This window comes from Lactuca virosa, chromosome 8 (assembly GCF_052849685.1).
Source record: "Lactuca virosa cultivar CGN04683 chromosome 8, Lactuca_virosa_CGN04683_v6, whole genome shotgun sequence".
NCBI lineage: Eukaryota > Viridiplantae > Streptophyta > Magnoliopsida > Asterales > Asteraceae > Lactuca > Lactuca virosa.
In genome coordinates, this window is record NC_136433.1 from 184,537,410 (window position 1) to 184,609,498 (window position 72,089).

Genomic DNA, 72,089 nt, shown 5'->3' on the forward strand with positions numbered 1-72,089 from the left:
CTATCATCCATTCTAATCCTCTACTCGCTTCTACTCGTCGAGTTTGGCAAGGACTCGACGAGTTCTTCTTTGATACTAACATTGAGTCTAACTTCATCCGACTCGCCGAGTTGTATGAACAACTCGTCGAGTTCTCCTTCATCATATGAACACGTCCAATCTGTGGCTCGCCGAGTCGTATGAACAACTCGTCGAGTCTGAAGAACAACTCGCCGAGTTGAAGAACAACTCGCCGAGTCCCAAGCATGCTATTACTATACAGTCGATTCTAATCGATTTCAGTGCTTCCAAATCATAGATCTGAGCTTCTAGGACTGGTTTTACACGTAAAGCTTTCAACTTTACGTGCATGCACAAGAGTATAAGGCTAAAATACCCAAAATCATCAAATACTAGGCTCTTAGGGTTTGGAACAAGGCCAAGATTGCATAAAGGTGGCTATAATAAGCTCCTGGAGTTCAATAACGTCCAGATCTAAGGTTTCCATCCAAAGGAGAGTCCATATCTCAAGTTTTGAATCATAAAAGGCTCCAAAAGAGACATAACAAGCATAAAAGAGGGTTTAATGGAGGAATACACATGGTAATAACTTTATTACCTGAATGAGAACCAGATGGAAGTTAACTCTTGGATCTCCTTTCTCTTCTATGGACCTTCTTTCCTTCCTTCCCTTCCAAAGCTTCCAAACTAGCACAAACACACTCAAGCTCAACAATGGGGGCTAGGGTTTACAGGGGAAATGCTCTAAAGGTGCTGGAGGCTGGGGTGGGAGGCTATAATGACGTTTAAATAGGGTGCAAACCCTTGAAATTACGGCTTCATCCAGACAGGCAAACTCGCCGAGTCCGAGGATATGGACTCGTCGAGTTGCCAACTTAAACTGCATGCAAAACCCGTCTCTACTCGACGAGTCGGGCTATAGACTCGTCGAGTACCCCCTTTAAGAAATGAAAATTACTTTAATTAAATCACATACCAAAAATGGGGCGTTACAACTCTCCCCCACTTAACTTAGACTTCGTCCTCGAAGTCTGCTGGTGCTGACTCTAAAAATATCTCTGGGTAATGCTCTCTCATTTCCTCCTCGATCTCCCACATCCACTCTGAACCCTTTCGGTGCTGCCACTGCACCTTCACTAACTGAACCACCTTGTTCCTCAAGGTCTTCATCTTCCTATCTAAGATCGCAACTGGTCTCTCGATATAATTCAGGCTGCTATCAACCTGAATATCCTCTAAGGGTACAACTGCTGACTCGTCCACCAAACACTTCCTCAACTGAGAAACATGGAAAGTGTTGTGGATCTGGCTAAGCTCTGCTGGAAGATCCAACCGATAAGCAACCCGACCCACCCGGACCAAAACCCTAAACAGACCAATGAACCTGGGGCCCAACTTGCCCCTCTTCCGGAACCTGATAACACCCTTCCAGGGTGATACCTTCAGGAGGACCATATCGCCCACCTGAAACTCCAAATCCGAACGCCTCCTGTCGGCGTAACTCTTCTGCCGACTCTGCGCAGTCTGCAGTCTGCTACGGACCTGCTGGATCAATTCTGTGGTCTTGAGTACCACCTCTGTACTCCCCATGACTCGCTGACCGACCTCACCCCAACAAATCGGGGTCCTACACTTCCTTCCGTAAAGCATCTCGAAAGGAGGGCAGTCAATACTGGCATGATAGCTATTGTTATACGAAAATTCCGCTAGTGGAAGATACGTGTCCCAATTGCCACCGAAATCTAGCACACATGCCCGAAGCATGTCCTCTCAAGGAGCCGAACCCTCTTAAGGAACCGAAACCTCCTCAGAACCGAAACCATCTCAGCCGAAATGGACCGAGGGTTCGGTCTATTTCGGTCCCCTGACAATTCTGAACCGAGACCTGACCTTCGACTCTCCCCTTCCCACCTTTGGTTCGAGAGGACTGCACCTTCTGTCCGAGAGAACTTCACATTCGGTCCGAGAGGCGACCCTGCGCAGCCGAACCCCCACTCTCGGTTCCTCTTCTACCTTCGGTTCTAGTGCTGCTAAGACCGAGCCTTCGCGACCTTCGGCCCCAATTTCGGAATTTCGCCTTTTTGCCCGGTTTTCGACCACGACTCCATTTTAAGCCCGTTTTTAATTATTTTAACGTGGGATTTTCACCCAAACTTGTATTTTAACATAATAAACCCCAAATATTCATATTTTAACTATATTTTGGGGAAAATCCTTGCCTAAGAATAAAATCTAATTGGTGAGATATTTAGGTGGAGTGTTGACTTATCCTTTGGACAAGGACACAAGCAACCTCCCCACACCTTCATAGTACAACCCCTAGTCGCTATTCACCCATACTTAGTCATTCCATAGTACTTTTCCCACCATTTTTCAGCCACACACTTGGTCAAGAGCTGGAAATCCCTCCTCTCTCCTCATATTTCTCTCATTTTCCACCAAAGAACAAACTTCATTCTCTCTCACTTTCTCTCTCTAAAAATCCGAGATTCAAAGGCTGGTCTTGGGTTTTTCCTCCACATTTGGTAAGTATCTTCCTCCTACACTTAGATATTCTACTATCCTTCATCCAAATCATAGATTGCTTACACAAATATCGTCATATTTGTTGTTAGGTCTTCAAATCTTCAAGCATCTCCCAAGTGTTCTTGAGTTGAACACTTCCTTTCTCCATCATCCATCTACTGAAATCACTCAAGGTGAGTTCAAACCCCTACATTTTCATGTTTTCTTCAAGTTTTAGGAAAGGGAATACAAGTTAAAACACCAAAAACTTAACTAAACTCAAACAATAGCTTTCATCAGAAAAGTTAAGTCTTATTCACGGACTGTTTTGACTACCTTAAACTTAATATCTTTCAAAACTGTTTAATATGCAAATAGTTCAGGTTCATACCTTTAAAATGACTACTTACACATCTCCATACGATTTTTCTACGACTTATGGTGATTTTTACAAAACTGCCTATCATTTTAGAAAGGAATTCGGACCAGTCTGTGAATATGAACATTTTAACACAAGTTAAAGACTTCTAAAAATCATAATAAAAATTATAATTAAACTAGACCCATTTTGTGAACTCTCAGAATTTACGGATTTAGTTTTCGACTCCGTATGATTTTTCTAAAACAGTGTAGAAAGGTCAAAATCTAGATAACAGCTTATAACTTTCACCACACTTTGTAACATGTTGAGCAAAGTGTTAATATTTGAGAATTTCATATTTTACATGTGTTTCTTGTTGTGGTATAATTGGATAACAGAAAATACTCACCGAATTGTAAGAATCCTCCATCATTACGATTAGCACAAAACAAGGCATGATAAACATAGTTATATTCTTGCTATACATTCTACTTACATAGAAAAGGGTTCTTATACACCACAAACAAACACGCTAAACTATGATAGGTATAGTTAGGTTGCATACACATTACAAACATTTCGATAAATTATAATAGGTATAGTTTATGTTCATTTACATTACAAAAGGTTTTTATACAAAAAGGGGTACAAATACAAAGTACCGGGTTTTCATACACGAAGGGGTACAAATACAAAGTGTCGGATTCATACAAAAAGGGGTACAAATACAAAGTACCGGATTCATACAAAAAGGGGTACAAATACAAAGTACCGGATTTATACAAAAAGGGGTACAAATACAAAGTACCGGATTTATACAAAAAGGGGTACAAATACAAAGTACCAGATTTACACAAAATGGTTTTTATGTTATTAAAACTACATATCGTTAGAATTGTTAGTTTTCAGCTATAATTACTAAGTGTACATGTTAGAGTTATATAAAATTGAATTGAAATCGACTTAGAATTGGTGGGCCCGCCTTATCTCCTGTTCCTTGTTTGGTTGTGGACCTAGGGCAGACCCATTATATTCAACGATTTATTTGACTTAAAATTTTATATAACTTATATACGTTGAGTGATTATAGAAGGAATCTATGGTTCTTTCTAGGGTTCATTATCGCATAACATAGAAGCATTCATTTCACACTTAACTAAAAAAATATTGGATTTTCTGGAAATCATATTCTATCGCTTTTACAAGGAAAACGGTTTCTCCCTCAAACAAAACTCTTATGAACTCACCAACTTAATTGTTGACACTCTTTCAAAACTACTTGTATTCTCAGGAAATCAGTGAAACAGGAAAACATCAGCACATTGAGGATGAGACGTTAAATCGTCAAGCAGTTTATTTTCTCATCATAATGTAATTGATTTTGAAACATGTAAACATATACTATGGTGTAACCTTTTCAATTATATTTATGATGGTTGTATTTACTTTGAGCACTATTATACTCGTTGTTGTGATACTTTACATGAAGTCCTCCACCCCCGGACGTTTCCGCCATCCTTGGTTTGGGGGTGTGACAGTAGAAATATCATTCTTTAATCTTTTTGGGATAATACTTCAATCACTATTAATTTTATCTTGAATACAAATACCAACTAATAAGTAGATTAAACACTTTGTAAGATTTAGTATGGAAGGGCTCCATCCTCATCTTACTTAATGTTTTGTGGATTTGAAGTCGATGTTGGACTAAAGCTTCTAAACCCAAAATCTACTAAATACATGTTTGTATAATACTCTAAATGTGGCTTAGATTATTATATGCAAACCCGCCAAGAATAAGTCCTCTTATTCTGGTGAAAGCTAAGTTAGTAGAAAGCAAGCTTCTAATGACAAAGCGAGTGGGAGGTACATGGAACTTGAAGCAGCTCAAGAGCCATAAACTTATGTAGTAATAGTTGGTACTAGTTTTAACAAGGATTGTTAAAATTGAATAATAACTATTCACAAACACAAATTGTTCGCATTAATGGTAGAATTCATCTATTACTTGAGAAATGTGGAATCTCTCATTAATGATATTTTATTGATGGTTTCTGGAAAATCCATCAAATACCAAGATGCTATGTCATATCTCGCATCTGATAAATGACTTAGAGTCGTGAACATGAGATGAAATCCATGTATGAGAATCAAGTATGAGCTTGATTAAAATTTATCCCTATATCAAGGCTAGAAGGAGTAAATAATTCTTCTAGAAAGAATAAATTACATGGATAACCATACACATTTAAAGCAAGACTTGTAGTAAATGAATTTTCTCATACTCATGTCATTGACTATGGTCCTCATCATACTCATGACATTGACTGTGATCAAACCTTTTTCACAAGTAGCTATGATAAGATCAACAAGGATATTATTTACTATAAATTCATATTCTTAATATGAGATATAGTAAATAGATTTCAAGAAAGACCGTTATTTCTTAATAGACATCTACTAGAAGATAGCTATATAGATTAGCCTGGAGGTTTTCTTAATCCATGTTATCCTAACAAAATGTGTAGAGCTTGAGATCCACTTGTGGATATAAAGCAAACATCTCAATGTTGCAATCATCATTTTATGTAAAACCACAAGGTGTGTTTTTATATCAAAATGAATAGAACATTTTCTCTTAAGAAAAGAACAGTGTTGGTTTTACAAGCATTGATTTAAGAAAAGAATAGTGTTGGTTCAGTGTCCACATTTTCTTGAGCAATATTGCTTTCATGATTTCTCTCTCGTCTTGGATTCGCGCATTCCGCAGCATAGTGTCTGTATTATTGACAATTATAACATTCAATAGTGCTCTTGTCTCGACTGCTGGATGTGTTATGGTTTCCATCTCTCTTTTGGTAGGTGCCTCCCCTCTCATGTTGGCCACGTTCACCACGTCCTTGAAATGACCCATATCCTTTTTGATTTTCTTTCTTTGAATCATTCTCTGATTGCAGCTTGTTTGTTTTAGACCATTCCTCATGTGTAGAGAGGAGCTTCTTCTCTTCAAGTTCGCCATGGCCCTTCATTCTTTCTTCATGTGCCTTTAGTCTTCTAATTACCTCTTCAATTGTCATTTTGTCCAAGTCTCCAAATTGCTCGAGAGTTGATGCAATCTGCAAGAACTTAGACAGGACTGTTCGTAGTAGTTTCTTCACCACGTACGATTCTTCTACCATGTCTCCCAATACTCATATTGTGCTCACGATATTGTTCACTTTCACAGTGAACTCATCTATATCTTCTGAATCCTTCATGCTTAATGCCTCAAATTATGACTTCAAGGTTTGGATTCTCTCTGTCTTCACTCTAGCGGCTCCCAAATACATGATTTTGAGAGCGTGTGACCTATGACCTGTCACAAGTGTCAATTAGGCACCCGATGGACACTGCATGTTTGTGAGCTTAAACATTTCTGATGTCCAGCTCTGGGATTCTACATCAAACAAACATGGAATAAATAATCTACTCTTAAGCTTATGATTTAGATCAAATATTTTCTAAATCTTTATGTTTAAAATGTATAGCCGAGAACACTAATAGGCTGCCACAAGTGATGTATATCAAGCATATTTGTGGACTTGGAAGGCAGCCAACTATTTTGAGGAGATTTAGTGTTTCAGTAAAAGACTAAGCATGTAGCTTCTAAGTATTTTAATGTATTATTTATAATACTCTTTTTTAAAGTGGTTTTAATGTGTTGATTTTTTATATAATTTTGCATCAGGATTAGAGTGAAGCAATCACATATTTTGAAAATGCCCTTGCACTCTCGAAAACAGGCTTCGGCACCTAAGTTGGTTTTAACATACATATACATACCATCTTGGCTAACATTTTCAGGCTTGTCATCTCTATTTATGATATTGTGTGCACAGACGATGCACAAGTGTCTTCGACCTTCAAAAAATGCAAGTTCATGTTTCTTATTTGAAGTTTTCATTTCTGTTCTATTCCATGATGACAAATGATGGTTCATTTTTGGATCTTTGTTTTTTATTATTGTGGGAGTGGACTTCACATAAAATCTCTGGTTTTCTATAGGAATCTGGTTATAATGTGTACTCTTACTTATATCTTTGAATACCTCATGTGTAAGGGGAGCTATGGGATGACACAAGTCGTGAAGTTGTTTCTTTAAAATTATTAATTTAGTTTCCATAAATAACAACGTACCTTGTGATTTTCAGTATTTTGATAACCAAGAAATTGTTTTATTAATATTAATAATAACAACAAAATCATAAAAAAAAAGATAAAGTAAGGGGAAAAGGGTCATTTTTCAAGGGTGTAACGGTATTTCAACTCATATTGTGAGTGAGAGGGGTCAAAACCGAAGTGAAACCTTGAAAAGGGACCAAAAATGAAAAATCCCAAAAAATTTATTATAGTTCCTTTCATGTTGACATTACTTAAAATGTTTAATAGGTGTCCTCTTTTGGTTCAACTTATCCTCCCAGTGCATACTCACCAGATGTTCTTCCAAAATATGTCGTTTGGTTGCTTAATCAGGTTCAAATGTCATGTATATGGACTTCCATCCTCAGCAACAAACCATTTTCTTAGGTTGATCCCATGTTTGCTCGCTTTAACCCCTACCAATTTCTTAATTTGATCTAATATTCAATATCCTTTTTTTATGAAATTAAGAAAAAGTGGTAATGAGATTGTTTACAGGCTTATATCTAACCACATATGCCTAATATGTTATTTGATCTTTGTAGTTGAAGAAAATGTTGGTGAAATACGTATTTGGGAGGTTGGAACTCGAGAAAGAATGGTGCATAAACCGTTCAAGGTTTGGGATTAATCAGCTTGACTTAATGCCTTTTCAGGTATATATGGCTTTAAATTATTTTGTTTAAATATATTTATTTTTCCCTTCCGTATGTGTTGTATTTTCCATGCATATTGTTTGTATATGCATACAATACATCGGGGGGGGGGGGGGGGGGGCGGGGGGGGGGGGGGGAGGGTTAAGGTGACTTGGAGAATACCATTAATTTGATAGGTCTTGCATAATACACATAGATGCATGTGTTGCCGGTGTAAATTCTTATAGTTTCCAAAATGTAGTATTAAAACAAATTATATTATTTTTGGCAGAAATGTGTGGTACCAACACAAGATGGAACTTAAGAAGATGAACATTTTGACATCGAAGGTTATTTTCGTCTTTTGTTCTTTATGTTTGATTAATTTTATTTCTGATGGAGAAATATCATTTTTATTTTATGTGATGAAAATAACGTGCAGATAAATCAGACTCATCAGTTATAGCCACCACTGCAAGTTGCCAAAATACCGATTTTTAGTGCATATGCCATATTTGACCCTTAATTTTGGTTTTTTGTATTTGACCTATGTGAGTATATATTTGATTATGTCTTGCCATATTAACTAATTTTTATTGTTTTTTTAGATAAGTCTTAATGTAATGCACAATTGTGATTTGTGTACGTGCGTTATCAAGAATTGGTTCATTTAGCACAAATTTGTAGTTTTTTCTTATGTTAAACTATCATGTATTAATAATTAAAACGAAGTTTTTGGGTTTTACAGATTCATTTAAACAACAGACTCAAACATGTAATATGTGCATATTGCACTTTATTTTAACATTTTCTGTTATTTATTTTCATTTAAAAACCCGAAGAATTTTATAACGGCGTCGCAATTTGGGATAACCAACAACATATGCGACTTTTGTGGGATGCAATCGAATTCCAATACATTGAATGTTCTTTTATGTTTTTTGTACAGACACTAATCGTTTAAACAAATATCATTGTCAAAAGAAACTATTTGGTGGAAAGAAACAATTCGTTGCCGCAAAACCGACTGCTAAAAATATGTATTGGTTTTGTGTTCCTTGAAGTCTGTCATGTTTCCAAATAGAAATAATCACCAAAAGAAACTAATTGTCAAATGAAGCTATTCGCCGCCGCCGCTTTGCACGGGTAGAGAGCTAATATATATATATATATATATATATATATATATATATATATATATATATATATATATATATATATATATATATATATATATATATATATATATATATACTGCTTATTTTGCAAATTTAATTAAATGCTGAAAATTAAGAGGTACAAACCCTTATGCAACTTATACAATCAATTTATGCAGTGAAAAAATAAAAACCATAATTGGTCAACATACGTATTAAACCGCTATTGATTTTGACTCGGTCTGCATTCTTTATCCATTCCCTATCCCGCCCAACAACCTCCCCCATTGTATCGCAGGTTTTGAATTGGTCAGATATGAGATGCACCATTCAGAACTACGCTACCCAATCTCCGTACCTATATCTAGAATCTCCCCTTCTTCCCCACTGGAATAACGTAAAATTGGTTTCCCATGAAACCTCTCATCGCCTATTTTCCACCATCTATAAAAAGCCTAGAGTGAACGTCGTTGCTGCATCATCTGACACCGTCGGAGCCTAACGATCTACGTACTCATGCCATACAGAGATCCAGAAATCTGGAAGAATTCGCAAAAGGTATCACTCCAGAATTTATCTTTGTATGTATGTGTGTCGATTTTGTGAGTTGTTTACTGTCTTCACCACCAAATCCGAACAACCATCACTCATTTGTCAATCTTAAAAGGCTTCAACTCTAGATTCTAGGTAATCTACGAGTTCAAACCCTAAACCTCACTCTTGATTTGATTTCAAGCCCTAAACCTACCTTTTTCTTTTATTTTTATGTCTAATGAAGTAGAATGGACAGGGTGTGGTTTTGTTTTTGCATGTTTGTTCTATTTTTTTATTTTTTCTTTGACTTTTTATATCCGTGTTTGATTTTTTTGCAGGTTTGTTGATATTAATTTTTTTTTTGTTTTCTGTATAAGTTATTTGAATACCTTATGATCAATTTGAAGTTTTATGTGGTTATTTACTTAAATTTTTCTTTACTTTTGGTGTATGCGTTTGTTAAACTGTGCGTTTGTGTGTTTTAAAGTCCAGTTTTTGGTTTGGATGTGGAGTGAAACAAAGTTTCACTAGCAACAGGCATCCCTGCTACTCTATCTGTACTCAAAAGAGGTAAAATACCCTGATTACCCTTTCAATCTCTCTTCATATGCGTGCCTGTTTGTAGAAACAGAACCAAATCTCTTTAATTTCGGATTTCACAGATCGAACAATGGCTTATTTTCCCAAGGTTGTTCTTCACATTTTCTTATCTGAATTGGTCTCCGAGCTCCTGCTTGTGCCTTCTTTATCAATGCAACAACCTCCACCTACCGTTTCCAACCTGGGTAAAAGGTACCAAAACTCACCGCCTATCCATTGTTGCTGCATTTATGTTTCTATTTTTATTTTGGAATTTTTTTTGTCTGAAAGATTTTTGTTTTTTACAGTTTTGACTAACCATGATGAATACTTGAAGCTTGATGCAGCTGTGCCACCATCAACATTAAGAACTTTAATGGTTTTGGTTTTTTCTTTGCATCTTGACAGATTTTATGTGCTGGTGTTCTTCAGGAACATAAACTTATATTAGCCTATTTTTGATTTACTGGAGGATGTTTACAGATATGGTATGTCAACAAAAATAGAATTTGCACATTTGATGTTAATTCAAACAGAATGATCTTTGTGTGCAGGAGATTGGCTGCGAATATCTGCTTCACCTCCATAGTCCATTCTCAGACCCCACAACCATTGGAAATAGGATCCTGGGGTTGTCAGTTATGCTTCTAATGCTGGTGGCATCCTCGATGAAAGTGGTCAACACTATGTAAGTACATTTGTCTTGACTTTTGTAGTCAAACCAACATTTTGTCTCACTTCTAGATTTTGGGGATTAAAACAAACACCTTAAAAATGTTGTTTTTGTAACCGATACATTGAACAAAGTGAACAACATATAACATAGAATATAATATCAACAAGTTTGACTTAAAAGTCCAAACTTTTCTCCTTTAAAAGATATTGATTCACAGAGAGCTGGTTTCATAATCCTTAAAATAACACTTTTAGTTTTTTAGTTTTTTTTTTTGAATTTATAATGTTTTTGTGTATTACAACATATTAAACTTAATTTTTTTTTTGCATTATTTTGGATTTCAAAAACGAATCCATATGATCATTATATTATTTAAAGTATAGTTTTTAATTTGAATATTTAGATTTTTAGACGTGCTTCAATTTATATTGATTTGGATGTGAATGGAGTTTTGTTTCCTTTTTAGCACTACTTGACCAATGAACAAGGAATATCGACATCAACAGGATTTTAAACTTGATTTTTAACTATTTTTGGACAGATTTGCCCTTAATGTTGGAGATTATGTAGCTTCTCAAGCTGTGCATTCCCTTCATGTTGGAAAGTATGTTGTTTTTGGACATATTTGCCCTTACCCCTGCTTCTTAGTTGTTCTTGAAGTGGGCAATTTTAACCTGGTATTCTAATGTTGCTTCCAAACCCAAATCTATTTCCCGATTCCCATAAAGCATGAAGCTCCTTAATACATTACATTTTCTACGTTATTGGCCTTGATAAGGATTTTAGTGAATATACCAAAAGCCATGCAACTTATACTGTGTCTAGGTCCCTTAAAACCTCTGGATTCTAACAATGATATTATATACAACATCAAAAGGAAGTTTACATGCTTTTTGAATATTGATGGTAATATTTACATTTTTTTTAGTTCTTATCAACTTACAAATTTTTTTTTTTGTGTGTGCGTGTAGCAGGTGGAATCAGCAAAAACTTCACCACTTTTTGGCTTGATTTCAAGTGCTCTTGAAGCAAAAAAATCCTCTGTACTGGATGGGTGGTGATTTTTGAAAAATGTACAAAGTATAGCCTTGCGTTTCATTCTCACTATGAGTTCTCAACTAAAGGCAAGCCTTAGGTTGGGTATACTCATTTAATCTTGAGTCTGGCAACTGGAGAGGGACAAGGGCAAAATGGGAAATTTATATTCAAAAGCAAGAAGAAAAAGGGAAAACATGAGAAAAGAAATATATACTAGCTTTTAAAGGGTAAAATCCGGAAATTCAAGTACCAAGTATGAAGTTTTAAGTTTAAAAGTAAAGCATTAGAAAAGGTTGAGATCTGGAAATTCAATTTTGGATGCGGTAAAATTTGATTAGGCTGTTGGGGGTGAATGTGTAAACTTAATTTGTTTCCTGCCAAGCTTATCATGACGCTAAAATATAGAGGTTTTACTATGTGGCATATTTATCTCTTTTATTTTTCGCTTTCTCTATGGGTCGTTAAAATGGTAATAACCAAGTTGATAAATAAATGAAAATTATACGAACAAATGGCAGCTCACTTTCTTTTGTATTTGACAACGGATATCGACTAATTTAGAAGCCAATTTAAGGCATTTTTGTAGCCTACGATATGTGTTGGTTGCAACCTAAACTTCAGATACCTTCACGAGAATCATATTGTGAAATCAACACCAAAATTCAATTGAAGGAGTTTGTCAACATACTTATAGTTTCAACACAACAAACTTTTAAGTTTGCCTAAATGGTTATATTGTCGCACCACCGTACATATACCTTCACCAAAAAACAAACCCACTGAAAAGAGCCAGCAGTAACCTCTAGAATCACCATCAAGCATCATCAACGCCACCTTTCCACCCGGTGCTTGGCGCGGGTAAACAGCTAGTATATATATATATATATATATATATATATATATATATATATATATATATATATATATATATATATATATAGGCTGCAACACGTATGATTGCCCAACTTGTTGACCAAGCAAATTAAACTTCCTAAGTTAACTAAACCACTAACTTTCCTTGATTAAATTAAAGTATCCTAAATTCATTCTAACTATCCAGATTATTGAAGACAATCTCTTTCTCCATTACACTGAGAAGCCACCCACAAACCATTGCATTGCATTGCATCACCTCTAATTCATCAAATCTTTGGATCCCATTCTCAATATGAGGATGGAACCATCAACGACACTAATTTTATATTTGCTGAATTATGCATCTCTCATCTCATTTTTGCCAGTCACCATAATTCTTGTCTTGCTAGAGGTTTTCTCCGATGAAGTTTGACAAAGGTGTGTCGGAGAAAATTGGATGATGACATATTTATGGTGTTTTTCTCTTTCATTGACTGCGAGGATTCATTTGTATTATTTCTTTTCAATAAGGGCTATGAGGTGGAGATATATAGTAGGACCCATTTATATCTAACTCTTCGTAGAATAGTCAAAATAGCATATCGTCGGTATCTAAGCTCCATCCATATCGTTTTGGTATATGATACCATACTTCCACACATGGAACACGGCTTTAGCAACTTCGCAGAAATATATCTAGCAGGTTCTGTCATCACGAAAACGTGGATACCACTATTTATTTGAAGGCTTGATTATGTATATATATTTATACGCTGCAAATACTGATTAGGTGCATTAAGGAAGTAAATAATCTTCAGCGGAAATTCCAAGGTTAGTTTGATCACTTTCGAATTCGATGGAAGCTTTTCTACTACTGATGAATTTGATACAGTTCCTCATATGTATTGTCTGATTGAAATATTATTGTTTGCTCGCAGTTTCTTGAAAGTTGTCTATTGCTTTAATTCATAAAGTGAAGATCTGGTTTTGGATAGTGTAAAAGGTATGTTTGCTTTTTAATATCACCTTAACAGTCTATTAAAACGATTCGTATTAGCATCTGCGCTGAACTACATTCGCTCTCCCAGAACCTGTTGGATAATTCAGAATCTGGGACGAATTTTGCACCAGGGGTATTTTGGGAATTCTTTCCTTTTAAAGATTTTTTGAGTTAGTTTAGGATCTAATTGGTATAGATAGGGGGTTAATTAGTATAGTATTTTAATTCAGATTTCCAGCAATAAATTCTTTGGATAGCAAGTAATAGACACAAATTTGTTGTTTAACCAAGTGAAATTTATGAGAAAGGAGAATACTAATTAAAATTGGCTATATTATTATACTTTATTCTTTTTATTAGTTACGCATATAAGTATCATATACTAATAAAGCTTATGTTGGAAGAATGAACTCTGATGGAGCATATTTTTTCTATAGATGCTTGTGCATTTGTTGTAAAGGTGGTTACTTTCAACCAAATAGATTTCTCTACCTTCTCCATGAAGATTTACTTGGCCCTTAATGTTTATAGTGAGAATATAGTTGCTAATTTTGTAGATCAACACCACAGAGATATCGTGTAGATTTTAAATTGAAATAGAATCCTTGCCTAAATCGTGAACACCTTTTGATCCCTACGAAGTTGAACACTTCTCTAATGGTTTTCTATTTTCGTCTTTCCTAGGAGCATTGTACAAACTCGAATGCCCATATCTTGATATAAAAGAAACTCCTTTTGTTTCTCTGCGGTTAATCTTTCCAGTTCCTTTTCTCTTCTGTTGATATAAAATATATTTTTTTCTTTTTCATTGTTCATTAACATCATGTATATATATATATATATATATATATATATATATATATATATATATATATATATATATATATATATATATATATATATATATATATATATATAGGGTGAGGTTCAATAAAGAACCATAATTAACCAAGGAACCAATCTTTTTTTCAACTTTTAGAACTTATTTTTAATCAAAAAAAAAAAAAAAACTAAAAATACAAAAATTCATAACTTTTTATCCTTTTTCCAATGATATCAAATTCGAATTTTTTTTTTTACGTCAATTTTACAATGTGAATCTTTGAAAATTCACAATGTGAATCCGGATTCACACGGTGAATCCGAAAAATATTTTTCACATTCACAATGTTAATATATGAATTTAGATATTTTTAGATTTTTTTTTCGATAAAGAATAAGCTCTGGAAATTGAAAAAAAGATTTGGTTCCTTGAAAAACCAATAATTATAGTTTTCTATTGAACTTTTCTATATATATATATATATATATATATATATACTTAAAAAATATAAAAAATATATTAAAATTTATGATTTTCATTTCCTACAAAAAGTATAATATTTGTATAAAATATATTTTAAAAATAAAATCAAATAATAAGATTAAGTGAAAGATAATGGTTTCCTAAGTTTTAAAGAATGAAAGAAAAGTGATGAGAAAAATGAGGTGGCACTCCTATGCCCAAAAAAGAAAAAAAAATTGAAAAATAAACAAACTCTTAGGTAAAAAAAGCTAGCGACATAAGAATTTTAATTTTAACATGGGTTACTTATAAGAAGAAAATCATGAATTTAAAAGAAATCATTGGAGTGAGGACCATAATCTAATATATATATATATATATATATATATATATATATATATATATATATACATATATATATATATATATATATATATATATATATTAGGCTACATGCGGTATCAAACGGTGCTAATATATGACACTTACATTTTTTTTACCATTTTTAAAAATGGTTAGGATGTGTACCGATGGCGGAAACATATCATTGACATTTTATCACTGGTAAAGTATAGTGCGGAGCGGTGTTCATCGCCGGTAAAAACTGTCACATAGGATTGCTGGGGTGAAAACAATACCACACCCCCACAACCTTATAGAAAAGTCAAATATCATTGTATTTTTCCATTCTATCCAAATTCCAATCTATGTATAACTATAACAAGTATCCAATTTATTATCATAATAATAATTTAAAACATTTTTCAGAATTTTACAATTTTAAATGAGTAGCAAGGAAAAGTAAAGGGTTATTTAATTCTTCTATATAGAAATATATAAACGATTAATGCTTTAATTATTTAAACACAAATTTTCATAATTGGTTCATGTGGTTTGAAAAATATCTCACTTTGAGAACTTTTATCGAAAACGTCCCGCCACTGGTCCTTGTGATTTGCAAAATTTCATGAATGGTCCTCCTGCGTTAAATCTAAATTTTCAACTGTTAGATTTTTATAAAAAATACTTTTTTACCGTTATACCAAATTTTCAATATACTACAAAACTCAAGGACCATTTTTCATAATTTAGTAAATTCGAAATTATATATATATATATATATATATATATATATATATATATATATATATATATATATAATTTTAGTTATTTATAATTTTTTCTAATATTTTTATTTATTTTAATTCAAGTAAAAGAAAAATAAAACTTCAATTTAAAATATTGTAACAACTTTTTTTGTAGAATCTGACTCTTATTATTAATTTTATTATTTATTTAAATATATTATGAAATTGAAAAATATTATTTTGAAGTTAAACTATTATATCTCATATAGAATAGGATTTAATTTGGGCGTTACATTTTAAAAGTATTAGTTCGTTTTCCTAATTTAATAATTATAAATCGCAAATATTACACGTTCAAACAGTAATTCTCAATAGATAAACTGCTTGATTTTTTAATTTTAATTTATGGTTACATATATAAAATAACCACTAATATAAAGTAAAAAAAGTTGATCGAAACCAAACATTCATAAAGATATTCATACGAAAAGTATGTAATCGTGAATCTTCTTTTATGCATATACTTGTGTGATCATCATAATGATAAATATTAATTCCATTTGTTTTCTATAATTCCTTTACAGATTAATTTGTGGTTATGAATTTGGGTACAAACTGGATGAGTGCGCCTAGGTCAAGCACCCTATTTTTGAAAGGGTTGGGTGAATTCCTTGATGTTGAAAGCAAGAATAATGCAAATTCTAGTGGAGATATTAAGTGCCCATGTGTCAAGTGTGCGAATAACGTGTGGTTAACACGTGACACATTAACCGAGCACATAGTCTGTAATGGCATTATGAACGGATACGATGCATTGATTGCTCAATCCACCTCACAGGTTCATCTTTTCTTTATTTCCATATTAAATGCAGCTTTAACAATCACAAAAGTATCTCTTATTTGCTACACAAGTTTCTCAAGTGCCTTAAAAGGCTAACTTTAATGGTAAGCAATGAAAAGAAAATAACCAGTAAAAAGAAATTCAGCGGACACCGATCCACTCGCGGAGGAAAGAGGTTTGTTAAGGCTGGTGGGTGTGCGTAACATGTTATCTCACCCAAAGTTGCCACCTCACTAGCCATGTCAAAATGGTGTTATAACACAAATTGGAGGAAATGGACAACATGTTATAATATAAAATGGGGATGGTGTTTCCATGTTATAACATGGTGCTAAGAGGAGAGACAGCGATAAATATGTGCAACCAATGAAAGGAAAGAAAGACTTCCGTTAAAATATGTTATCACGATAACATCTTCTAACATAACACCAAATAACATGAGATGGGGCGGTGTTCCTCATGTTATAACGCCGTTATTTGATGCCACATAGACATAACGCCTCTCCCCCGTTACCCACTCCGTGCACTCTAAGGTTTGCGTGTTAGAGCATAGGGGTACGAACAAAATATCACTAGCCAAGAATCTAACTGCTTCACATGTAATCTAGGCTTATTTTAGTGTTTGATATTTTTTTAATAATTTTTTTCAACAACTATTTTATCATTCAATAATTACTTCTTATCATATAATTTTTTGATAGTTAATATTCAACGTACAGGGTCCCTCCTGACCCTCCCATCCCCCCTCCCCCCGTCAACGTCACTGACCATGGTTTATAAAAAATGACAACGTATCTATTGATTTCTTGGTTTATATGATTTTTCATGCAACAACTATACACTTTTTTTCCACTATATCAACATTTTAATCAAAATTACAAAGATTCACAAAAAATCATTTTTTTAAATTCACACGTGAATGATCAACTTTTCTTTTGCAAAACATGTACAAGGCATTTGAATGAATATATATATATATATATATATATATATATATATATATATATATATATATATATATATAATACAAAAAACAATGAAATTTAATATAAATCTTCACAAAAGGACTAAAACAGTCAATTTTTTATTTTATATTATTTTTATTTTACAAAAAAATCTTGAAAACTGGTAGAAGGTTGTATTCTAATTTTTTTTTAGGTTCAGCCGGTAACAAAGTAATTTAGAATTATCTCGTAAGTTGACTCAAAATATCGAGACTGTTTCATAAATTGACCTAAAATATTGGAACTATTTCATAAAATGACACAAAATATTGACACTTTTTTAAAAAAAAATTATTTATATTTATATGTATATTTTTCATATATATTGACAACTCAAATAAATATATTATTTTTTAAATTTATTATTAATAATAATATTAAATAAATGCATATATAAATATATTTTAAATACATATTTATACATATAAAAATGTATTTATATGTAAAATTTACATATACGTATACTAAATATATATGAAAAACGAATTTATATATTTTTATAACTTAAAAACGTTTTTAAACTTTTTTTCATTTAAATGTTTTTATACGTCGTATTGAAAAGAACTGGATGGTGATAGAATATATCGGTACAACGAACAGAGTAGGTCATACTTAAGTATGGTGCACCAAATCGTGCTTAAGTATACTGGACTAGAAATGTATGATGGACAAACGATCATATACTTTTTTTTCGACCTCTCCAACATAATTCTATTTTTTATACGAAAATATTATAAAAATGGTGCAAATAATATTTCAACTCTAACTCCACATTTTTTACATCATTTCTTACACCGAAAAATATAGTCCATAGTATATTATTTGTTTATAACTTATATGGATCGTTAAAAAACCCTTTATCTTATTAATTTTGTACAATTTTATTCGTAATTTTTCTATTATAATAACTTTATAAAATATATTATTATAAAGTATAACCAAATAAACCTCGTTGATGGTCTTTTTACATCGTTGATAGCCGAGATGTCCTAAGACCTAAAACAACAATTTTGATTGTCTCTCTTTACATCGTTGATAGTCTCTCCCTCACTGAATTCAATGTTGCCCGCCTTCAGTCACCACCGAAATGACACATTCTCTCTCATCAACCCTCTCATCGTTATTGACCTAAGAAACCTCTACCACCATCTTTACCGACCTAAGAAACCTTTACCGCCACCATCATTCCAGTAATGTATATAGCTGATAATTTAACATTTGAAAATACTAATATATATATATATATATATATATATATATATATATATATATATATATATATATATATATATATATATATATATATATATATATTATAAGGTAAAACAATCTTTTTCAACTTTAAACGAGAGAAAATTCACAACTAAACTATGTTAAGACCATAAATGCAATTTTGAAAATGTTTGGATTATACGAAAATAAATATCGACCACGCAATTTTGTCATTTTTTCGCAAACATGTTTCCATTATATATCTATTACTATTATTATTATTATTTTTTAACTTCTTCAATTAGTTTTAATGTATAGAACTATAGATTATAATTAATTAATAAATAATTTTGTTAACTATTTCTCAATAATTTTTTTTTAAAATAATATCATAATATTTTTAATCTTTTGTCATTGACGTCAAATTCACGAGCTAATTTTTATTTGATTTTTCAGCTTTTGATTTAAAGATTCTTGGTGTCATCCCTTGTAACTTTCTCTTGCACATTTTATAACACATGCAAATATAAGGCTGGAGGGATATAAGACTGGAGGGAGTGGTGCCACCGAAACCGCACTCCCTTCACCGACACATATGCGTCACGTCACTTTTTACCACACAAGTGTGGTTTCATGCCACACCAAGCGAGTGAGATTATGGTAAAGAGAGAGAAAAGAAAAAAAATAGAAGAAGGTGATTGGTTGAAAGAGGAGAGAGAGAACAAATAAAAGAGGACATAGAGAGTGAAAGTGCAGTAAAAATCTACCGCACTGCGGCCTAAACCGAACCAAACCGCAGTCAGGGGGCGGTGTTCCCCTGCCTATGTGGCAAAAAGTGCGGTAAAGAACCGCACCACTCCCCACAGCCTAATTTAAATACTCGTTAGCACATTTGTTAAATAAAAGCATTGATTTATGTTCAAATAAAATATATTAAAGATAATACAAAATCAAACAATCAGTAATCCTTCCCCATCAAAGAAGGCTCCTCACCGCATCACCACATGTATGCGGTAACCAACATCCACCAAAAGGTTCTTGCCATCAATGGCACAGATATCACATACTAATCTTGGGTCAAGCTTCATGTCCGACGCTAAATTGTCACTAACCACATCAACGATACACCGCCTCCCTTGTTGGCCTCATATTTGAACAATGATCCAACATTGATGCTCATGTTCTTGAGTGGATCTATGAGACATTGTCTAATGATCTTCTCTTATGTATTCTTGAGCTCATATTTACGACATTCGAACCTACCATCAAATAACACCCAACCCATCCACTTTCATTGTCGTTACCATAACATCAACCATTCCAGCCATATCAAGTCTCAACCTACCTTCCTCATTTCCATCCACCAAACTGTCACCCTTTACACCTGCCAAAACGCAATCGTAAACCACCATTGTCCACCCTCAACACAACTACCTACAATCACTCACACCTCTTCACAATCTACACATGGACGTTACCTCCCTCACCTATATCCATATAATACCTATCAATTACCACCATTTTTTTAAAATAGGGTATTTTCAGACCACATTAACCACTTAGCTTGTAGGATCCCAACGATGATGACAAATGCAGAATTGAAGAATCAATGCATAATCGATAAGACCTGCTTTGATGTTTAAGCACAGTTTGTATAGATAATGAGGAAAGTACAAAAACATAGAAGCATGTGTATATTACACTACTCTCTCTCTAGAACTAATCTAGAAATCTATACAATGGGAGCTCTCTCAAACCTATACATGAAAACTATACAAGTATATATAGGGAAGCTCTAACCAAAAACCCATATCACAAAAGGTAAGCCTAAGACACCATCCAATGGAGAGCTTTGCACCCTAACATTCTCCCCCTCAAAGCTTGGAATGGATGACCCAACTTCAATATCCAAAAATAAGCAACAAGCGAACAAGACCTCAAACGTGACAAATGTAGAAACAACCAACAAATCTTCAATGATCTTCTAATCCGGGGTTCTAGAATGTGAGACAATACAATCCAAAGCATCAAAATGTATTCGTGAGTCCTCGAGTATCCAAAACTCCAAGGATAACTACCCCAGTTTGAGCCAAAAGACACATCCCAAAAAATCTACATTGTCTCCAAAACCTTCATAGCAACGGAAAACCCGAACTAGTTTAGAATTTCCAATTCGAATCACTTCATAAACAATTTTTCTTCAAGGTCACGCCGGTCTTCAATCAAAAATGATCATTCACCAAAAATGAATATCCAACAACTTTCATTTTCGAATACCTATTTCATAACCTCTCCCCCTTTTATAATTGAAATATGATTATAAAACTCCAAATAGGAATGAGAAAGTGCTCAATGTTGATTTAGCATTACAATCCTTCCCCTAGATATGAGATAAAAATGAAGCAACGAATCTGGAAAAATCAAAAAAATATTTCAAATTTCGAAACTTGAATTCTTGGACCCCTTTCACTTCAAAAATGAACAAAATCTGTTCATGTTGGTGGAAAATGTCTCGCAAAAATAACACTCTAGAAATCCCCCAAAATATCTCCAAAAATTTGGAATGATTTAAGTTTATGGGTAAAAAGTGCCATTTTTATGAAACTGCAGAGACCAGATTTGAACGTTTAGTTATCTTCTTCCCTAAAAAGGTCCGGGATGCAAGAATGAATGAATGCACGTAGCAAACAACAACAATCAAAACATCCTATTTCTACTTGAAAAGATTATCCAACTTTCAACTCTAAATTTATTTCAATGTTTCGACTCGAAAATAGGATCTTTAACTTCCCATCGAACATGAACTTTCGTTCTCTGCCTTTGAAATCCAATTTTCGACCATCAAGATTATTTTCCATCCATTCGACTCGATATCATTACTTCGACATCCAAATTCGATATCGATATCAAACCACTCATAAATTAATTGTTGATACTTGACAGTTGAGTCAATTACGAGTCCAAAATCGAAAACCTTAATACCCAAACCCCTCGCAATCAGTTTCCCTTTTGTTTTCGTTATGAACCATTCGCTATCAATACATTCGATTTCCATGTTTCAAATCCAACTTCCCAGAATTGATTCCCAGTTGTGAATTTTCATCATTCATTCGATATCAAGCCCCAGTCAACCAAGCGTAACGAAAATCAACCATTTTGACCTCTCGATATTTGACCATTCAAATTTTTCATCATGCGATTAACAATTAAGCCTTGTATGTGAACCAATTAACCATACTCAATTTCTGGTTCTCGTGACGATGCTAAAGTTTCGACCACAAGACTAATTCGATTATAACCTCAATTTGCGATCACACAATCGATCAATGTTATCACGTTTCAACTATTAACCATTCATAGTCCCCTATCTTCCCATCGAAATCAATATTTGTTATCAGACTCAACGACCCAATCTTCAAATTCGACCATGAAACACAAAGAATCACATAACCATTTTCGAATACTTATACTCTTTCAATATCTAAATTCGAAATCTAAACTTCATTGAACTCACTAATGAAATTCCATCACCCAGTCATCAATTAACAACCTTTCATTCTATCATCAATCCAATTTGGACTTTCAATTCACTAAACAACAATCGCAAATCCGATTTTCACATTCTTGTTTGACTTTTTGATTGCAACATTCAACAAACACAAAAATCATGTTTCTCAAATAGATTTTCAGATCAAACACATATTTTTCAACTATTCTGCATCCTCCTCTACTATTTTGGACGATTCATCTCCGGAAATCACTCTAAACTAATTCAAGCACAATTTATTAGTTCTTTATTGTTCTTCACAAGTTCTTCACAAGTTCTTCATCCATCGATTATCAACCTCAGATACGATTTTCGAAATAACCAACTGAATTTTGATCGATAATCCAATTAAAACCACAATATAATCCTACTCGATTATAAGAACAATAATAGATAAATGTATGATAAATCCTTGATGAACAAAGAATGAGAAATCATGATTTGAAACAAATCTGGAAGTTATGACTTGATCGATGATTATATGACTTGAGAAAACAAATCAACATTTCACAAGTAAAATCAATTCACAAGTAAAAAACAATTTTTCAATCGATTTAAATTAAGAACAAAAGAGAGTCGTTGAATGAATTTTGAATTATGTATCGACGAACAGTAAATATCTATAGAATGTATTCGACTTTGATGAATAGTAGCTAATCAATATTTTGGGTTCAAATTTTGTTTAATGAACACTAATGTATCACAATATTGGACTTTGATACCACATGTAGGATCCCAATGATGATGACAAATGCGGAATTGAAGAATCAATGTGTAATCGATAAGAATTGGTTTAAAGTTTAAGCACTACTTGTATAGATAATGAGGAAAGTACAAAAATGTAGAATCATGTGCTTGCTTACTACACTAGTCTCTCTTTAGAACTAATATGGAAATCTATATAATGGGAGCTCTCTCAAACTTATACATAAAAACTATACAAGTATATATAGACAAGCTCTACCTAAAAACCCATCTCGCAAAGGGTAAACTTAAGACACTATCCAATGGAGAGCCTTGCACCCTAACATAGCTTACAACATATTTCTCAACCATTCCCCTATTCACAATTCTGTTACAACATCCATGATGTCCCACACTAGAATTTGTCATGGTCAATACATTTAAAGCATTATGGAACAATCATACTTTATGCCATTCTAGTATGCTAAATTAAATATACTTGTGTCAGTAATGCAGTAATGCTAGATCTACTACATCATATAGGGAATATCATTTTGACTAAATAACCCGAGAACCAAATAAGCCTAAAATACATATCCGAGACCGACCCGTATAACTTATTCGGTTCTCATTCGATTCAGTTCGGTTCGAGTTTTGGTTTCGGTTTGGTTTTTTGGTCCAAACGCTCATCCCTATATGATATTGTAGATCAAGCTTTAACGACACTAATTTAATTAATATAACGTACTAGAACTAGGGATGTTATTTAGGTTGGAACCAGACTGAACGAGCCCGAACTCGAATAAACTGAAAACCGAATAAAACTATTTACAGGAATAGAAAACTAGACCGATGAAAACCAATACGGGTCCGGTTCGGTTCAAGTATTAATCGGTATAGTTCGGTTATCAACCGAATAAACCGAATAATATTTACAATATAATTGAGGACCAAATAGTACCAAAAAGAACCAAATAACCCGAATAAACCGGATAACATTTACAATAATAAAAGGAAGTCAAATTATTTAAATTAAAATGTGGATCGAATGATCCAATCATATCTTTACAAATATTGAAATCTTCTTTTATCGGGGACAAAACATCTAAAATATATGTAGGATCTATTACAATAATGTAAATGTTAGTTTAAAAAAAACACTTTAATACCTCCTATTTCGGAATCTGTATCTAATTGAATATACAACCAAAAAAATGCATGTAAACTTTGTAAACAATAGTTTAAATTGTTAACTAAAACCTGAAAAAAAAATTGGGCAAATCGGACAAATAATGAAGACGCTATGATAGTTTGAAGTTGACCTAAAAATTATGTCTTTTCAATTTCCGGTTCGGTCCTTTAGGCCCGATTAAGACATTATGTGGGTAACCCGAACCGAATAACCCGAGAACCAAAGAAGCCGAAAATACATACCCGAGAACCGACCTGAATAGCTTATTCGGTCATAATTTAGTTTGGGTTTCGGTTTTGGTATGGGTTTTCGATACAAGACCGTCTAGAATGATTAAGTGTTGTCACCTACTCTGTGGGGGTGACCAGACATACCGCTAACAGTTTCCTGATCGGGACCCACCATTTGTGGTCATCCCATACGAAGCTACCGTACATCGACACCTGATAGTGTCATGGAATGTAACTTTACTCTCTGTTCCTAGGTTACGCACATTCGTGTAATGAGACTATCTAATATCAACCTTAATTGAGCTAGATATCTTCCACGAGTATAAGTTTATCCCTAGAATAGATTACAGTGCCCACAACCAACTTTTAATATCAACTCTATTCTTTAGTGACACTAACCTATCTTATTGTATATCTATTTCCTAAGAGTATTAAGTATTATTAATCATTTATAATCTCAATAATTTTACTTTGAATATTATTATATAATATTATCTGTTTATTCTAACCAAAAAAAAAACCATATTTGGTTAGCACATAGCACGTTATTTATGTGTATATATATATATATATATATATATATATCATATAATCCAGACAATAAGCACATATTTCACATACGACTTCCAGCAAATATTTAGTATTATAATCAATACATATATTAAATCATGTTCATGAAACAGACTATGCACTCACTTGATGAAAATGGGCGACTAAAGATTTCGGCAACGCTTCGCTTCGTACTTTGGATAGACCTAGATGCATAAAGTACTAAGCCTTAATCTAGTTTCATAATCTTGGTGACTATAATAATTATAGTATAGATTCCTCACTAATCCTAATGTCTACATCAAGGTATATCAAGTAAGGATCAACCATGGAGGACAGTTGGGAGGCAATATCATTTCAGCATAATAGCTTTTCTGAAATCCAACAACCAAGCCAACATGACCATTCTAAATACCTCCCCCGTAAGTAGATCAATCAGTATAACGATATGGAATTACTGATAAATCTTAATTATAGGTTCATAATAACGACTTATGACCATAAATATAAGTTACACTGAAAAACGATAGAGTGTAGCTTAACTTACAAATGATTTAACGAAAAGTGGTGAATTATGCGGCCATAATTTTGGTCTAGGAGCTTCTATTCAGCGACTATCTGACACCACATGGCTTCTACTTGATAGCTACTACTACTTTAGAGACCGCAGGGCTTCGCCGAAGCCTAAAACTAAAGGAAAATGGGGCTAAAATCGAAGAAAATTGAGAGAGAAAGTGTGGGTGCTGTGAAGGAGAATGAGGCTGAGCACATCTATTTATATCCCATATGTGCGCCTTGCATGAGTTGCACACCACACACTCTAGCCAAGTTGATCCTATCGTTTTGAGACACATGTCGGGTCCAGATTTGTCGTGCCCCTAATGCGCACGCGTGTGAACTTATGAGTTTTCAAAAAAATTATATCTTCTTCATACGAGCTCTATTTTCGATGTTCTTTATATCCATGAATAACTAACGAAGAGATCTACAACTTTTGTTTAGACTTCGTCGGCTAATTTTGGATTTAATTTTAATGTTATATATTTTTGAACAGGTCTAGACTGTTAAAGTCCGTTAAAAATTCATAACTTTTTCCTATGATATCCGTTTTCGACTATATTTATATCCATGAAACCATATGGAAGTTATCTTCAACTCTCGTTTAGATTGTTTTTCCTAACAATCAACCGATCTCTACTTTGTTTTCTAAGTCGTATATTGTTGCGCTGAAACTTCGAAAAATCATAACTTTCTCTTACGAAGTCAGATATTGACGTTCTCTATATGCACGTTCTCGGTTTAATAACTACTACGACTTTTGATTAGACCTCTTAGGATAAAAAACAATTTATCAAAATTCATTTTTTACGATATAGAGAGTGGTGCTAGTTTAATCATGAAACTTCGAAAAAGCATAACTTCTTCATACGAAGTCGACTTTTAGCATTCTTTATATATTCGGAATCCTTGTCACGTACAATATGACTTTGGCTAAGATTACTTATCCTAAATAATCTTCTATTCAAAAGTTATTTTTACACTTATTATCTCTAAATTTACTAGCCTGAATCTGCTGGCGTTACACCAGGAAATGTCTGATACATTCTGAAACTGAAGTGAATGTTCACACCACCCATTTAAGCTTTGCAAATCCTAATTTGACTAAATAGTTGGATTAAATTCACAATATTAGTAATAAAATACTAAAATCTATTACTAAACTCATTAAATCAATAGAGTGCACCAATACTTCAGGATTTCAAACCAAATAAGTGATTCCAAATTATCGGGGAAATTAACTTTCAAATATGCATTTAAATAAAGAATATGAGTATCTTAAAATCTTTATCTCATTAATTTGATTCTAAGAATCAATTTGGACAATCAATTGCTTCACAATATCGAAATGCTCCAAAAATTTCAAGCTCCCACTCTCATTTGAAAGTGAAAATCATTCAAAGTGGAGAAGAGAAAGAAGCCAACAGGTTAATATTCAAAACTTTCATCATTTAGTAGGAATAGTCCCTATATTCCCAAGTTTTTCAAAATAAATCTAATATGAGATTTTCAAACATGTCAACTTCCTAATTTCCTAGTTTTTTTACCCAAATCAATTTAAATTCTTATAAATATGGCCCAACCAACTTTACATGTCTACTTGATTACACCAAAGACTTGGACACATGAGTGAGAAATTTATGAGGATTGTAGAATATGTTATGGGTAGATTTAATATACATTATTTTGGAAGATGTTATTGTCAAATTTAATATATACAAAAACTTATCTAATCAATCATGGATTCTTAGTACCATTAGGTTTCAAGATTCTTGAATAGGAATGAAAATGTTAAGAAATAATGCTTACATACTTTCATATATTTGAATGTGTTTCTTATGTTAAGATCAAGGATTCTGACAGAAACAAGCTCGAGGAAAAAGAACAAGAAATACACATTATTTGGCTATATTTTCAATGAGATGAGAAATGTTTTTAGGATGATCAAAGTAGAAGGTTCATCCAAACCAACAATGTAAGATTTAAGAAGAATCCCCTTGATATAGATAAGCTTAGAGAAGAAGATGTTTGGAACAAAAAAAAAACAAGAAAGAACAAGTTATGTTCAGGGATCCTACACAAAATGATATTTCTCAACCTGTACTCCAGAGAGAAGATAGTTGGAGTTCAAAATCAAGCTACGCATAAATTAGAAACATAAAGATATATAAGATCCAATAAAGAAAGAGAAGGCTGTTGAATAGGAACTCTCCATTATTTAACTATTTGCTATTAATTAGGAATAGTGAGTCAAAGTCTTATATTAAGTCTTTGATAATGAAATATTCCATATAGTGGATGAAGGATATAGAGGATGAGATGTCTTAACTTTATAGAACCAGAATTTGTGCTTAGTCATGTTACCAATCCAAAAGAAAGAATTATAAACTAAGTGGGCGATTAGGATAAAGGATAAGGTTCATAATAACAAGATATACAAGGCTAGATTAGCACTCAAGGGCTTTAACCGAAAAGGAGGGGGGTTGATTATAATGATGTACTATTTCTAATTTTTAAGATGACTACATTTAGATTTGTATTAGGTATCATGATCGTAGAAGACTTACATTTAGGGTTGTTACATATAAAGAAAACTTTCCTACATAAAGATCCTGATGAAGAAATATACATGCGAAAACTAAAAGCCTTTTAGATGTGTTGAAAGGAAAACCTTGTTGGTAAACCGAAGAAAAACTGAAATGGTTTGAATGAGTGACTAAGGCAATCATACTTGTAGTTAGACCTCTTCATAAAGAGGAATGTGAGGGTGGGCCTAACTATTTATTGATTTTGTTTTTAAATGTAATTGATAATAATAATAATCTAAAAATAAATCATAAATACATTAGAGTAAAAAAGACATTTTATGTCTGTTAAATTATTTTAGGGACAAAACGTACAACTTTTCGTAACATGAGGGATGATCCAAGTTAATTTTTGAAAATATGGACTAAACGTGCTTTTTACACTTACACAAAGGACGAATCGTGTAATTTACTTTATACTAGTGTTGAGATTTGTGAACCATCAAACCCTACACGGATATCAAAAATGGTGTTGATAAATAATATAAATACCAAACAAAAACTAATACTATGTTGGTGCCTCAAATGGGATAACTACAGTAAAGTCCCTATATTTTGGCAAAAGTTTCAAAAAAGTCCTAAAATTTTTTCTTTGAATGAAAAAGCCCAATAAACCGGATAAACCAGACAATTTAGTCCTTATCATCCGGTGACCCTCATTTTCCCGGTTAAAGAAGTCTACGTGGACTGAGCATGCTTAGGTGGACTTAACGAAACTTAAATATATACATCATTCATTCCTTTCGTGCCCTAAAATCGGACCAGGCAAAAATCGAAGTAGGAGGAGGAGCCACCAATGTCGTCTTCATCTTCTGTAGGAAGCAGAAGTTCAAATCGAAGAGTGATGAATCGACTGAGAAGCAGGTGCTATTGCGGTGATCCCGTTGGAAAATGGACTTCGTGGACTCCGTTTAACCCATGAAGAAGGTTTATAGGTTGCCCAAATTACCAGGATGCACTTAAAGACTGCAAGTTCTTCCAATGGATGGATCCTCCTCTACCAAATCAGTAGTATGCAAATCTCTTACTAGAATTTCACAACAATGTTAATTTGGAGAACAATGCAATTTTCGGGGACTATGGACAACAATAAGTTGTAGGGAACTTTTTTGAGGACATTGTGGAACAACCAGTGGCACAACCACCAGTGGCAAATCAACCCGTGGAAGGAGTGGCCATTCAAGTCCAGAATGGAGAAGAAGGTGGAAAATGGAAATCTTTTTTTTATGTTTTCATGGTTTCTTTTGCTTTTGTGTTGGTGATGTTGAAGGATTTGTAGGATAGACAGAAGATGTATGGAAAATAGTGTTTTGGTGTCTTTTATGTGTTTTGATTGTGTTTTGGTGTCTTTTAGGATAGATAGAAGATGTATGGAAATCATGTTGTGCCCTTTTGTCAAGTGAAATGAATTAACAAGTTTATGTTTATGTATGAGTCATAAGTGCTTCGAATGTAATCATGAGTGAATAGAGTGGAATGAAAGAATGAATGGAATGAAACATGAATGGAAGCATTAATTAATTGAATCAATAAACAATGGAATGAATATAGAATATAATCAAACATGTTTAATAAACAATGGAATCAATAATGATTGGAATCATTTATGACTGGAATCATGCATGACCGGAATCAAGTATGGTTGGAATCATGCATGACCGGAACCAATTATGGCAGGAATCAAACATGGTTGGAATCAATTAACATACACAATAGGATCAAATCAAACACAACATAAACATACATAAGTTAATCAACTTAAAGATGCATTAACCATGTTTATCATAGAACATGTAATATCAACCAAAAGTTTGTACAAAACATAATCAAGGGGCCCAAAGCCTATACTTTATATGGCTATCAACAAAAGGAGCTATCAACAAAAGGGGCTATCAACGGTTGCCCAAAGCCAAAAAGTTTGTACATGTTCTTCACAAAAGGATGGGTTAGAAACACCCTAATCTAGACTAAGTGGGTTGGATGAACTCATCCCCTTCCCATTTTTGACAACCACCAATTTCTTCAACTGTATTTTTGTTATCCTCTCTGAAGTCTTCCTTTTTCTCAGTTTTGTCCTCCTGCTCATGTCCTCCACAAACAGGCCCTCCTGATCCATACCTTCTTGCTCCATGCCCTCCTCACCTATGCCATTCTCATTGATTACCTCCTGATCCAACCCTTGTGCACCCATTCCATCCTGATTCATGCCCTCCTGATCCATACTTTCTTGATCCAACCCTTGGGCACCTATTCCATCCTGATTCATGCCCTCTTGATCCATACCTTCTTGATCCAACCCTTGTGCACCCATTCCATCCTGATTCATGCCCTCTTGATCCATACCTTCTTGTTCCATGCCCTCCTCATCTATGCCCTCTATACCCATATCCTCTTCAATGATTCCCTCTGGACCCATACCATCCTGATTCATAATATCCATACCTTCTTGTTCCTCACCTAGGCCCTCCTGATCCATACCTTCTTATTCCAAATCCTCTTCATTCTTAGTCAAAGTTTCTACAGTCAATTGGCTAGGAAATTCAAAACCCTGCAACAAGCATATCAATATATGGTTAGGCATACTAAACACAATAAAATAAAATTCTCTTTATAAACCATACCTGTTATATATTAAGATCCACAGGTACATGTTTTAGACCCTCAAATTTATATAATTCTTCCTCATTGATTCCAAGACAGTCCAAAATCTCTTGTGTAGTGTAATTTGACTGTCTCATGAAATCAATATCACTCTTTACATCCACTCTTATTTCATCATCAACTTCAGGACTCTCCACATCTCTTGCCTCTTCATTATCACTCTTAACAGTAGGAGTCACCACATTTTCTTCATCAAGATTAGAAGTTCCCTCACCAAATTTTGTATTCCCTCTACCTCTCTTGCCTCTTCCTCCAGATCCCCTACCACCACCTCTCTTCCCTCTTCTACCAGATCTAGTACCCCCACCTCTATCACCTCTTCTAGATCCTGTCCAGTTAGTCAAATCAGGATCCAATTTGGGTCTACCCATTTTCTTTTTAGGTTTTGGCTCAGGTACAGCCTTTGGATTTTTGCAAGAAGCTTTATTATGTCCCCTTTGAATACAATTCTTGCATTGTACAGTTCTTCCCTTGTTAGACACTTGGGGGTACTTGTCTTCATGCTCAGATACATGTTTCCTTCTTTTGACACTGGGTCGTCCTGGCATCCTCCTAGCTGTAGGTGGAAGGGGCTTGGTATAGCCAGTTTCTTCCCACAAGTTACTTCCATTGACTGGAAGTATGTTAGACTGATATGTAGCCATGTAATTACTCTTGCTGAACCAAGTGCTAATGAATTCCTTTGGATCTTGGTTGGTGTATAAGATTGCTACCTGTGCATGCACACAAGGTATCCCTACTATATCCCACAGTATGCAGCTACAGTAATGGTGTTCCAAATCAACTCCATAACTTTGAAAGCCATTCCTAATTTCATATGAATTAACACCACTTGGCACTGCATACCAAGTCCTGCAAATATAAACATTTATCTTATTATAAATGTAATAACAGTCAATTAAAAAGCTACATGTATATATGAAATATAAAATATACCTTATATCCTTAGCAAATTCCTCCATCTTTAGAAGTGCTGCTTCACACACATCACCTTCTAATTTCTGTGCTTCCTCTCTTAAGTTGTAGAACCTTTCTATCATGTAAAGTCTTATTTCTTCAAGCATAGCCAAAAGAGGCTTCTTTCTAGCATCTACAATGACTGCATTAAAACACTCAGCTATCCCATTCTCTACAGACTCACATGCCAAACCACTACCAAAAAATGCCCTGCACCATGTATGAGGTTCTCTAGCCATAAGATGATCATATGCACCTTCACTTAAAGTCTTGATCCTATCCATGTTTATCTTGAAATCACCTTATGTTGTAGATTTTGCAGCAGCCCAAAACATGTTTCTGAATTGTATCCCACTATACACTTTCCTAAAATTGGCATAAATATGCCTAGCACATTGTCTGTGCTCTACATGGGGTAGAATATCCTTTGTTGCTTCAACAAGACCCTAGGAAATGAAAAAATATATTAGTAACTGTTATTAAAAACTATAATAGATGATATAAATTAAATGAACCTGTCATTACCTTGTGTTGATCACTAATGACACATAATCCCCTGCCAGCATCCAATGAAAGATCTTCACTAACTAGTTCCAAGAACCATGTCCAATTAACCTTGTTTTCAACCTCCACAACAGCCTATGCTATAGGGTAAATTTGATTATTTGCATCTCTACCTATTGCAGTTAGTAACTCACCCTTGCATTGTCCCTTCAAAAAACACCCATCCAACCCTATAGCCCTACGACATCCTATCTTCCACCCATCTTTGATTGCTTTAAAGCACACATAGATTCTATGAAAAGTTGTAGTCTGATCAGGGTTAATATTAACAGAAATCCTAACTGTGCTACCTGGATTGGACCTCATCAGTTCATGTCCATAATCCCACACTCTTGCATAATGGTCACTCAAATTGCCATCAATTAAGGACAGTGCCCTACACCTTGATCTATAACATTTTGACCATGACACATTGCAATGAAATTTACTTTGAATTATTGCCTGCATTTCCTTGCATTTTAACTTTGGTTTCCTTACTAGTTCTTTCACAAACTGCTTTGCTAACCAAGTTGGATTCATAAGCCTTGAACTACTAAAATTCCTAACACATGTATGCCTATCATTCATCTTTTTCACCTGGAATGATTTTTCAGTACTCATCCATGAAGCACGAACCATAAAAGGGCATTTTTTGGATCACTAGCACACACAATCACTAGTCTAACACTGTCACACTTCTTGAAACGAATTTTATAGCCCTTATAGATGGAATAATTTGTTAAACATAATTTCAGTTCGTGTCTAGATTCATACCTTTCTCCAATAACCGATTTCATCACATTCCATTTGACCTTCGGATTATGGATGGAGTATATGATTTCATCTTCATCACTAGATTCGTCAGTGTTTTCCTCATCATCTAGTTCTACTCGAGCATTTTCTCCTTCACCTTCCACTGGTTCGTCATCACTGTCTTCACAAAGAACATTAAGGAATTCATCTTTGCATCTTGAAACTGATTTGGTTTTTACAAAATCATCAACTTGAACGTCGATTGTGTCAGGCTCAAATACTTCATCCATCGCCAAAGGACACGAGCAGAATCGAGATCGATTTGTCGGGAATAAAGGAGACGAGAAAAAAGGGTTTTCAAAGAAAACCCTAAATTAATGAGGTCAACGATACAGTCACCATTAAGATGCCATGTAGACTTCTTTAACTGGGAAAATGAGGGTCACCGGATGATAAGGACTAAATTGTCCGGTTTATTGGGCTTTTTCATTCAAAATTTTTTTTTAGGACTTTTTTGAAACTTTTGCCAAAATATAGGGACTTTACTGTAGTTATCCCGCCTCAAATTGTCTAGACATAGGTTTATTTGTCTTTACCTAGATTTATATCCACATCCTCAACGTAATTGTAATATCATCCTAACATCAATGATTAATATCTCTTGTTTCCTAGTAGAGTTAGAAGGATTATCCAAATCATGTAAATGACGTTAAATCTTTTTTCTTTTTACCTTTTTTCACATCTTTTAATTAATGTGTGTGTTGTTCGGATACCTAACACATTGACTTAGATAACATCCTAGTTGAATCTAGTTGGTATTAAAATCAACATCCTAGTTGAATCTAGTTGGTATTAAAATCTGCTACTTGAGCTTAGCACACCAACCAAATAAGAAATTATTGTATTCTGTGACATTCTCTCTGTCGCATACCTCTTCGTAAATCCTGTTTAGCATGAGTGCACCAAACATGTTGAGATAGATATTGATTTAATATATGATTCATGAAAAAGTTCAAGTAGGATAACCTATAGTTTTTCATGTTTTAGGGGATATTATCGGTACAAATATACTTTTACTACTTGTCACATGTTTTTAAGATTTCAATTTAAAAATGAAATTTGACGAAAACTAACGGATAAGATAGCTGAAACATATAAATTAACTTAAAGTACATTTAGAAAAATATGTTTTCGATAGTTAATCGGGGTATATTTAGGAATTTAAAAAAAAAAACTTATGAAAAGCTAGTCTATATGGTCTTTTAAAAATAGTTTATAGCTATTTTTTGGTTTGCAAAAAATGTTTCAAGGAAAAGAGTGACTTCTCCTTCGGGAACTCCTTTATTTCATGATACGCACATGCATATTAGGAAATGAGCACATGCACATTTTACATGTCCACATGGGCACATGTCATATACACATACATTGTATACTGTTTTTTTTAAACTGCATGTGGGAAACGTATGTCCATTTTGATTTTTTTAATATATATGATAATGTATGTAAATTTCATCAGAAGTAAAAGTTCTTTTGATCTCTCCCAAAATTTAGTTTTCTATGTATTTGTACATGTGATGTATTCATTACGGAAATAATATTGATATATTTTACCCAAAATATGCGGATTTGAATGCAAAATTTTGATAAATAGAATATGACTTGATTCAAACTAGATACGGGTATAAAGTTTCGTTTTGAATAACTGATTATTTTGACCATAAATTATAGATTTAACTCAAATCTACCTTTTTTTGAACGCTAGATTATTACTACAAATTGTGATATGGGGTTACCAGACCCATACATTCAAATCCGCTTAACGTTTATACAAGCATGATTCCAGTTCTTAGTGGATATATTTTAGCCTTATAGGATGTATATAATTAATTTGTTAAATTTGGAGGACTCAAGGTTGTACAATGCGACAATATATTTCGTCTTAAATTACATCCTTTACTTTGTCCTTCATAACTTTTTACCTGAGTTCTGTACTTTATTTGTTGGCAGGTTCATAAAGAATTTGCCAAAGTCGGAATATGGGGAACAAAATCAAAAGGGTCTCCACAAAATCGCTGGTCTTTTCCACTTGACAACAATCACAAGCTAAAGAAGATAACTATAGATCATGGTGTTCTAATATATTCCCTCATGTTAACTTCTGAAGATAGCAAAGGATGTTTGCACGATTCCGAAAAAGCAGGTGGTTGGAATGGTGGAGACCAAATTCATGAGGTAAAGAATCTTAGTTCTATAAGCTCACAAAACTATTAATTTACTCGTTTCTACGGGATTGATTGAATATGTCTCATGTAAATATACATTTAACACTTCTCTTTTCCTACGATTGCTTAGGTCACATTTGATCCTGATGAGGAGATACTTGGCATTAATGGAACCGTTGATGTATCAGCAGGGTTATATTCTGGTTACACAATAATAGCATCGTTGTCTTTCATAACCAACAAACGGACTCATGGACCTTTTGGTCAGACAACAGGGACACCTTTCACAGTACCATGGAACAAAGGCTCTTTTGCTGGATTTTATGGCCTTGCTGGTTATTACATAGATGGCATTGGTGTCTATTTAAAGGCTTCTCAAGACACTGCACGAGTTGGACTATGGGGAACAGAGTCTAGTACTGGTCCTCAATATAGATGGTCGTTTTGTCTAGAGAAAAATCATAAGCTCACAAAGATAACAATAGATCATGGTGATATGATATCTTCCCTCATGTTCACTAGCGAAGATTGTATGAGTTCTGTCCATGTTTCTAACAAGGCTGGTGGTTATAACGATGGATCCACAATCTCTGAGGTAGCATATATGTTTGGAACTGATTCATGATTTAATGTAGAGGAAGTTACATATTTTGGTCACCAAGTACCTGGCTTTTTAAGTTTCGATCTTAAAAAGTGTTGACCTGAAATTTTGGCCGATATTTCTAACGTTTCTTTTGTAAAATGACTCTTTCTTGTCCATGAATATAACTGGTGTTTGAAAATTTTCTAGAGATTTTTTTGGTACATGCATTAAAAAAGTGTTACAAAAAACCTTCAAATAGGACCAAAATTGCAATAATATTTTTTGGGACAAAGATTGCAAAAATCAAACCACACCAAAAATGTAACTTACTTTTTTTGAAGTATTTTGGCTTCTTTTTCATTTTCATTTTATTATATTGAATATTTTTTTTAATTTGTAGGTTAATCTTGCATGGGACGAAGAAATAATTGAAATTTCTGGAACGTTTGGGGTCTCATCTGGGGCGTATGCCGGGAAGACCATATCATCGTTGTCTTTTGTAACAAACAAAAGGAGTCATGGACCTTTTGGACGTGCAACAGGGATTCGTTTTTCAGTGCCATGGCAAAAAGGTTCATTTGCAGGATTTTATGGCATTGCTAGCTATTATATTGATGGTATCGGTGTTTATTTGAGAGCTACTGAATAACGAAAATATGTTTTTAAATTAGAAATGATTAAATTTGTAAAATTGAAGTATTTAACCAAAACATGTTTCTAAATAAAAATGACAAATTTATAGCATTTAAGTGTTGTTGATTCCATAATTATAGATTTTTTTGGAAACATCAAGTTTTATGAAAGGGGCACTTGGCCATCAAGCAATAGTCTGCGCCAGCAAACAAGTGCATGAAGCAATTTACAACACAGTAATTATGAACTTGAGAGTGGGTGTGAGCACCACTCACCCCAATCGATTCTACCCCTTTTACACCTACATTCCACCTAAAGAAAAACCAATGACTTGATCTTAGCCACCATATTCTCCGGGGAAGACGAGCGTTTGTTAAAAAGCCTATCATTTCTAGATAACCAAAGACACCATAAGACCGGACGGAGTGCTTGAGGGAAGCTGTGCGGGACCCTTTCCTCCTCACTGGAACACCGCACCGGGACTGCGGGAACAGTGGTTCGCAGGAGGAGGTGGGGGGAGGGGTTGCCCTAGTCTCTCTCTCTCTCTCTCTCATTGGCCAACGATTTTTTATTTTGTTTTTTTGTTTTTTTTCCATTCTAACCGTTAAAAAACTGTAATATATAGAATTTTTTTTACTCAACCGTTAGATATAGGAAATTGAGTTTTTAATTTTTTTTTACCCTCTACAACACTTATAAATACCCACACACTTTAACCTTCAAACCCACACCTCCTATCAATTTCTCTCTACTTTCTTCAAAAAATTAATGAATCCCGACAATCAAACTCCTAACTCCAATTGAAGGGAAAAAACCAATGTTTCGAGTTCAAGCACCCCATCTCGAAACATTTTTGCTATCAATTCATCTCAAGGGGTTTATCGTCCCCAACTTGATGCTTCCATTCAATCTCCATTACAATTCCAATACCAAAATCTTAGACAATTTTACCGGATGAAAGTTCCAAATGTTACTCTAAATATGCTTTCTAGTTATTTAAATCTTAGGTTTTTTATGTCTTTTTATTTTAATTAATAAAGTGGTTTTTATTTTTATTTAATTTTATGTTTGTTACACATTTAAAAAAAAATTATAAATCATAAAAATCAATTATTTTTATTTAAAAAAAAAGAGTGAAGGAAGCTTCCCACACACACCCTGACTTTTGGTGAGGGAAATAAAAATGGGGGAAAAGATGATGTGGCAAACATAACGTGAGGGAAGCTTCCCATACGCACCCTCTGGTGTATCATCTCGTAGTTTAAGGCATACAGAAGCAGCCTTTCCTTGGGGCATCTCCCCACCAAGCAATTAATTGATTTAGATCAATGATGCTAATAACATGTGGATGTGATAAACCCATGTACAATAGATCAACTCCCTCACCTTGCGAGCTTGTGGACACTTAATTAGGATATGATCAATGAATACAACATGGAAGCCACAACAACGACAACTAGGGTTTACCGCCACTTCTCGAATATGCAAAGCATCCGCAGTTGGAAACCACCCAAGTTGAGCACGCCATACAAAACCAAGGACTTTGATTGGGATTTCTTTACACCAAATAATCGAGGGACCAGGAACATCTATCGGCTTGAATTCGATCAGAGACCTAACCGCCTCAATTGTAAACTCGCCATCTCTAGTTAGGATACACCTCCATGAATATGAATCAGAGCAATAAGAATAATTAAGGAGCAAATTAGAAAGAGCATTCAGTTCTGTCATAAGACCCACAACAACAATATTCAGCTTCCAAGCCCAATTGGTTCCAAAAGTGCCAATGCGATCAACCACCCTACATATTTTTTGAGATTCCAAGTCATATAAAAGGGGGAATAAGCTTTTGAGTGAAAAACTCCCACACCATACATCCCAACAAAATAAAGTTTTATTATCCCTATTCACTTTCACATGGAGATGTCACTGAATTTGAACCCAAAGTTATTTAAATCACCAACCATGTTAGCAATGTTCTTCCATACCCATGTACTTGTTTTTTTGGAGACATATGTGTGAGGTTTGATAAAAAATTGTGAAAACAAGTAAGTAATCTGCCCCATGGTGATGAATCGTCAATCTTTAAAAGCCACCACCATTTTACAATTAGGCCTATATTTAGAGCCCTAAGCGAACCAACACCAAGTCTGCCCTTTTCCTTAGGAGTAATGACTTTATCCCACAAGGCCCAATGAATTTTAGTCTTCTCATCAGAAATGCCCAATAAGAATCTCCTTATAATATTTTCAAGGGACTCCAATACGCCCACATGAGCCTTGAAAAGAAAAAGGTAGTAAGTGAAATTCATATTTGCTCCCACAGGAATTCGAAGGTATGTAAAGGGAAGTGAATTGGCTACACATCCGGGTCAATCAACCCAATTTGTAGACTCCAAGGGGGTTGATCCAATACCAAAGAATTTGTATTTCCAAAAGTTCACTTTTACACCTGGAGATGTGTGAAAACAATGCAAGATACAGGCAAAGCTTTCCACATTGTTTCTAGAGCACTCACTAACGAACAATGCATCATCAACATGGAATAAATGCGACAAAACCAAGTCACATCTAGCTATGCCAATCCCATAAAATATTCCCTTCTCTTTGGCAGCCTTTAGAGTTGTATTAAGACCCTACATAAAGATAATAAAGAGGAATGTATATAGAGGTTCTCATTGTCTAACTCCTTTACTTAAGTTGAATTCATTTGTCGGGATGACATTGATGATAACCGATGCATGAGAGGAGGCTAAACACCCACGAATCTAAGAACGCCAATTGTTACCAAAACCCATTTGCATTAGCAGTGAATCTAGATAGCTCCAATTGATAGAATCAAATGATTTATCAAAGCCAACTTTGAACAATAAAACCTTCTTTTTAACACTCTTTGCCCACGAACAAATCTCGTTTATAGTCTGGGGCCCATCTAGTGTATTCCTCCCTTCCACATATGATGATTGTATTTCATCTGTTATACCACCGATAACCAACTTGAGTCTAGTGGAAAGTATCTTAGCAATTTGTTAGCAAGTAACATGGATACAAACGCAAAACCAAAAGCATACAAGACATAATATTTATGTGGTTCGATCAAGGTGACCTACGTCTATGGGTCTAAAGGGAGTATTGTTTATTTATGTGCTCCCAAAAAGAGGTTACAAGTATAAATCAATAGATATTTTCCTATTACTCTATAATTCAATAAACTAACAAATAACTAACATACATCCCTATTTATAATGAAGGGCTTAGACCTAAAACCATAATGGGCCAAGCCCATTGGCCCATAGGCCTATGAATGGTGTCAACCAATCACAATCTCCCATACAACAACTTCTGGAACATTCATCATTGATATACATCACATGAACATCAACATCACACATGATGGAGCATCAGGATCTATAGTGGCTCATCATGATGCAACAGTGTCACATGAATATAACCATTGGTCATCAACCATCATGGTGCCACATCAAGCAATAATACTTAAGCATCATCAACTTTTGAGCATCCTTGAACAAACTGGAGCATCTAAGTTATAGATTGCATACTTTCTTAAGGAATGGCGCAACATGCTTCCCAATGGCTTACCTTTTCATCTAAATGGCACATCCATAAGTAGGATGGTGCATCTTGAGCATAAATGGCGCATCCATGCGCCATGATGCTCTATTCCACTCACAGGTGCTCCATGACCCCTTTTAGAAGATCAGTTTCTTTTCCACTTGATCCTTCCTTTGTCAGATGATCCATTCCCTTCTCAGATGATCCATTCATTTGTCACATGCTCTATGAATCCCAAGTGCTCCATTGAGTTCCAAGTGCTCCATTAAACTCAAATGCTCTGTGAGTGTGACATCCCTAATTTTACGGCTCGAAAGGACCTTTTCTTTATGCTTATTTAAAACAGAATATTCTTTTATTAGTGCAGAATTTTGTCCCATAATATTTAAAAAACATTTTAGAAGAATCGTTTTTCATTAATATTAAAAACTTTAGATGTCAACACCGATACAGTAGCATATGCATAAGCTAGTCATTGTAGGCCTTACAACAGTTTATAATAATAATGGCCTAAAAGCTCGTTAAATCTCTCAGCAGATTTAAAATGATTGTCCTTGTGCCTTTGTACCGATACCTGTGATACAAAGAAACTGAATGAGACAGACTTAGGATCCTGGTGAGCACATAGGGTTTTCAAACCACAATAACTAAATTCTTTAATTATATTTTTCACATCAAACAATATAACCCGATTACCCATTCCCGTTATTCATGATAATCTCAAGGGACCTATCCTAAAAGATCATTGTAAGCAACAAGTATACGATACTGCTTTGGAGATTTTGTAGCAATATATGTCAATAAGGTAAGCAGGGAGGGGGGGGGGGTAGAGTATATCAAATAAATGTATAGTTCATTAACACCTACAATTTGTGAGAGTGCCAGTGTTCCATTGGACTATCTAGAATAGTCCATGGTCGTCATATATACTTTGTTTGATGACTGGTCACCCTCGGTACAATAGTATCTTAATGGTCGCGGCCTCACCTTTATTATTTCACATTTCTCTACCCTTTTCTACCGAATATATTAAAAGTACGATAAAATACATATAAGATTAAATCAAGTAAAATCATGTGATATTATTCCTTCTATCATAGATATCTTGAACATAGATAATAAGCACATGGAATATTTAATTATTTAAATACTTTATATCTATGTGTAAGATAAAACTAACTATGCACTCACAATTAAAAGTGGATGACTTTCAATTACGGGAACACTTCGTCTAGCACCTTAACATTTCCTTTCAAAAGACCTAGATATAAATATCACTAAGTCTTAGTCTTGGTTCTATATTTTTCGCGATTATAATAATGATAACTTATATATCTTAATAATCCCAATGAATACATCAAGATCTAGTTGATAAGCAATGACCAGGAAAGATCATATCGGTGGTAGGATCCATTTGGTGTGTATGTATATATATATATATATATATATATATATATATATATATATATATATATATATATATATATATATATAATTTGGAAAATCCACTTTAAACACCTCATTAAATCTAGCCTAGACATCACTTACATAAGTAGATTAATCAGTATTATGATATGGAACCACTGATAAATCTTATTTATAGGTTCATAATAATTGTTATTACAATAAGGGAAACTTACCTTACAAAGTTTTCTGACAAAAAGTCCGGAATGTTCATAGGCAGAACTTCAACTCTAAAGGCTTATTTTTCTCGGGCTTCCTGGTGACTCAAAGCTTTGCCAAAGTGGTTAAAAATAAGAAAATATCGGAGCTTATGGTCTGAGAATGTTCATAGAGGGAGAGATTTGTTGGATTAGGTGTCTAAGTCCATAACTATAATTGATATATACTTGAATTAATAGTAGCACAGTCTTTTTGGGTTGCCCCCATAACTAGCAACTACACAGGATGACTTTTGAAGAGAGAGGTTAGATTTATTATTTGATTAATAAATTCAAATAAATTATTTGTTAATATATTACAAAAATAATATATTAATAAATTCAAATAAATTATTTGGAAAAGGTTTTAACCCTTTCCCTTGCCCTACAAATTTCGAAATTAAGGTTTCCTTAACCCTCTAGAATTTCAAAAATGGAAAGGATTGAAATCCTTGCCTTCCTCCCCAAGATAAGCCTATTTTCGAAAATTAGGGTTTCTGGTAGGGTTATCTTATTTTTGATAATTATCTCCTTATTTGATTAATTTGATAATTATAAAATTTGATTTATCCCTCCCATGATTTTCGAAATCAAGGGGGAGAGGATTAGCTTAAATTATCTTGATTAATTTAATTGGATAATCCTCAAATAGATTTACTAAATTAATTAAATGTTTAATTAATGGATAATTATTAAATCATATGGTTTAATTTTAAATTTAAATTAAAAGTTTTAATTTTTGAAATTTAGTAATTAAAACTAGTATTTTGAAATGTTTAAAATACACCTTATACTATATGTAAAATTAAATGTTTAATATTTACTATATGTATAAGACAAGTCCGTCGAACCGCTAGTACGCCTCATTCACGAAGCCGATCTATAAGGGGGTATAAGGAAACTGCCTATAAAATGGTAGTTGAATGGGTGTCCACTCTCACCCACTGCTTCCTTGATTGGTGGAGGGTCATTAGCCGAACGGGTTTGATAGGATAAATAAGTCTCGTTAATAAGTATAATGAATTATAAAGTAACTAAATTTCTTTTATAAAATTCCGAATCGAAGTTACTTTAGGAAAAATGTGAATTTGATGCTAATCGTCGAAATTGCACATTGCACATTATAATTCGTTAGTGGAGCGTGTATAGTTAACCGACACACTGATATGGACTAATAAAGAGAGGCAATGGGTGCCTTGTAAATTATCATTGATTAATGGAGCGCGTGTGGCTAACCGGCACATTAAAATGAGTTGATAAATGACATCGAGAGTACCAAGCTAATTTACATGGTTATTCACATCTTATTTGTGATCCACGGTATCCCAGTCACAAATGGAAGAGCATAATCGAGATTAAACATGCCATTGAATAGTTCAATGAATCTCAAAAGATGTAGGAATTTCATTAAAAACGTAATTTGTTCAAATTTTGTTTTTCGTGGTGAAATTGGTAAATCGTCATTTACCTAGCTTTTTTTATTTCACAATTAGATTACGACATCCCTTTTCTAAGTTGTGAATTATCTAGTTGGATCCTAGCCTTAATATTTCATTTGGGTGTTATATTGAGGATTACTCCTACCTAACCTAAAACTTATCTTTCTTCTCTTTCAGATGTCTACTCCCAACGATCCTTCTAGTTCTTCCTCCAGCAACAACAACTCCTCTAACAACAACTTCTCGATTCTGAACATCTGCTCTAGGGTTAATTTTTATGGCACCAATTATAACGATCGGATGCGAAACATCAAAATGGCTCTACGATTCGAGGACAAATATATGTGTAAAACCCAGTTTTGAAAGTACTCGGTTGTGGTCTCGGAGGCAAAGGGTAAGGGCGATTCGGTCTTTTATTGGTCTCACGTGTCTTATCCAAAAGGTTTTAGGCTTGGGGTGTGGCTAGGTGTGTAGGGATTCCCGCCACCTTTTCGTGGATATAAAGTTCATCGGAAACGGACTTAGAATGAAGGAGTTATAGCACTTTGAAGTTATTGGCATTATTGGTCCTTAATGGAGAAAGATGGGAAGAAACGACCATGCATGCAAGGTGGTAGGCGTGAGAGTACGCCTAACGTATAAATGATAATGGTCATGGGCGTGGAGGGGCGTACGCCCAGCATACGCTCCGAGTTACTAAACCCTAATTTTTAGGGTATGTCACTATATAAAGAACATTATGTCCTAGATATCAACCTCCCTCTCATCTTTAGACAGTCACCACGAAACCCTAAACCACCTTTGACTGTCCTTGGAGCTTTGGAGGCCATTAGAGAGCATTTTGGAGCTGTGAAGCCATTTTCCATGCAAGTGAAGAGCATAGCAAGGTGGGGGATCAAAGGAGAAGCAGTAGATCGAAGATTGTGGTTCCATTTCAGTTCATCTTGAGGTATAAAGCCTGAAACGTTCCTCAAGTATGCTTAGATCTATGTTAATGGAGTTTTTGGACCTTTTAGGTCCCAAGAATGGACCTTTATGACTCAACTCGTTTTGTAGGTCTAGGGTTGCCACCCTTAGTGTCATATGAGTCCCATAAGTAGTAAAATTTCAATCTTGAAGGTCCCTTTGTAACCATGAATGAGATCTAGTCATTTCCATGGAAGTTTGTTGTCACATTTCAAGTTTGGGCTCATTTGGTGGGTTGCAAGCCACCAAGTAATCAACTTTATGGATTAAGACGTTGAAGAGAACTTGGATCTATAACTGTAGATTCTGGAGTGGAGTATTAAGCACTTAATGGGAAAAGTGGCTTAACAGAGGAGTATATTGGGCGTACATATATGTATGCACATCGTACACCCTATTCAGCCAATACGCTTAGCGTACAGAAGTGTATGCCCCATGTACTCATCAACTATGGGCTTGGTGTGTTTTGGGCCTCGGGTTGGGCCAACCAGTGGACTTTGGGTATTTGGGCCTTAGTGGGCCATCAGAAGTCATATGTTTTAGGCCAAGAATATGTTTGGGCTTAGGGTAAGGCCCATTAGAGGGATTGGGCCCAATTTATCAAATTGGGCCATTAGTGGGCCACTAGTGGGCGTGGGAAGCCTACCTAGTGTTGGGCCTTTTATATTATGGTTTTGGGCCTTAGATATGGACCAAGTTGGACTAGGGGTAAAATGGTCATTTTACGCTAAGGAGGATTATTGGTTTTTGGGCTAAGTGTTATTTTTGTATTGATAGCTCGAGGAGCCGAAGGAGCAGCAGTTCAGGAATTGCCAGTTAGCAGCCAGAGGTTTATCGGTGGGATTTCAGCAGTGCGAGGTGAGTCTCCTCATTGCGTGCATGTGTCTACGGATACAATGCCGTCCTATTATGTTTGTGTATAGTAGGAAGACCCGGGGGTTAGCCCTAGGCATTTTTATGATATATGTTCTGGATTACGATTTGATGCCGAGCGAGGCCCGAGGTATGCTAGTATGCTATAGGTCTTTGTGATTCTTGCATGTGTCGGTAGTATGTTTCCGGACCAGGGTCCGATGCCGGGGTAAGCCTGATGAATGTTATATGTTGCATAGTAGACCATACTCGTTGTCTTTGTGATACATGTATGTGCCTGGTAGGGAGGTGAGTGTGGGCAAGGTCCCGTATCTTACCACTAGCTGAGTACAGATAGGGTTCCGTATCTCATTATTAGTAGAGCAGGGGCGGGCTCGGGATAGGAGAGAGATGAGTGTGGGCGGGGGCCCGTATCTCACCATTAGTAGGAGCGTGGACGGGGTTCCATGACTCTTCAGTAGCATGACAGGGGCGTGGCCCAAGATAGGCGAGGCCTTAGAACAGGAATTTAGTAGTGTATGCTTTCTTTATATGCTAGTATGTTTATGTGATTGTATATGTATAGCGGGCAGAGCCCGGAGACAGGCGAGGCCTATGAGAAACAGATCTGTAGACCGAGCCGGGCTCGATGCCAGGCGAGGCCTGATACCGGGTGGGGCCCGATGCCGGAGTGAGTCCGATGCCAGGAAAGTCCCGATGCAGCGGCCGGGGGCCCAGTATGTGGTTATGTGTATGGTATGTGGTAGGTTGGGGAACTCACTAAGCTTCGTGCTTACGATTTTCAGTTTTGGTTTCACGTACTTCCGGTAGCGGAGGGAAGAGCTCGGGATGACTGCATCGCACACACCATGATGTTTAGCCTGGGATGTTTTACTCTGATTTTTGATATGGAACTCTGATGACAATGTTTTGATGAAATATTTTGATAACTTATGGTTTTATTAATGAATTAAAATGAAATTTTTGGTCTTGATATTTGGGATGTTACAAGTTGGTATTAGAGCCTTGGTTTGAGGGATTCGGGCACACTCTCGGGTGTGTCTGAACTCAAACTGAGGACTTGGTATGAAAATTTTCAAAGGAAAATCATTTTTATAAAGATCTTTGAAAAAAAGAAAAGAATTTTGAAAAGAGAAAAGAACTTTGAAAAGAGAAAAGGGTGTGGTGCATGCAATTAGCCGAGCTCAAGTAAGTTCTCCCAAATTACACATACATGTTTGTTTAATATGATATGCTTATGAGAACTGCATGCTAGATTAGGGCTAAGGATCTAGGAGGATGACTTATGTGCCTATTATATGTGTATTAGCTTAGAAGCGCATGCTAGTACAGATTCCTGATATGTGGATAGAGTTGCTTGATTTATGTGTCGGGTTAGATTTTTCGTTGGTCTGAATGTTGCTAACTTTGTGCTTGGTGGGACTGTGAGTGATGAGAGTTAACTACTAGGTGAATACATTAAGTCACATGTGACCAGGGTTGAATAATCTCAGAGTGTTGGATTTGACCCTATTGCGCAACTCTCGTTTGAGTCTAACCGCTGTAGGGATGAGTCCTTTACCCGAAGGATTATCTGAACCTCGTTACCTGTGATGGTATCCATGTAGCGGTTAATTGGCATTATGAAGAGTCTTTCAGCAGCTGAGGACTGGGCTTGGGATTGGAGTTTTCCCTAGGGTAAGCCTAGGATGGGAATAGTGCTGGGAGCAATAGTAGTAGTGAAAGGGAGTTGGTGGAGTCGAGGCAATTCTTGAGGAAAGTATGGATAGATGTGGAAGGTAGTAGAGGCCCATACTACTGAGAGCAGAGGATCCGTACTCGATTCAAGAAGGGCCGAGATGAAATCAGGGAACTGGTAAGTGCGTGTGTGATCCCTCGATAGTGATGAGTATTCTGATTGTAACATCCCAAGTTCTGAAGCAAGAAGTTGAAGGGTGCAAAGTGTAAATTTAGGAAAGGGACTCGACGAGTAGGCACACTTACTCGCCGAGTCGGAGCGGGAATCTGTCGTGGATTAAGTGACCAACTCGCCGAGTCGGCGGCTTGGGCTCGACGAGTTGGTGCTGAAGAGAGAAAACCCTAATCTTCGGGGTTGCACCCTATTTAAAGGACTTAATGTCCTCCCCTCAGCTCCCTTAGCCCCCTTTGAGATCCAGAAACCCTAAAATCGTGAGTGAGAGCCATTGGAAGCAAATTGGAGCATTGTTAAGTGTTTTGTGAAGAGACCTTGAAGATCAAGAAGCTAGGATCAAGGAGATTTGTGGAGATTCGAATTACTCTTTAGAAGGAGGTCGTTTTGGAGGTAATGAATCATTATCCTTGGCTTTCTCCTTTCTAGATCCATCTTTCATGGAAGTCTTAGGGTTGCTTGTAGATGATATGATGAGATCTTGGTGTATAAGTTAGATCTGGAGTTGAAACTCCAGATCTGAGCTCTATTTGGATCAAAGATGCAGAAAGCCCGTTTGGTTGCTATGCAAAAGCCTTTCCCCAAGAGTTAAGTTCCTTTCTAGCTTGGTTTTTGGTATTATGGGGCAAGAAGCACGTAAAGGTTGCAACTTTATGTGAGGGTTAGGCTGTAGAAGAGTGGATCTATGGATTGGAGCCCCTGCATGGCTCGAAAAGCCTCTGTATGGATTGAGAACTGAAGAGACTCGGCGAGTCACATGAGTGTACTCGACGAGTTGTATGAACTTGTGCATGGACTCGACGAGTTGAAGAACAACTCGGCGAGTCTGTTGAAGATTGCTTGGGACTCGGCGAGTCTGGTCGCAGAACCCAACCCCTTGTGGTTAAAGCCTTGGATTAGTGAGTCGGTAGGCGACTCAGTGAGTCGGACAGGATGGGACTCGGAGATCGTTGGACTCGACGAGTCTTGGGGCGACTCGGCGAGTTGAGTCGTGTTATGGGAGTTTTTGAGTATAGGGACTCGACGAGTCGACGGGTTGACTCGGCAAGTAGAGGCAACCAGGAAGGTTGACTTTGACTGAGGACTTTGACTTTGACTTTGACCAAGAGTTGACCAGTTTCATTTCCAAGGGTATTTTGGTAATTTTGGTATTGACTCTTTGGTAGTGTGCTGTGGTGAAGTTCGTATCTGTGGTCGGAGCAGCTTGGTCGTATCTCTTCAGTCGGCAATTGCAGGTGAGTTATCCTCACTATATCGACAGGGTCTATGGCACCAAGGCCGGCTCTTTATCGGATGGAAATCCGGGTATTGTTGTAATGTTATTGCTTTGCTAAATCTGCATCCTGGTATTTAGGATGGTGTTATGTTAGTCACCTGGTTAAGGTCGATACCCGGTATATAGGGTAATGCTATGCTAGTGACCGGTTAGGTCGGAATCCTGGTTAGGATGTTGATATGCTATGTGATCTGTTAGACTGTTTGTGTGGTTAAGGAATTGTTATGAGATTAATTGTTTTATGTGCACATGGTTGTCTGACGAGGGTTGGGTTGAGGCGGGTCTTGCTTTGTGCTGTAGGACAACATACCCAGGGCGGACCGGATATTCCGAAGGCCCAACTAGCGGTCCGGATAGGCTGAAGGCCCCAAGAGGGCGGACCAGACGTGCCGAGGCTCGGAGAGTGGACCAGGCCGACTGAAGGCTCGATGCGGGCGGACCAGTCATACTGTAGACTCAGGTAGTGGACCAGGTGGATTGAAGGCCCGGTGCGGGCGGACCAATCACATTGTAGACTCGATGTACGTGGCTAGACTCGGAGGGTGGACCAGGTGGACTGAAGGCCCGGTGCGGGCGGACCAGTCACACAGTAGACCCGATGTGCATGGCTGTTCTGTATTGTGATATGATATGAGTATGGTTATATGTGGTTGGTATTTTGGGGGTAACTCACTAAGCATTCGGGCTTACAGTTTCAGTGTATTGTTTCAGGTACTTCAGGAGATCGTGGCAAGGCGAAGGCGTGATCGTACCGCTCCTCATGTTTTATGATTTATGTGATATGGTTCTGGGGGATACTCTGATGTTTAAACTATTTTGAAAACGAGATGTATGAACTTAAGGGTTTTTGAATGAATTAAAATGTTTTAAATTGGCTCAAATTTTATGGGTGTTACAAGTTGGTATCAGAGCCTTGGTTTGAGTGAATTGGAGGATCATTCGTGTGAATCCAGTCTCAAATCAAGGATGGATTTTCAAAATGGTTTTCAAAAAGGTTTTCGAAATAAGTAAAGGAGGATGCGGAGGGTACGATCAGCCAGAGCCAGTAAGTAACCCCAAAATACCATACAAGTTATTTGTTTATGTGATATGATAGAACAACATGCTAGTACTAGGCTAGGGAATTTCAGGAATTGCATGATAGAATTGCCTGATTATGTGATGCCTACTAGCCTAGGGCTTTCCTTATATGAGATATTCAGCTTTCCTCTAGGAGTGAGGATTGAGTGCTTGTTATGAATGTTTGTGCTTAGGGCATTGTGGTGATACTTGAGACAAATATGGGTAGGTGTGGAAGGTAGTATGGGCCCGTACTACTGAAAGCACAGGACCCATACACGTATCAAGGAAGTCACAACCCCCTAGGTTGTTGGTTAGAAGTTAGTTCTCGGAGGTTATGCGAGGTATCTGAGGATCTTGTTGGTGTATTGCAGTATGGTAGTTACAAGGCGTGTTGTGACTGGATCCGGATCGGGATCAGGTCAGGGTGAGCAGGAGGCCCCAGTGGCACCTAAGATTATCGGCCAGGAGGGGCCAATGTTGACAGAGGATCGGGTCAGGGAGATCATCCGCGAGGAGGTGGTCGAGATTGTCCGGGTTCAGATCCTGGAGTTGTTTGGGACTATTAAGTCCGCCATGAGGGAGTACTTCGATGATCGTTATGCAGCTCTTACTGAGACGGCTGCCGCAGCAGCTACAGCGGCTGTATCAGCGGCAGGGGGAGGAGCCGGTCGGGGCTTTCAGTATCGGGATTTCGACAATACGAAGCCACCTACTTTCGATGGAGTTCAGGATCCGATTGTTGCTATAAGATGGTTGTCAGACGTGGAGGGTTGTTTCTTTACGTGTTCATGCCCTACGGATCAGAGGGTGAGGTGTGCTCTGAACCTTTTGAGGCTCGGGGTGAAGGATTGGTGGAGATTGACTACAGGATCTTATTCTGATGCACATCGGACTGCGGTTTCGTGGGATCAGTTTAGGGAGATGTTCAGTACTCGTTATGTTCCGCAGGTTGAGAGAGAGAGGTTGGCTCAGGAGTTCCCGGAGCTGAAGCAGGATTCAGAGTCGGTGATGGAGATCACCAGGATGTTTACTGAGCGGGCGATGTTTTGCCCAGAGTTTGCTTCGGAGCAGGCTCAGATGTCCCGATATCTGAGTATGCTCAAGAGGGACATCAGGCAGTTTGTGTCCGCACATAGGTGTGATACCTTGTTATAGTTGCAGGAGGCCGCCAAGTGGCGGGAGTTAGAGATGGAGTTGTAACACCCAGTTTTGAAAGTACTCGGTTGTGGTCTCGGAGGCTAAAGGTAAGGGCGATTCGGTCTTTTATGGGTATTGCGTGTCTTATCCGGAAAGTTTTAGGCTTGGTGGTGTGGCTAGGAGTGTAGGGCTTCCTGCCACCTTTTCGTGGATATAAAGTTCATTGGAAACGGACTTAGAATGATGGAGTTATAGCACTTTGAAGTTATTGGCATTATTGGTCCTTAATGGAGAAAGATGGCAAGAAAGGACCATGCATGCAAGGTGGTTGGCACGAGAGTACGCCCAACATATAAATGAGAATGGTCGCGGGTGCGGAGGGGCGTACGCCCAGCGTATGAGAAGTACGCCCAGCATACGCTCAGAGTCACTACACCCTAATTTTTAGGGTATGTCACTATATAAATAACATTATGTCCTACATATCAGCCTCCCTCTCATCTTTAGATAGCCACTACAAAACCCTAAACCACCTTTGAGTGTCCTTGGAGCTTTGGAGGCTATTAAAGAGCATTTTGGAGTGGTGAAGCCATTTTCCAAGCAAGTGAAGAGCATAGCAAGGTGGGGGATCAAAGGAGAAGCAATAGATCCAAGATTGTGGTTCCATTTTAGTTCATATTGAGGTATAAAGCCTGAAACTTTCCTCAAGTATTCTTAGATATATGTTAATGGAGTTTTTGGACCTTTTAGGTCCCAAGAATGGACCTTTATGACTCAACTCGTTTTCCAGGTCTAGGGTTGCCACCCTTAGTGTCGTATGTTGGATTAGTGTCTAAGTCCATAACTATAATTGGTTGTACTTGACCCGAGAGTAGCATGGTCCATTTGGGTTGCATATCACAAGGACAATTTGTTAATATATTATAAGTTATAATATATTAATATGAAATCATATTATTTAATTAGTATTGATCAAGAATTAGTTTGGAATTAATTTTGTGATCAAAAGAGACTAATTAAATAAATGGGGATTGATTTGGTAAATCATTCATTCTTATAAAGTGGGCTTGTGATCCATAGTTCTTTATGTTGGGCTAAACCCATGTGGTGAACCATGGATACTCCATGGAGGTTAAAACCCATGGATCCTAAGGAATGTGGAAAGTCATGCACATTAAGGTTTGCATGTTGTAACCCTAATTAAGCCACACTATATAAGAATCCCCTTAGCCTCCAAAATGGTGCACTATTTCTTGAAAGATCATTGAGCCGATTTTGGTGTGAGGATATTCTCTCAAAAGTCATCCTTTGTCCAAAGGTGTGTTGTGATTCCATTTGAGGCGTTCACACTGTTGGTGCTAAGTTCTTAAAGGTCCAAAGGTTTCCAACTACAACAAAGGGTATGTCATGTAACTAGAATTTTGTAGTAAAGATACTCCATTGTATGCTAGTTAGGATGATGCTTTAGAAAATTCAAAGTTTGCATGTATATTAGAGAAAACATAGATCCAAAGCATCTAGGGTTGCATGTACACCATAGGAGTGTTAGAATGCTCAAAACCCATCAGTGGTATCAGGGCCTCGGGTTGTTTTCCAATATACTTGATGCTACTTGCTTTCAAAAGCGTAAAAAATTGATTTTCTGCTGTCTGGACAGTGGACTCGCCGAGTCTACTGGGGAACTCGACGAGTCCACCCTATAATCTGACCAACTCGCCGAGTCAGTTCATGCACTCGACGAGTTAGTGCTCCTGGATGCAGATTTTCGAGTTCTAAGCCTGGAATTGGACTAGGATCATTACCCTAAACTGTTTTTGAACTTATAAACCCGTTTTTGATGTGGTAATGATCATGCTTATCCAATTTATAAGATAATTGTCAAAGTTTCATGTTTTGTACTAGTTTACATGGTTAGGCTAATTAGATGAAATTTGTTTGATATGAATTGTCTTGTTCTGATGAGTTTAATTTAGACGATAAACAACTTTTTTTTGATTTTCTTGTTAGAATTTTTGATCTAAATGGTTTTGATGAATTCCATAACTTGTCCTCAAGTTATGGAAAATGAAAGGTTTTCCTTTGAAATAGATCATTAAAATCATAGGTTATGAACTTGAAGAGTATTTTTCCCATAAATGGTTTTATGAACTCCATAACTTGTCCTCAAGTTATTAATTTTCAAGAGTCTTTTCATTAAAACCTATATTAAACTCATAAGTTATGGATTTGAAAAGTTTTGACAAGTTTCAAAACATGTCCTCAAGTTTTGGAATTTGTAAAGTTTCATTTTTTGAATACTTTAGTTCCAAACCCTAGAGTTTTAAAAGTTAAAATTTTACCCTTATAATATTGTAATATTATAGGTTTAATATATATATATATATATATATATATATATATATATATATATATATATATATATATATATATATATATATATATATATATATATATATATATAAGAGTAAAGTTAGTCTTACCATTAGTAGGCCTCATTCACGAAGTCGGTCTATAAGGGGGGTATACGGTTACTGCCTATAAAATGACAGTTTAATGGGTGTCCACTCTCACCCACCGCGTCCTTGACTGGTGGAGGGTCATTAGCCGAATGGGTGGGATAGGACATTAATTCTCATTATAAGTATAATGATAATTATAAAGTAACTAAACTTTATTAAAATTATCAATCTTAGTTACTTTAGGAAAAATGTGAATATGGTGCTATCCCATGAAATTGTACTTTACACCTTGTTAAGTCGTTAGTGGAGCGTGTGTGGTTAACCGACACACTAATCTGGGACTGACAGTGTGTGGCAAAGGGTAGCTTGATGTTAATCATATATCAATGGAGCGTGTGTGGTTAACCGCCACATTGATTAGGTGGTTGTAACATTGAGTGTACCAAGATAATTTTCATGGTTATTCACACCTTGTTAGTGATCCTCGACATCCCAGTCACAAACTTGAAGGGAACAATTGAGATTTAAACATGCCATTGAAAAGTTCAATGAATCTCAAAGGATCTAGGAGTTTTAATTCACTTAAAACCTAAAATTATTTTTCGTTTTTCGTGGTGGAAATTGGTAAATCGTCATTTACCTACCTTCAAATATTTTGCAATAGGACTACGACATCCCTCTTCCGAATTGTAAAATATTGTGTTGGGTCCTAGCCTTAATATTTCATTTGGGTGTTATATTAAGGACTAAAAACAACTAAACTTGAATTTCTCCCTCATAAATGTCCAAGTTCAGACAACTATGGTCTTCCCGAATCTTTTGAAAAAAGCTTTCTTTATAAAGTTGATTTTCCACAAGGCGATCAAGGTAAAAGATTGATCCCTTCTTCGAGCTGTAGTGGAACTTCACTTCCTCCACCTCCTCCAATAATTCTCCCTAACCCACAAGTTCTAAGTCACTTAAAGCCCTATTGGCAGGAAGGAAAGTCTGTATGTGCTCACGTCTTGGAGATGAAGTTACATACTGACAAGCTGGGAGAGTTAGGTGTCGAAGTCTCAAGGAAGTTGGCTGTTGATTGGGTTCTTCAGTCACTTCCTGATTCATATAGCAGGTTCCCTTAAGGACTACTATATGGGAGATCACGACATGACCCTTATTGATCTAACATATTTGCTTGTTGCTACCGAATCAGAAATGGTTTGGTGCACTAAATTTGATTGGAAGATCTACTTCCCAAACTTCCATGGACATTGACAATGGTAACATTGAATGTCCACATAAGATTTCTCTTCCCAATGGAAAGGGATCGGCCATGGTCAAGTCACTTGACCAAATGGTAAAGAGAAAGGCTAAGTCTGAGATAGTCCCGTGTGCCATTCCCAATGAGTCCATATGTTTCTGTTGCCAAGAGAAGGAGCATTGGTTGCGAAGCTGCCATATTTACCTGAAAGATCACAAGGATGGTAAAGTCAAAACTTTTGACTCTACTTTAGGATCGAAGAAGAGAAAGGAAGCTTAAAGTAAGATCATGTTGAATCTGATCGCGAAGAGATGGATTTCGATTGCATGGTTCGGAGATCGGATTCTTGAGCTGCTGCTTAGGAGTTATGATAGATTGCTTAGAAACTTGTAATAACATAGTTTTCATTTGTAATTGCATTGTAAGGAAAAGTTTTTCCGCATTTTATAAATAAAGAAAATTTTTTGTTGATTTTATCTTATCTTATATTTCCTTGCAATGGCATTTGTGAAAATTGATGTTTGTATGTTTCTATATGAATTTGATTCTTTCGTTTGTGGTAGTGTCGAGAATTTACCAAATAAGGAAAGATTCTCATCATCCAAGTTTCAGTTGGATAGAAACTTGGAATCATGCAACTTGTAGTGTGTGATGAATGAGAACCTTCATCTTTAGGAAATTAAGACTAATTCTTTGTTCACATGTATATGTGAGTCAAGTGAAGGACTAGGGATCGGGTACACTGGGTGTGCGCTAGTCAGGTCCACCACAGAGAACGATTAGACTATTCGTCATGATTTACTAAAGTTTAGTAAATATGGTTATGCTAACAAGTTTAAGTATAATTCTGAAACATTGGAAAAGTTTCAATGTATGGCAGAACGAATGAGAAGAATCAAATTGGGCAGAAGGATAAAAGTTTCTCCAATCTGAACAGATGGGAGAGTACTTTAGTATCGTGTTTTATGATCATCTTAATGATTATGAAAACCATATCACAATTGATCCTCTAAGAACATCTTAGTGCATTTCTATGTCTAAGAAGAGGATTCGTGAATTGTTGAAATGGTTAAATATAAAAGATGAGTCATACTTCGTTCCAAATCGAGTCTTAGTGTCATACTCCAAAATTGTGTCTTGAGTGACATTAAATTGAGAAGGTTTATAACACTCATCAATTGTAGAGTAAACTGTTTCTTACTCTTGTACATTTGAAATTGATAAGTTGTGATGTCTTGGTAAGGACAAAGACCAACTAAGACCAATGGTGTGGAGTGTTTTGTTTTGATAAGAAACCGCACTAACTCTTGAATATTTTTTTGTCAAGGAATGGTTCTTGATAGAGAATCTTATATGTCAAGAGGTCAGTGGGAGTCTTAAAGATCTTGACAAGTTTCAAGAACTAATCGAGAAGAAAACCTATTGTTTATCACTTGAACGCGACTTGAGGTTTGTAACGTATCGTGTTGACATGTTCTTATTTATGTTCCCATTCTAGTTAAAGTTGACTATGCATGTGAGTTCTATGAGTTCTCAATTGTTTTCATAACAACTCGGAAGTAATGGTAGGCCCTTGTACTTCCAGGTGGCAATAAATTAAGATTGAACTAGTTTAATCCATATGGGTTTGGATTTGTCATTAACCTTGTCTTTTGATTATGGTTTGACAAATTCACATGGATAGGAACACATACACCATAAAATCTAAGTGTCATAAGGTTTCTCTCCGATTCATGAAAATGATGGTGAGGAAACGCTTTCACTAAGTAGATTTTAAGGGGATAGAATTGTGATATTTGCATTCTCCAATTCAATTATGATTACGACATCCCTATTCATAATTTGAATTGTGAGAAGTGGCAAAGGGTCTAAACATTTGAGACTTATTGCTGTAAGTTCTAAAATTGTTAAGACACACATGTGAGCTATCTAAGGAAAGGTGTATGATTTTGAGAAGCCTAGATAAAGTCTTATCAAAGCATCTCTTATCAGAAATCTGAACTTTGGTAATGAAACTCAATAAGTATTGATTTCTAGAAGTCCAGTTGATTTCTGGGTACCTTTAAAGCTAGTGGGAGCATAAATGTTATGCTAGTAAAAGTAATGATTATTATGCTAGTGGGAGCATAATCAATTATGATGAATGCTGCAAATTAACAATGTTAATTATAGAAAAAAAGTTTCAATTCGCAAGTTGCAGGGTTTGAAAAGTTGTTTTGCTATAATTAAGGGAGAGGAATTCATACTTCATTTCAAATCTAAAAGCTTAGATTGAGATTTTAATCAGATTTAGTCAAATATATATATATATATATATATATATATATATATATATATATATATATATGAATGTTATGTTGGAATGGTTCAACATAAGGAAATTCTATATATATGGATGTGTTAACTGCGTTCTCAAAATTCGACTATGATTACGTCATCCCTTTTCATAATTCGAATGAGGAGAACATGGAAAATAGAAATATTATAGCAAAAGACTGGTCAACGATCATGTCTTTTTGTAAGACATCATGAATCGTGTCCTATATGCTTCAGGTATAGGATCGATTACATTTGCTATAATATTCATCTGTTCTAAATATTTTCTAAATGCCTAGGGAATTAAGAGAAAAAAAAGAGATAGAACCGGATAGGACTAAAGTGGTTAAACAACTGTTGAAAGACAATCTAAGGTTCACTGAGGATTGGTCACTTAAGAGCAGTTGGAATTATAGTAATGGATGGACTATATCGACATTATTATAAATAGAAAGTATTCTTTTAATAATGATTTTGTCATATGGAAAATATGGAATGTTTTCATATTGGGTGTTGGATATTAAGAATCTGTGGTTAGAAACTTTTATGCAAGAAGGATGTTCAAAGGAATGTACTTTGAATTTGAGACTTCGTTTCCATGGATTTGCTCTCCATTGGAATACTTTGTAATGTCTGTTGTCAAGTCTTCGTGACTTTTGGTACCTAGACATTACAAAGGAATCATTGCATGATAGTTTAGAATCTAACACATTCTGGCAGTGACAAGAATTTAGAGTTCCTACACTGGTGATAAAGATTTGGAATTGTGAAATAAGTTTCATTGAAGATGTGTTAATTGATATATTTCAAAAAGTAAGGACCATAGACAAACATAGTGTGCATTCTTGGAGCATGGCATAACTATAGTTTTAATTCAAGTATTAAGTTGATTATTCGAAACATTATACGATGAATAATGAGTAATCAATATGACTCAAAAGTTTTGGGGCCATATAGGATTAGTATTATTCTAGTGTTTCACTTTGCATGTTTTGACTTCCCGAATAACTAGGTTATTCAAACCATCCATAGTAAATCATACTTTGGAAGTATGAATAGAGGCAAGACTGTCATGAATGGGTCTGTAGTTTGTCTAGGACATGGCTGCAGTGTTCATGAGTGCTCCTGGAATAAGATTCGAGTATTGGATTCAACCCACTCTCATTTGAATCAATTCGTGGATTTTATCACGAGTGATCATGAGACGATAATATCTTATATTCTTCAAACGAAGAGGTATGAGTTGCATTTTACAAGTCGGTTGCACATTGATGATATGTAAACGCACCGGTAACTCGGTGTTATAAAATATATCATTGTGTGTGATTTGATGAGTTGATAGAGCAAGCATATGAGTCGAAGTTTATCCATTCCTTTTACCCTTGGAGGGATAAAAGCGATATATGTGGGCCCCTCGATGATTTAGTGATGACATCCCTAAGTGCTTGGCCAATCCTGGACTGATTTGATTTGTTCAATTAGTCGGTCGTCATAAATCGGAAATCTGGAAAAAACAGATGGACAGAGAGATTGATTATAATCCATGTCTCAGTCCATCCGATATCTAGAATAGATGAATATATGATCCCTTATCTAATGGACGCGTCATTGACTAGGTTAGATTTCGACAACGGATTTTAAGAGCTACGATTGCTAGTCGGGCTGTGGAGTCGTACTTGCAATAATAGTTATTAGACTTATCCAAGTGGGAGACTGTTGGATTAGTATCTAAGTCCATAACTATAATTGGTATGTATTTGACCCGAGAGTAGCATGGTCCATTTGGGTTGCATATCACTAGGACAATTTGATAGGATTGACTTTTGATAAGAGGTTATTTATGATTTGTTAATATATTATAAGTTATAATATATTAATATGAAATCATATTATTTAATTAGTATTGATCAAGAATTAGTTTGGAATTAATTTTATGATAAAAAGAGACTAATTAAATAAATGGGGATTGATTTGGTAAATCATTCATTCTTATAAAGTGGGCTTGTGATCCATAGTTCTTTATGTTGTGCTAAACCCATGTGGTGAACCATGGATATTCCACGGAGGTTAAAACACATGGAGCCTAAGGAATGTGGAAAATCATGCACATTAGGGTTTGCATGGTGTAAACCTAATTAAGCCACACTATATAAAAATCCCCTTAGCCTCTAAAATGGTGCACTAGCTCTTGAAAGATCATTGAGCCGATTTTGGTGTGAGGATATTCTCTCAAAAGGTATCCTTTATTCAAAGGTGTGTTGTGATTCCATTTAAGGCATTCACACTATTGGTGCTAAGTTCTTAAAGGTCCAAAGATTTCCAACTACAACAAAAGGTATGTCATCTAACTAGAATTTTGTTGTAAAGATACTCCATTGTATGCTAGTTAGGATGATGCTTTGGAAAATTGAAAGTTTGCATGTATATTAGAGAAAACATAGATCCAAAGCATCTAGTGTTGCATGTACACCATAGGAGTGTTAGAATGCTCAAAACCCATCATCATATGAGTCCCATAAGTAGTAAAGTTTCAATATTGAAGGTCCCTTTGTGACCATGCATGAGATCTAGTCATTTCCATGGAAGTTTGTTGCCACATTTCAAGTTTAGGCTCATTTGGTGGGTTGCAAGCCACCAAGTAATCAACTTTATGGATTAAGACATTGAAGAGGACTTGGATCTGTAATTGTAGCTTTTGGAGTGGAGTATTAAGCACTTAATGGGAAAAGTGGCTTAATAGAGGAGTAAGTTGGGCGTACATGCAGGTACGCACAGTGTACACCCTATTCAGCCAGTACGCTTAGCATAGAGAAGAGTACGCCCCGCGTACTCATCAGTTATGGGCTTGGTGTGTTTTGGGCCTTGGGTTGGGCCAAGCAGTGGACTTTGGGTCTTTGGGCCTTAGTGGGCCATCAGAAGTCAGATGTTTTGGGCCAATAATATGTTTGGGCTTAGGGTAAGGCTCATTAGAGGGATTGGGACCAATTTAGCAAACTGGACCATTAGTGGGCCACCAGTAGGCTTGGGAAGCCTACCTAGTGTTGGGCCTTTTATCTTATGGTTTTGGGCCTTAGATATGGACCAAGTTGGACTAGGGGTAAAATGCTTATTTTACCCTAAGGAGGATTATTAGTTTTTGGGCTAAGTGTTATTTTGGTACGAATAGCTCGAGGAGCAGCAGTTCGGGAATTGCCAGTTAGCAGCCAGAGGTTTATCGGTGGGATTTCAGCAGTGCGAGGTGAGTCTCCTCATTGCGTGCATGGGTCTACTGCCACAATGCCGACACATTATGTTTGTGTATAGTAGGAAGACCCAGGGGTTTGCCCTAGGCATTTTTATGATATATGTTCCGGATTACGATCTGATGTCGGGCGAAGCCCGCAGTATGTTAGTATGCTAGAGGTCTTTGTGATTCTTTCATGTGTCGGTAGTATGTTTCCGGACCAGGGTCCGATGCCGGGGTAAGCCCGAGGAATGTTATATGTTGCATAGTAGATCATACTCGTTGTCCTTGTGATACATGTATGTGCCTGGTAGGGAGGTGAGTGTGGGCGAGATCCCGTATCTCACCACTAGCTGAGTACGGAAGGGGTTATGTATCTCATTATTAGCAGAGCAGGGGCGGGGCCCGGGATAGGAGAGAGATGAGTGTGGGTGGGGGCCTGTATCTCACTATTAGCAGGAGCATGGACGGCATTCCATGACTCTTCAGTAGTAGGACAGGGGTGGGGCCCAAGATAGGCGAGGCCTTAGAATAGGAATTCAGTAGTGTATGTTTGCTTTATGTGCTAGTATGTTTATGTGATTGTATATGTATAGCGGGCGGGACCCAGAGACAGGCGAGCCCTAAGAGAAACAAATTTGTATACCGAGCGGGGCTCGATGCCAGGCGAGGCCTGATGCCGGGCGGGGCCCGATGCCGGAGCGAGTATGATGTCGGGAAAGTCCCGATGCAGCAGGCGGGGGCCCAGTATGTGGTTATGTGTATGGTATGTTGTAGGTTGGGGAACTCACTAAGCTTCGTGCTTACGGTTTTCAGTTTTGGTTTCAGGTACTTCCGGTAGCGGACGAAAGAGCTGGGGATGACTGCATCTCACACACCATTATGTTTAGCGTGGGATGTTTTACTCTGATTTTTGATATGGAACTCTGATGACAATGTTTTGATGAAATGTTTTGATAACTTATGGATTTATTAATGAATTAAAATGAAATTTTGGTCTTGATTTTTTGGGATGTTACAGTATGTGCTCGAAAAGGAACTTCTCGAGATTTATGAAAGCAAAGCTACTGCCGCAGAACTAGTTGAGTATAGGAAATACTACAATGATGCAACCAAAGTGCCATGCATCATGGTTGAAACTATGACTCCTGAGCTACAAAGGTTCTACGAGGATTACTAGCCATACGAGATAAACAAGGACTTGAAGGAAAAGTATCATCAACGAGCTTGTCAAGAAAAGTATGAGGTAGTAAAGTCCCTCGTCACTTGCAATATCAAAGATGGAGAGTCCGCCAGTAGCCACATGCAAAGAATACAACGATACGTGGAGTGCTTGCTAAAGCTCAATGTGAACTTTGATGAGGCAGTGGCTATTGATATAGTCTTGCACTCATTGTCTAGTTGTTATGATCAGTTTATCTTAACTTCTCATTTGAACAACCAAGAGACCACATTGGCTCAACTTCAGAACCTCCTGCGAACTGCTGAAGCAGGATTGAAGGGAAAAAGTGTTGCCTCCACCCCTGCTGCTACTCTAGTCTTGGCCATTGGGTAAGGAAAAGGGAAGAAGAGGAAATGTCATCCTAAACAGAATTGGAAGGAAAAGTCCAAAGCTGGGTCCTCAAGCAATGGACCCAAAGGAAAGGTCAGTTCTGATGCTCCCCTGCCTCTGATGCTAAGGATGCCACTTGCTTTTATTGCTACACAAAAGGGCATTGGAAACGAAGCCGCCCCAAGTACTTGCAAGACATAAAGGATGACATGGTGAAGCCAACTTCATCAAGTATTTGTTGGATTTGGTGTCTAAGCCCATAACTATATCTGGTATATACTTGACCCGATTATAGCATGGTCCTTTTGGGTTGCCTGCGCCAGTGCAATTTGATATGATGGATTTCGAGAATAAGGTTATTCATGGTTTATTAATATATTACAAGTATAATATATTAATATGAAATCATTTAATTAGTATTGACCAAGAATTAATTTATTAATTTTTGTGCTCAAAAGAGACTAATTAAATATATGGGGATTGATTATGTAAATCAATCATTCTTGTAGTGTGGGCTAATGATCAATGATTATGGGCTAAACTAATCCATGGATAGTCCATGGAGGCTAAACCCATAGAGCATGAGAATGTGGAAAGTCATGGGTTATTAGGGTTTACCAAGTGTAACCCTAGCATGTCCAACACTATAAATAGAACCCTCCATAGACCAAAATCGGTTGCCTCTTCTCTTTGAGATAAATAGATTATTCTATTAAACCATCCTCTTGCATATTAGTGTTTGTGAACCACTACAGGCATCACACTTGAGGTGCTCAAGCTTTCAAAGGTCAAGAACTATAAGTCCTTCAAAAAGTATGTCATTTATCTAGATGTTTTATTCATTTGGCAATATGTATGCTAGTTAGGACAATGCTTTGGAAAAATTGAAAATTTGCATGTATAATAGAGAAACCATAGATCCAAAGCATTTAGGGTTGCATGTGCACCATAGGAGTGTTATAGTGCTCAAAACCCAACAGTGGTATCAGAGCCTAGGATTATTTCCTATTATATTTGATGCTTACTAGTTTTTCAAAGCAGAAAAAGTCGAAATTTTTGCCTCTGACTGGTGAACTCGCTGAGTACATGAACATACTTGACGAGTCCACTCAGTAACAGAGTAACTCGCCGAGTCCAGTTCATGTACTCGACGAGTTGAAGGCTCTGTGTGCAAAATTTCGAGTTTCTTGGCCTGATAGGGATTTGGAACACTACCACAAACTATTTTGGATTATTGGAAATGTTTTTATGATATGGTAGTGCTTGTACTCATCCAACCACAAGATATTTGTCAAAGTTTTAAAATAACTGTTGTTTTTATATGATAAACAAAATTGCTTTCAAATTGTTGACTAGAAATTATCTTGATTATGAGTTTAGTTAGATCATGAATTATGTGATAATTTAGTTGTTAGAAAAAAATGATCTAAATGCATTTTAATGACGTCCATAACTTGTCCTCAAGCTATGGAAGATGAAAGGCCTCTTACATTAAAATCCAATTAAACACATAAGTTATGAATATGAAGAGTTTTGACAAGTTTCAAAACTTGCCCTGAAGTTTTGGAATTTGTAAAGTCACACTAATGAAACTTTAATTCCAAACCCTAGAGTTTTAAAAGTTAAAATTCAACTCTTATACTTTATAATATTATAAGTTTAATAATATATATATATATATATATATATATATATATATATATATATATATATATATATATATATATATATATATATATATATATATATATATATATATATATATATATATATATATATATATATATATATATATATATATATATATATATATATATATATATATATAAGATAAAGTTAGTCTTACCGTTAGTAGGCCACATTCATGAAGCCGATCTATAAGGGCGTATAAGGTTACTGCCTATAAAATGGTAGTTTAATGGGTGTCCACTCTCACCCACCGCTTCCTTGACTGGTGGAGGGTCGTTCGCCGAATGGGTAGGATAGGACATTAATTCTCCCCCATTAAAAGTATAATGATAAAAATATAAAGTAACTAAACTTTTATTAAAAATTCCCAATCTTAGTTACTTTTGGAAAAATGTAAAAGGGTGCTAATCCATGAAATTACACTTTGCACCTTGTTAAGTCATTAGTGGAGCGTGTGTGGTTAACTGGCACACTAATCCGGGACTGACAATGTGTGATAAAGGGTAACTTTGTGTTAATCATAGATCAATAGAGCGTGTGTGGTTAACCGGCACATTGATTAGGTGATTTGTAACATTGGGTGTACCAAACTAATTTTCATGGTTATTCACTCATTGTTTGTGATCATCGGCGTCCCAATCACAAACTTGAAGGGCACAATCGAGATTTAAACATGCCATTGAAAAGTTCAATGAATCTCAAAGATCTAGGAATTTCAATTCCAATTAAAACTTAATAATCTATTTCGTTTTTCATGGTGGAAATTGGTAAATCGTGATTTACCTAGCTTCAAAAATATTTTACAATTGGATTACGACATCCCTTTTCGCAATTGTAGAATATTGTGTTGGATCCTAGCCTTAATATTTCATATTAGATGTAATATTAAGGATTATCATCTAATCTAAACTTTGTTCTTCTTCTTTTACATATGTCTATCCTAAACAATGCTTCCAACCCAATCCATTCAGGCTCTTTCTCCTTAATGAAGTTGTGTAGGAGGGTCATTTTCGATGGCTCGAACTTCAGTGACTGGATTCGAAACATCAGAATGGCTATTCGTTATGAGGACAAATAATATGTCCTAGATAAAGAACTCAAAGAGATTGATGTCACTAATGCTACTCCTGAGCAAATCATTGAATACACTACTCATGAGAGGGATGCAACAGAGGTGTCGTGTCTTATGATTGCAACCATGACTGCAGAGCTATAGAAGTCCTATGAGGACTACTACCCCTATGAAATGTATCATGATTTGATGGAGAGATACCATCAAAGTGCTCGGAAGGAAAGGTATAAGATCATTGCATCCATGATCACAACCAAAATGAAGGATGTTGAAGCCATCACAACCCACTTGCAGAAGATGCAGAGATTCGTGGACCGCTTGCTTAAACTGAATGTCAATTTTGATGAAGAGTTGGCCATAGATATTATTCTACACTCTTTACCGTCTTGTTATGATCAGTTTCGTATTACTCATCATATGAGCAAGGAAGAGGTCACTCTTAGCAAGCTTCAAGGCCTTCTTAGGACTGCAGAAAGAAACATGAAAGGTACATCGGTTGTGTCTACTCCTACTACTACTTCTGCCCCTGTTCTGGCAATCATACATGGAAAGTGAAATAAGAGGAAGGCTCCCTACAAGAGCCTCAAAGGAAAGTCTCTTGATGGATCCTATTCAAGTGGGACCAAAGCTGGTTCTGTTAATCCCTCTTCCAATCCGAAGGAAGCAGAGTGCTTCCAGTGTCATGATAAAGGGAACTGGAAATGAAGCTGCCCCAAGTACTTGCAAGATGTTAAGGATGGGAAGATCAAACCCTCCTTTGCAGGTATTTACACTATTTAATCTAATAAATCATCACATGCTAATTCTTAGGTTCTTGATACAGGTTGTGATATTCACATTTGTTCTGATTTGCAGGGACTAAAAAGAAGTAGGGATGTGGAGCACGGGAAGATAAACTTAATCATGGGAAATAGGAAAGTGTCGTCTGTGACCAAGATTGGAGATTATTCTTTTTTTCTTAGTAATGGTTTTAATTTAGATTTGAATAATTGTTGTTACTCGGCCGATATGGCGAGAAATGTTATTTCCTTTCACAGTTTGTATAAACAAGGTTTTAGCTTTTCTTTTAATAATGAAAATGGTGGTATTTATGCTTATTGTAATGATGTATTTTATTTTGAAGCATTAACTTGTAATGGTATATATGAAACTGTGATGATTGTAGACAACTTAGGAAATAATGTGTTGAATATTGATTCTTCCAATGATTTGGATAAAGCATGCTTGTGGGATTGTCGTCTTAGACATGTCAATAAGAAGCGCATAGCCCAACTCCAAAAGGATGGAGTTTTGGAGTCATTCGACTTAAAGTCAGATGACACTTGCGAATCTTGTTTACTTGGAAAGATGACCAAGTCACCCTTCACTGGTACTTGTGAAAGGGTGAAGGTCTGTTGGATCTCATACACACTGATGTTTGTGGACCATTCAGAATCGCCACAAGGGATGCTAACCATTTCTATGTGACTTTTACTGATGATTATAGTAGGTATGGGTAGATTTACTTAATCAAGCATAAGTTAGAAACCTTTGAAAAGTTCAAAGAGTTTAAGCAAGAAGTGGAGAATTAATTGGGAATGAAGATAAAGATGCTGCGATCCGATCGTGGAGGAGAGTATCTTAGTATCGAGTTCCTTGACTATCTTATGGAATGTGGAATTGTTTCACAATTGACGCCACCTAGGACACCACAGCTTAATGGTGTGGCTGAGAGGCGCAATAGAAGTTAGCTAGACATGGTTCGTTCCATGATGAGTCGAGCTTCATTACCTATCTCATTCTGGGGGTATGCCTTACAGACTGCCGCCCATATCCTTAATCTAGTCCCTACCAAAAACGTTTCCAAAACACCTCACGAGATGTGGACAGGGAAAGTTCTCACATTAGATCACATCAAATTTTGGGGTTGCGAGGCTTTTGTGAGAAAAGAAACTCATGACAAGATCGAACCTCGGATTGAGCGATGTATTTTCATCGGCTACCCATAGAAATCCTTTGGATATCTCTTCTACAGACCGAGTGACAATGTTGTCTTCGTTACGAGGAAAGGAGTCTTTCGCGAGATAGAACTCATAGGCCAAGGAAACAGTGGGAGGAAATTGACCTTGAAGAGCTTTAAGAGTCAAGCGATGAAGGAACCTCAAACACTAACAATCAATCTGAGGAGGAAACTCCGGTTGATCCAATTGATGAGTCCTTACCTCTGAGGCGTTCCAGTAGAGTTAGAAATACACCTGAGTTTTATGGTTTCCATATTACTACTGAAGGTGATACATTTATCAGTGATAGAACACCGATAAATTTGGATGAACCTAATAACTACAAGGAATCCATGACAGGCCCCGAGTCTGTAAAATGGAAAGAGGCTATGGACAACGAGATTCAATCCATGTATGACAATCAAGTTTGGAACTTGTTTGATAATGTACCGGGTCATAAGACAGTCGGGTGCAAATGGATCTTCAAGAAGAAGACCGACATGGATGGGAAAGTACACACATATAAGGCGCGACTAGTTGCGAAGGGATTTACTCAAACTCTAGGAGTTCACTATGATGAGACCTTCTAACCAGTAGCAAAGATTAAATCTATAAGGGTTATGTTCGCCATAGCTGCATTTCATGATTCTGAAATATGGCAAATTGATGTCAAAACCGTTTTCCTTAATGCAAAGTTGGCTGAGGATGTTTACATGAGTTCACTATGATGAGACCTTCTTACCAGTAGCGGAGATTAAATCTATAAGGGTTATGTTAGCCATAGCTGCATTTCATGATTCTGAAATATGGCAAATGGATGTCAAAACCTTTTTCCTTAATGCAAAGTTGGCCAGAGGGTTTTTTCAATACAAAGTACCCTAATAGAGTGTGTAAGCTTGAGAAATCTATTTACGGATTGAAACAAGCATCTCGCAGATGGAATCTTTGTTTTGATGAGAAAGTCAAAGAGTTTGGATTTTCGAGAAGCGAGGATGAGTCATGTGTATATGTCAAAGCTAGTGGGAGTATAGTGAGTTTTCTGGTATTATATGTAGATGACATACTGCTCATAGGAAACAACATCCCAAACTTGTAAGAGGTCAAGTCCTGGCTTGGGAAGTGTTTCGCTATGAAGGACCTCGGAGAAGCTGCTTATATTCTAGAGATAAGGATAATGAGAGACAGAAGTAAAAGGCTAATAGGACTTAGTCAAAGTATCTACTTGGACAAGGTGTTGAAATGTTTCAGCATGGAGAACTCCAAGAAAGGTGACTTACCTATCGAAGGCAATGCCAAATTGAGTAAGACTCAGAGTCCGAGTACAGAGGCTGAGATAGCAGAAATGAGTCATATACCATATGCATCCGCAGTAGGTTCGATCATGTAGGCTATAACTTGGACTTGACCTGATGTGGCCTTTGCTGTGAGCATGGTCAGCAGATATCAAGGGATTCCTGGTAAAGCTCATTGGATTGCAGTTAAGGGCATTTCTAAGTACCTGCGGAGGACTAAGGACTTCGTCCTTACCCTCGGTGGGAGTGATGACTTGAGAGTGACAGGGTATAGCGACGCCAGCTTTCAGACCGACTGAGATAATTTCCGCTCTCAGTCAGGCTGGGTGTTTACCCTGAATGGAGGAGCAGTGACATGGAAAAGTTCCAAGCAGGAGACTGTAGCTAATTCAACGTGCGAATCAGAGTACATAGCAGCAAGCGAAGCATCGAAGGAGGTGATATGGTTGAAAAACTTCATCGGAGACCTTGGAGTCATTCCATCCATAAAGCAGCCTACGGAGATTTTTTACGATAATGAAGGGGCGATTGCCTTAACCAAGGAACCGAGAGATCATGGTAGATCCATGCATATCTGTCACACCCGAAAACCGGAACGGCGGAATCGTTCGGGGGTGGAGGACGTCATGTACAGTATCACAACAATGCAAAGTAATAAACAAGCAACAACATCATCCATTTCATTAATAATATAATTTAATACAAGTGTGTTCTGTCAAGTTTAATAGACACCAAAAATATAAATCAAAATAAAAGATGAGTCTTGAACGAACTCCATATTCTCAAAACCTGGCACTGGTACCTGTCTACTGATAACCTGAGAATACAAGTTATTTTGAAAGAGTTTATCAGCTTTAAAGCTGGTGAGAACATAAGTATTTTAGTGTCTGTGTTTGTATGAAAGTGTTTGTAAGCATGTGATGTATAAGTTTGTAAAAGTATGTAATTGTTTGAACTCCCCTAGAAAACCCTATGTTTCCTACTAAAAGTAGCCTTCTACCAAGGCATCAAGTGTTTGTATGTGTGTCTCTTGTAAGAGTATGTATTTTCCCAAATCTGACTATCATTAACCAAAAATATAGTTTTTACATTTCTGTTTATTGTGTGAAGATCACAAAGTGAATGTAATGGGAAAATAAAATAGTACTATAGTGTTGTATTAAGTAACTACTGCTGTACTAACTACCTTATATCAATTGTTATTTAAAGTACCATGTGATCGGCCTGTACCATACTACCGACTATAAACACGACGATGTAAGACGTCGGAAGAAATGACGTTTGGCACCCGTAGACTTGCAAGTCCCACTGTAGCGAGCAGCAAGGTGTTGGATAGTCAATCCAGTATAGATCTATACACAAACTCAATGCTCTCCATTTAAGGAAATTCTGGATACAAAACGAGGCATGACAGGTGATTCCATGCCCCGTTACGTGGCTCACATAACTGTATTAGTGCACTTGTGTATGTATTGTATGTACTAGCTGTATTGTATGTTCTTTCTCTGTCTAGTATGTATGTATGTTCTCTCTCTATGGTATTGTTTGTTTCTCATCATAGTATTCTCTATCTGTATGTTATGTTCTCTCTGTATGGTATTGGCTCATGTATGAACTGACTCATTGTATGTTTCATTGTTCTAGAGATAGTATTAGTAACTTCCTAAACTATACCTATTATAGTTTACTAGTAATGTTGTTTGTATGTATGAACATGTTTGTATACCTTTGCTACCCAAGGGTATTGAATAGAATGAAGGAACTTTTATATCTATATACATATACATAATATATAACTAGGATTCAAACGACCTTCAGACAAATAACCGATACCCTAAGTCCACAACCAAACAAGGAACATGAGGCAAGGTGAGTTATCAGTCCTAGGTCCTTTCAATCCTACTTATATAACTATATCTATATAGATACACATTTAACAGAATATAAGTTTAAAAGAGTTTAATAAAAGTATTTGACATGCAAAAGAGTTTGTAAAACAGTTTGAAGTAGTTTGTTTGATAACACAGTTTGAAAAGTAAGAAATCCACTTGTTTGGTAGTTATTAATCACATGTGATTGATATAATAACTATAATAGATCAACTTGTATTCCCCCCATAAAAGCATTTAAATTCATTTAAAAAGTTGGTTAAGGGGTATGTACTCACCTATAGTGAGTAACTCAAATAAAAGATCGATACATGATTGTTGGGTGTCAATTGAAGTCTTGAGCGCAAACTAATCCTATTTAACATATAATTTCACATATATGAATACATTCAATGTATATAACCACTAAAAGTGATAGGGACACGCCTTAGGGACATAAAACACTTAGAATTAAGTGTCACCAACACCTATGATTGCACATAAGGGGTGTATGGCCCTATATTTGAGTGTAAGGCCACAAAATCATGGGTTTTATGTGTGTGCGGCCAGAGTGTGTAGCCAGGGTGTATGTGCGACTGCACACTCACCATGAAGTGTGCCAAAACGTGTTTCCAAGCCTTAGGAATGTTCTAGGGAAGGTGTTTTGACCATTGGCTAGCCGGAATGGAAGTTTGTTGCCATATTAGACCCTTAAAATGGTGTGTGCGGCTACACTTGGTGTGTGCGGCCGTACACACTTGAAGATCATATGAAATGGCGTTTTTCATGCATAAATTCAAGGGTTTTTAGCTTATAACAAGCTATTGCAAGTGTATAGCTTAAAAGTTTAGTTAAAGCCCCAACAAGTAGTGTGTGTTCTTCGTGTTCTTGGTGATCTAACCTCAAATAGGTGTTTTCAAGGATCAAATCAAGGGGAAAGGCTTGTTAAGTTCATGTATTTGCTAACCAAGGGATGGGTGTGTGGCCGCACACACCTTGTGTTGGTGTGTTTGGCTCATTTGCAAGGTGTTACACTCACAATACTCATCCCACAACTCATACCTTGATTATACTAGGTTTTAAACACTCTAATTGACTCTAAATAGTGCTAGAAGATAGCAAAAACGAGTCTGACCTTCATTGATTTGAATAAATGTATAAGATAAAAATTTCGGATTGTCACATCATCCCCCCGTTAGAGAGAATTTCGTCCCGAAATTAGAGTTTAAGCAATTAAGTTACTACAAATAACTAAGTAAAAAGATGAGGATATTTCAGTTTCATTTGATCCTCACGCTCCCAAGTGAATTCAGGTCCTCGCTTGGCGTTCCAGCGAACCTTCACTATCGGGATGCGGCTTTGCTTTATTTTCTTGACCTCTCGGTCCATGATCTCTACAGGTTCTTCCAAGAAGTTGAGGCTCTCGTTGATCTCGATCTCATCGAGTGGGATTACAAGAGTCTCGTCGGACAGACACTTTTTCAAGTTCGAGACGTGGAAAGTAGAATGTACGTTACTGAGTTCACGAGGTAAGTTAAGTTTGTAAGCTACAGGGCCGATTCTAGCAAGAATCACGAAAGGCCCTATGTATCTTGGATTTAGCTTTCCACGCTTTCCAAAGCGTATCAAGCCTTTCCAGGGTGAGACCTTCAATAGAACACGGTCGCCCACCTATAATTCCAATGGTTTCCTTCGTTTATCTGCGTAGCTTTTCTGTCGGTCTTTAGAGGATTTCAATCGTTCACGAATCTGAACGATATTCTCTATCATTTCCCGAATGATCTCCGGACCCGTGAGAGTGCTGTCAAGAACTCGTCCTTTAGCTAACTGTGTATCACCCACCTCAGCCCAACACAGAGGGGATCTGCACTTTCGGCCATAGAGGGCCTGGAATGGAGTAGCCTTTATGCTCGTGTGATAACTGTTGTTGTAGGAAAATTCGACAAGGGGTAAATGAGTATCCCATGCTTTCCCAAAGTCTATCACACAGGCTCGCAACATATCTTCCAAGGTTTGGATAGTCCTCTCACTTTTTCCGTCGGTCTGTGGATGGTAGGCTGTACTCATGTCCAACCTGGTTCCTAGGGAACTTTGTAGCGACTGCCAGAACCTCGAAGTGAATCTACTATCTCTGTCTGAGATAATGGATATGGGAACACCGTGCAGTCGTACAATTTCCCGAATGTAGGTTCTTGTAAGCTTCTCCATCTTGTCTGTTTCTTTGATAGGCAGGAAGTGTGCAGACTTGGTCAATCTGTCGACGATGACCCATATGGTATCAAGTCCACCCGTTGTCTTGGGTAACTTGGTTATGAAGTCCATAGTGATCCGCTCCCACTTCCATTCAGGTATCTCCGGTTGCTGGAGTAATCTTGACGGTTTCTGGTATTCGACCTTGACCTTGGCGCAAGTAAGGCATTTACTCACAATGGTAGCAATCTCTGCTTTCATGTTAGGACACCAGTATAGCTTTTTGAGATCCAGATACATCTTATCTGAACCTGGGTGGACGGAATAACGAGTGTTGTGTGCCTCGGTCATGACCAAGTCTCTGAAACCACCGTGTTTCGGTGTCCAGATCAGATCCATGAGATATAAGGCTCCGCCACCCTTGACTTCCAAGTTCTTATCCATCCCTCTCAGGGATTCACTTGCCACATTTTCAGGTTTCAAAGCGTCGAACTGAGCCTCCTTAATTTGCATGGACAAGTGTGAATGGATAGTCATGGTCAATGATTTGACCCTACGACCAGAGTATTCTTTCTGACTTAGGGCGTCAGCTACTACGTTGGCTTTACCCGTATGATAATGAATTCTGCATTCGTAGTCACTGAGTAGCTCGACCCATCGTCGTT

The 72,089-nt window shown here is 36.3% G+C and overlaps 2 protein-coding genes across 7 annotated transcripts; both read left to right on the plus strand.

Annotated features, from left to right (window-relative positions):
- The first annotated feature begins 9,112 nt into the window (after positions 1-9,112).
- On the plus strand, positions 9,113-12,102 carry LOC145129143 (uncharacterized). Of its 4 annotated transcripts, none has more exons than XM_079063877.1 (7): positions 9,113-9,395; positions 9,859-9,941; positions 10,060-10,163; positions 10,259-10,329; positions 10,505-10,638; positions 11,168-11,303; positions 11,598-12,102. In XM_079063877.1, exons 1-7 carry the CDS (start codon positions 9,354-9,356, stop codon positions 11,685-11,687), a joined length of 660 nt encoding a protein of 219 aa, XP_078920003.1. In that variant the 5' UTR covers positions 9,113-9,353; the 3' UTR covers positions 11,688-12,102. The 4 variants fall into 4 exon arrangements, with proteins under 4 accessions (XP_078920003.1, XP_078920004.1, XP_078920006.1 ...); XM_079063878.1 differs by having other exon boundaries at positions 11,601-12,102; XM_079063880.1 differs by having other exon boundaries at positions 9,864-9,941; positions 10,034-10,329.
- Positions 12,103-13,042: 940 nt separating this feature from the next.
- Positions 13,043-36,760, plus strand: LOC145128478 (agglutinin-like). Of its 3 annotated transcripts, none has more exons than XM_079063266.1 (7): positions 13,043-13,350; positions 13,458-13,522; positions 13,608-14,267; positions 16,477-16,730; positions 35,219-35,443; positions 35,564-36,028; positions 36,417-36,760. In XM_079063266.1, exons 4-7 carry the CDS (start codon positions 16,491-16,493, stop codon positions 36,663-36,665), a joined length of 1,179 nt encoding a protein of 392 aa, XP_078919392.1. In that variant the 5' UTR covers positions 13,043-13,350; positions 13,458-13,522; positions 13,608-14,267; positions 16,477-16,490; the 3' UTR covers positions 36,666-36,760. The 3 variants fall into 3 exon arrangements, with proteins under 3 accessions (XP_078919392.1, XP_078919393.1, XP_078919391.1); XM_079063267.1 differs by having other exon boundaries at positions 14,204-14,267; XM_079063265.1 differs by lacking the exon at positions 13,608-14,267 and having other exon boundaries at positions 13,046-13,222; positions 13,310-13,350.
- Positions 36,761-72,089: the final 35,329 nt, after the last annotated feature.

Coding starts and splice junctions, on each gene's coding strand:
- LOC145129143 (XM_079063877.1), top strand. CDS start 9,354: ATGCCATACAGAGATCCAGAAATCTGGAAGAATTCGCAAAAG. Junction 10,164..10,258: donor GTTTCCAACCTGGGTAAAAG/GTACCAAAACTC, acceptor TGTTTTTTACAG/TTTTGACTAACCATGATGAA. Junction 10,639..11,167: donor ATGAAAGTGGTCAACACTAT/GTAAGTACATTT, acceptor ATTTTTGGACAG/ATTTGCCCTTAATGTTGGAG.
- LOC145128478 (XM_079063266.1), top strand. CDS start 16,491: ATGAATTTGGGTACAAACTGGATGAGTGCGCCTAGGTCAAGCACCCTA. Junction 35,444..35,563: donor GTGGAGACCAAATTCATGAG/GTAAAGAATCTT, acceptor ACGATTGCTTAG/GTCACATTTGATCCTGATGA. Junction 36,029..36,416: donor ATGGATCCACAATCTCTGAG/GTAGCATATATG, acceptor TTTAATTTGTAG/GTTAATCTTGCATGGGACGA.